General features: G+C 44.2%; 2 protein-coding genes and 1 pseudogene across 2 annotated transcripts; 1 reads left to right on the top strand and 2 right to left on the bottom strand.

Moving 5' to 3' along the window:
* The first annotated feature begins 18,791 nt into the window (after window positions 1-18,791).
* Window positions 18,792-20,937, top strand: LOC118390787 (claudin-3-like; annotated as a pseudogene).
* Window positions 20,938-22,227: 1,290 nt separating this feature from the next.
* Window positions 22,228-34,844, bottom strand: LOC118390570 (uncharacterized). Its single transcript, XM_035781261.2, has 6 exons — window positions 33,785-34,844; window positions 30,816-30,935; window positions 27,786-27,938; window positions 25,672-25,763; window positions 25,371-25,491; window positions 22,228-23,799 (listed from the first exon to the last, which is right to left on the bottom strand). Exons 1-6 carry the CDS (start codon window positions 34,346-34,348, stop codon window positions 23,449-23,451), a joined length of 1,401 nt encoding a protein of 466 aa, XP_035637154.1. The 5' UTR covers window positions 34,349-34,844; the 3' UTR covers window positions 22,228-23,448.
* Window positions 34,845-44,947: 10,103 nt separating this feature from the next.
* Window positions 44,948-66,043, bottom strand: LOC118390569 (RAC-beta serine/threonine-protein kinase-like). The gene is made up of 14 exons (XM_035781260.2): window positions 65,677-66,043; window positions 64,315-64,479; window positions 63,988-64,116; window positions 63,630-63,741; window positions 63,270-63,417; window positions 55,388-55,519; window positions 54,821-54,886; window positions 54,622-54,690; window positions 53,290-53,412; window positions 52,789-52,917; window positions 49,669-49,883; window positions 49,374-49,461; window positions 47,498-47,600; window positions 44,948-46,714 (listed from the first exon to the last, which is right to left on the bottom strand). Exons 2-14 carry the CDS (start codon window positions 64,358-64,360, stop codon window positions 46,635-46,637), a joined length of 1,440 nt encoding a protein of 479 aa, XP_035637153.1. The 5' UTR covers window positions 64,361-64,479; window positions 65,677-66,043; the 3' UTR covers window positions 44,948-46,634.
* Between the last annotated feature and the right edge of the window lie 414 nt (window positions 66,044-66,457).

Below are 66,457 nucleotides of genomic sequence, written 5' to 3'. Positions count from 1 at the left end.
CGGCACTATCTCATCTGGACTATCGAAATCCTCCCCTATTCCGAATTCATGAATGAATTATGAACTAGCCAGCTAGATATTTTGAATCAAGCTGCAATAGACTATTAACATTTACATTTACATTTAAGTCATTTAGCAGATGCTCTTATCCAGAGCGACTTACAAATTGGTGCATTCACCTTATGACATCCAGTGGAACAGTCACTTAACAATAGTGCATCTAAATCTTAAAAGGGGGGTGAGAAGGATTACTTATCCTATCCTAGGTATTCCTTAAAGAGGTGGGGTTTCAGGTGTCTCCGGAAGGTGGTGATTGACTCCGCTGTCCTGGCGTCGTGAGGGAGTTTGTTCCACCATTGGGGGGCCAGAGCAGCGAACAGTTTTGACTGGGCTGAGCGGGAACTGTACTTCCTCAGTGGTAGGGAGGCGAGCAGGCCAGAGGTGGATGAACGCAGTGCCCTTGTTTGGGTGTAGGGCCTGATCAGAGCCTGGAGGTACTGAGGTGCCGTTCCCCTCACAGCTCCGTGAGGCAAGCACCATGGTCTTGTAGCGGATGCGAGCTTCAACTGGAAGCCAGTGGAGAGAGCGGAGGAGCGGGGTGACGTGAGAGAACTTGGGAAGGTTGAACACCAGACGGGCTGCGGCGTTCTGGATGAGTTGTAGGGGTTTAATGGCACAGGCAGGGAGCCCAGCCAACAGCGAGTTGCAGTAATCCAGACGGGAGATGACAAGTGCCTGGATTAGGACCTGCGCCGCTTCCTGTGTGAGGCAGGGTCGTACTCTGCGGATGTTGTAGAGCATGAACCTACAGGAACGGGCCACCGCCTTGATGTTAGTTGAGAACGACAGGGTGTTGTCCAGGATCACGCCAAGGTTCTTAGCGCTCTGGGAGGAGGACACAATGGAGTTGTCAACCGTGATGGCGAGATCATGGAACGGGCAGTCCTTCCCCGGGAGGAAGAGCAGCTCCGTCTTGCCGAGGTTCAGCTTGAGGTGGTGATCCATCATCCACACTGATATGCCACACTCTGTGTTCCACACTCTGCCAGAGTGTGGAAGAGTCTGCCAGAGTGTGGACACTCTGATATTCCACACTCTGCCAGACATGCAGAGATGTGATTCGCCACCTGGTCATCAGAAATGGGAAAGGAGAAGATTAATTGTGTGTCGTCTGCATAGCAATGATAGGAGAGACCATGTGAGGTTATGACAGAGCCAAGTGACTTGGTGTATAGCGAGAATAGGAGAGGGCCTAGAACAGAGCCCTGGGGGACACCAGTGGTGAGAGCGCGTGGTGAGGAGACAGATTCTCGCCACGCCACCTGGTAGGAGCGACCTGTCAGATAGGACGCAATCCAAGCGTGGGCCGCGCCGGAGATGCCCAACTCGGAGAGGGTGGAGAGGAGGATCTGATTGTTCACAGTTTTGAAGGCAGCCGATAGGTCTAGAAGGATGAGAGCAGAGGAGAGAGAGTTAGCTTTAGCAGTGCGGAGCGCCTCCGTGATACAGAGAAGAGCAGTCTCAGTTGAATGACTTGTCTTGAAACCTGACTGATTTGGATCAAGAAGGTCATTCTGAGAGAGATAGCGGGAGAGCTGGCAAGGACGGCACGTTCAAGAGTTTTGGAGAGAAAAGAAAGAAGGGATACTGGTCTGTAGTTGTTGACATCGGAGGGATCGAGTGTAGGTTTTTTCAGAAGGGGTGCAACTCTCGCTCTCTTGAAGACGGAAGGGACGTAGCCAGCGGTCAGGGATGAGTTGGTGAGCGAGGTGAGGTAAGGGAGAAGGTCTCCGGAAATGGTCTGGAGAAGAGAGGAGGGGATAGGGTCAAGCGGGCAGGTTGTTGGGCGGCCGGCCGTCACAAGATGCGAGATTTCATCTGGAGAGAGAGGGGAGAAAGAGGTCAGAGCACAGGGTAGGGCAGTGTGAGCAGAACCAGCGGTGTCGTTTGACTTAGCAAACGAGGATCGGATGTCGTCGACCTTCTTTTCAAAATGGTTGACGAAGTCATCTGCAGAGAGGGAGGAGGGGGGGGATTCAGGAGGGAGGAGAAGGTGGCAAAGAGCTTCCTAGGGTTAGAGGCAGATGCTTGGAATTTAGAGTGGTAGAAAGTGGCTTTAGCAGCAGAGACAGAGGAGGAAAATGTAGAGAGGAGGGAGTGAAAGGATGCCAGGTCCGCAGGGAGGCGAGTTTTCCTCCATTTCCGCTCGGCTGCCCGGAGCCCTGTTCTGTGAGCTCGCAATGAGTCGTCGAGCCACGGAGCGGGAGGGGAGGACCGAGCCGGCCTGGAGGATAGGGGACATAGAGAGTCAAAGGATGCAGAAAGGGAGGAGAGGAGGGTTGAGGAGGCAGAATCGGGAGATAGGTTGGAGAAGGTTTGAGCAGAGGGAAGAGATGATAGGATGGAAGAGGAGAGAGTAGCGGGGGAGAGAGAGCGAAGGTTGGGACGGCGCGATACCATCCGAGTAGGGGCAGTGTGGGAAGTGTTGGATGAGAGCGAGAGGGAAAAGGATACAAGGTAGTGGTCGGAGACTTGGAGGGGAGTTGCAATGAGGTTAGTGGAAGAACAGCATCTAGTAAAGATGAGGTCGAGCATATTGCCTGCCTTGTGAGTAGGGGGGAAGGTGAGAGGGTGAGGTCAAAAGAGGAGAGGAGTGGAAAGAAGGAGGCAGAGAGGAATGAGTCAAAGGTCGACGTGGGGAGGTTAAAGTCGCCCAGAACTGTGAGAGGTGAGCCGTCCTCAGGAAAGGAGCTTATCAAGGCATCAAGCTCATTGATGAACTCTCCGAGGGAACCTGGGGGGCGATAAATGATAAGGATGTTAAGCTTGAAAGGGCTGGCAACTGTGACAGCATGGAATTCAAAGGAGGCGATAGACAGATGGGTAAGGGGAGAAAGAGAGAATGACCACTTGGGAGAGATGAGGATCCCGGTGCCACCACCCCGCTGACCAGAAGCTCTCGGGGTGTGCGAGAACACGTGGGCGGACGAGGAGAGAGCAGTAGGAGTAGCAGTGTTATCTGTGGTGATCCATGTTTCCGTCAGTGCCAAGAAGTCGAGGGACTGGAGGGAGGCATAGGCTGAGATGAACTCTGCCTTGTTGGCCGCAGATCGGCAGTTCCAGAGGCTACCGGAGACCTGGAACTCCACGTGGGTCGTGCGCGCTGGGACCACCAGATTAGGGTGGCCGCGGCCACGCGTTGTTGAGCGTTTGTATGGTCTGTGCAGAGAGGAGAGAACAGGGATAGACAGACACATAGTTGACAGACTACAGAAGAGGCTACGCTAATGCAAGGAGATTGGAATGACAAGTGGACTACACGTCTCGAATGTTCAGAAAGTTAAGCTTACGTAGCAAGAATGTTATTGACTAAAATGATTAAAATGATACAGTACTGCTGAAGTAGGCTAGCTGGCAGTGGCTGCGTTGTTGACACTACACTAATCAAGTCGTTCCGTTGAGTGTAATAGTTTCTACAGTGCAGCTATTCGGGGGCTAGCTGGCTAGCTAGCAGTGTTGATTACGTTACGTTGCGTTAAAAGAACGACAATAGCTGGCTAGCTAACCTAGAAAATCGCTCTAGACTACACAATTATCTTTGATACAAAGATGGCTATGTAGCTAGCTACGATCAAGCAAATCAAACCGTTGTGCTGTAATGAAATGAAATGAAAATGTGATACTACCTGTGGAGCGAAGCGGAATGCGACCGGGTTGTTGAGTGGGAAGTTATATTCGGTAGACGTTGGCTAGCTGTTAGCTAGCTAGCAGTGTCTCCTACGTTAAGGACGACAAATAGCTGGCTAGCTAACCTCGGTAAATTAAGATAATCACTCTAAGACTACACACTCTAAACTACACAATTATCTTGGATACGAAGACAGCAAAGACAACTAAGTAGCTAGCTAACACTACACTAATCAAGTCGTTCAGTTGAGTGTAATAGTTTCTACAGTGCTGCTATTCGGTAGACGGTTGGACGTTAGCTAGCTGGCTAGCTGCTGGGCAGTAGACTACGTTAGGACGACGAAATACGATAATTACGCAATTATCTTTGATACAAAGACGGCTATGTAGCTAGCTAAGAAGACATTGCTAAGATTAGACAAATCAAACCGTTGTACTATAATGAAATGTAATGAAAAGTAATGAAAAGTAATACTACCTGCGGACCGAAGTGCGAATGCGACCGCTCGCTCCAACCCGGAAGTAGACATTTAAATCGGATGGTTTTCCTGTTTTCCCAATCAAAGCTACCGTAGCGTATTATTCGTGGGAAAACAAATCTCTCTGTCACTCAGTGTGACTAACTATACTTTGCTCTGCTCATCTTTCCCTCAATCCTAACTAGTCTCCCAGTCCCTGCCGCTGAAAAACATCCCCACAGTACCATGCTTCACCGTAGGGAAAGTGTCAGGTTTCCTCCAGATGTGATGCTTGACATTCAGGCCAAAGAGTTCAACCTTGGTTTCATCAGACCAGAGAATCTTGTTTCTCATAGTCTAAGAGTCTTTAGATGCTTTAGTGGCTTCCACTCTACCGTAAAGGCCTGATTGGTGGAGTGCTGCTGAGATGGTTGTCTTTCTGGAAGGTTCTCTCATCTCCACAGAGGCTCTATCAGAGTGACCATCGGGTTCTTGGTCACCTCCCTGACCAAGGCCCATCTCCTCTGATTGCTCAGTTTTGCTGGGTGGCCAGCTCTACGAAGAGTCTTGGTGGTTTCAAACTTCTTCCATTTAAGAATGATGGAGGCCACTGTGTTCTTGGGGACCTTCATTGCTGCAGACATTTTTTGGTATCCTTCCTCAGATCTGTGCCTTGACAAAAACCTGTCACGGAGCTCTACGAACAATTCCTTTGACCTCATGGCTTGGTTTTTGCAGTGACATGCACTATCTGACATAGTCAGCAGCATACCATCCTGCATCCCACTGTTGGCTTGCTTCTGAAGCTAAACTGGGTTGGTCCTGGTCAGTCCCTGGATAGGAGACCAGACGTTGCTGGAAGTGGTGTTGGAGCGCCAGTAGGAGGCACCCTTTCCTCTGGTCTAAAAAAATAGCCCAATCCCCCAGGGCAATGATTTGAAACATTGGCCTGTGTAGAGTGCAGTCTTTTGGATGGGATGTTAAACGGGTGCCCTGACTCTCTGTGGTCACTAAAAGATCCCATGGCAATTATCATAAGAGTAGGGGAGTTAACATCGGTGTCCTGGCCAAATTCCCAATCTGGCTCTCATACCATCATGGTCACCTAATCATCCCCAGCTTACAATTGCCTCATTCATCTCCTCTCCCCTGTAACTATTCCCAAGGTCATTGCTGTAAATGAGAATGTGTTCTCAGTCAACTTATAGGGTAAAATAAGCATTAAAAAAACTGTGGGACCTTATATAAGCAAGAGCGTGCCATTCCAAATCATGTCCAATCAATTGAATTTACCACAGTTGCTCCAATGAAATTGTAGAAACATCTCAAGAATGATCAATGGAAACAGGATGCACCTGTGCTCCATTTCGAGTCTCATAGCAAAAGGGTCTAAATATTTCTGTAAATAATGTATTTCTGTTTTACATTTTTTTTATACTTTTGCAAAAAAATCTTAAAACCTGTTTTCGCTTTAACATTATGTTGTATTGTGTGGATTGCTGACGATTTTTATTTATATAAAACATTTTAGAATAAGGCTGTAATGTAACAAAATGTGGAAAAAGTCAAAGGGTCAGAATACTTTCTGAATGCACTGTATCTAACAGGACAGTAGAGACAACATGGGTGTGTTCTGAATGGGACCCTAGTCCCTATATAGTAGACTACTTTTGAGTCCAATGGGCCTGGCCATAAGAAGTGCATTATATAAGAAAGTAGGGTGTCATTTGGGACGGAACCACCCTGCTGGAGGTTACAAAGCAGCTCTCTGACTGAGCATGTCTATACACAGTCAAGACTAGCAGTTAGGCCTGCTAGTCTGCATGCCAGTAGGCACACACAGCCCATAAAAACACACAAGCATGCACATGCACATGCACATGCACTCACTCTCTCTCACACACACACACACACACACACACACACACACACACACACACACACACACACACACACACACACACACACACACACACACACACACACACACACACACACACACACACACACACACACACACACACACACACACACACACACACACACACACACACACACAGCCCATAAAAACACACAAGCATGCACATGCACTCACTCTCTCTCACACACACACACACACACACACACACACACACACACACACACACACACACACACACACACACACACACACACACACACACACACACACACACACACACACACACACACACACACACACACACACACACACACACACACACACACACACACACACACACACACACACACACACACACACACACACACAGTTACACAGTCACTCAGTCACTCACACACATGCACCATTTTTGAATGGACTAGGCCGGGAAACCGGGAAACAAGCAATACATTATAACACTCAGTAATACAAGCCTCATATTTGCCTGCTGCTCCCACCAGAACAAAGAATGACCTCTGCTCTCTCTCAGGTCCCTGGAACCTTACAAGCAAACACGCGGAACACGGACAGAGAGTCACGATAATCCCTCTGCCAACTGAAACTCGTTCATCAATCTCGAGAGAGAGAGAGAGAGAGAGAGAGAGAAAAAGAGAGAGACATAGAGAGAGAACAAGAGAGAAATTGAAAGGGGGGAGAGATCTGTGGCTGACTGAAACTCCCTGTAACAACTACAAAAGGGGAGGTAAGGAGTATGAGTGTTAGAGTAGTAACATGGTACAGTTTGCTGTGTTTCCATAGTGTTAGGTTTCAGACAGGACCCATGTCTCCTAATGTTGATTGTATACACTAGGCATTTTAGGAGGAAAGTGTCATCTTCACTCGAAATGTAGCTCTCAGGCCTTTTATGGGAGGAAGCATAGAAACCCTTTTTTGGTACACACTTTGTATAGATTTTGATCAATTAATTAAATCAACTGTGTTAGTGCTGGGCTGGAACTAAAGCCCGCACATCTAGTTGATTTCTGGATCCTTTATCCTTTATTTGGATCTGTAGATGCACTACAGACAATATACAGTAACATTTCTAACTATCTAGTAACTAACTATCTAGTAACCCAAGCCTTAACCGTTATCCTAACCCTAAACTGAACCCTTACCTTAACCTGAAACTTAACGCTTACACCTATTCTAAACCTATTCCTAACCGTAACCTAGGCAAGCAGTTGATATACTTTGTTGATAGTATGACCATCTGTAACTGGACAGATGAACAATCCAGACTATCCAAGTAAAGTGTGACGAATTATGTTATGCATGAATGCAGTCCAGGTCATCCGCAATTCACTTTACTAATGATTCCGAGTCAAACAAACAATCATTTAGAGGGTCGGTTTCCTGGACACAGATTAAGCCTAGCCCTGAACTAAAACATTTTTGAATGGAAATGATTTTTTAGTCCAAGACTAGGCCGGGAAACAAGCAATACATTATAACACTCAGTAATACAAGTCTTCTACTCTTCAGAAGTTTTCACCAGCATTCATCTAAAATCATTTCCAATTTGACTGAACAAACGCTTAATGTGTGCTTTATTTGTGCCATTGAATCCTTCCTCAGACACAGATTAACGGCTACGTCCCAAATGGCACCCTATTACCTACAGTAATTGTGCACAACCTTTGACCAGGGCCTGGACAAATGTAGTGCACTAGGTAATAGGGTGGCAGCCCAGGTTATCTTATCACTGCTAATATATGATTTGTTTGTCTGAGTGGCCTGTCTGAGTGATTCTAAAGTGTGTTGAGCGATAAAGTGTACAAATAAACAAGATCATATTCTACACCTGATTTCTTCTGTGGATGTGCCAGTGCTGGAATATCCAGTCACACATACATGCACCCTGAAACTTACACAAGTAGGGACGCAGGCACGTACGGTACCTACACTATATATACAAGAGTATGAGTTTCCATGGCCGAGCAGCCTCACAAGCCTAAGATCACCATGCGCAATGCCAAGCGTTGGCTGGAGTGGTGTAAAGCTCGCTGCCATTGGACTCTGGGGCAGTGGAAGTGCGTTCTCTGAAGTGATGAATCACGCTTCACCATCTGTCAATCCGACAGACGAATCTGGGTTTAATGCCAGGAGAACTCTATCTGCCCCAATGCATAGTGCCAAATCTACAGTTTGGTGGAGGAGGAATAATGGTCTGGGGCTATTTTTCATGGTTCGGGCTTGGCCCCTAAGTTCCAGTGAAGGGAAATCTTAAAGCTACAGCATATAATGAATGACATTATAGACGATTCTGTGCTTCCAACTTTGTGGCAACGGATTGGGGAAGGCCTGTTCCCTGTTTCAGCATGCAGAAATGATTTGTCGAGATCGGTGTGGAAGAACTTCACTGGCCTGCACAGAGCCCTGACCTCAACCCCATCGAACACCTTTGGGATGAATTGGAACGCCGACTGCGAACCATGTCTAATCGCCAAACTTCAGTGTCCCACCTCACTAATGCTCTTGTGGCTGAATGGAAGCAAGTCCCTGCAGCAATGTTATATGAGCAAAGGTGGGACCAACTCCATATTAATGATGCCAATGAATTTGAAATGAGATGTTCGGCGAGCAGGTGTCCACATACATTTGGTCATTTGTATAGGACAGACACTTTTTTTGTCTCTCTTTCATGCCATTTCTCAATGTGGTGTTATTCAATGCATATCTAAGGGCTATAGTAGTAACGGCCAAATTCTATATTTTATAAACCCCCCCAACGGCATAGACTTTTAGAGGTTAACAGCATATGGTCAAAATCATCCCTTTAAAGCCTGTGGGGAACATACAACGCAGTACCAAGAAATAGTCTACAACAGCCCAACCCAAAAAAGTTACACTTCTTTTTTATTTATTCTGGAAGTCTTAATATGGCTCGCTCAGTGGTGGTATGACAAGTAAAAATGAAAACATAACTACAAATAGAAGACCAATAGGACAGTTCAAGTTGCTTTAGCAATGGCAAATATACTTCAAATGAGTAACACTCACCAATAAGCCATCCATCTTCAACAGCTCCCTCCTTATAGGCCTACATTGTTGATCTGCAGAATGAACAAGTCGTGCGCTCCACACGGCCACCAGATTCAGCAACGTTTTCTGTAGATCACATAACCTATTACCTGCACATAAAAGAGTGGAAGCCTTTTCTGATGACATAGTTTAACTCGTTTTGGGATGGTGCTTTAATGGCGAAGTGGGTGCTGTCTATTTCTCTGTTTGTGTTTGGGAATCCATTGATGGAAAATAAATCCCTCTTGACTTCAACCTGTTGTGTGATGGTGTATGGAAATTGTATATTGCATTTAATTTGACTGTTGATTGCATCTAAAACATTGGCTCATCGAGAGATGTGATATGCCAAACGGGCAAGCTCCCACTAAAAAGTGCCCATTGACAAAAACTTGAGGGTGGACAGCACATTGACTTGAACTGGAAATATATGTGTTTGCCTTTCTAAACTAGGTCTTAAATCCTCACAAATATGCTATAATATTGGTTTTCGAGAAATTATATCTGATTGGCCAATCTCTGCGTTCTGCAAAAAAGTCCCACTTATCTCTAAAGACTTGATCTCTGCGAAATGCAGTGTGTCAAATCTTCCAACAGAAGAATATCAGCCATCTCTCATTCGATTTCCCATTACGTCCGTCTTTCATAGTACAATGGTTTCACATTCACATGTCCCTCTAATTTAACAAATTGCTGTACTTTATATGGATTATTATCGCGAAACAAATGCACTGATGTGGTCAAATTATATATAGCCTGTCAAGATACAATATATCTAGGAGATACGTTTCTTTGGACACATTTTTAACCCCTTATTTTTGTTGCCACAAAACTACGTCCATACTTCCATTCATTGGTATGAATTACCTTCAGACCTGTAACACTTGTGAGGGTCGTAGAGCAAAATGGAGAACACCATAGTGTTCGTGAGAGTCTCACTTTTCCATGGGGTCATAAACCGTTTGGGGACATTACCGACATCTTCTTGGGAAGACCGATTTGCGGGATGTCTCACGGTCTGACACACACCGCTGTAGCTCGGCCACCTTCCACCGCAGACGCTTATAAACTGATGGATTAGACTGAAGTTTTTGATGTTTTGTGTTATTGGAATTATGTTACTTAGATACAGTACTGTGAAAAAGTATTTGCCCCCTTTAGCATTTTCTCTACCCTTGCATATCTTTGATGCGGAATATTATCAGATCTTCAACTAAAATATAATATTAGATCAAACAAACCCGAGTGAACAAATAACACAACAATTTCATACTTATTTAATTTATTTCATAAACAATGTTATGCAACACCCAATACCCCTGTGTGAAAAATAAATTGCCTCCTTACTCACAAACTGGTTGTGCTACCTTTTGCTGGAATGACTCCAACCAAACGCTTCCTGTAGTTGTTGATCACTCTCTCACGTCATTTGGCCCACTCTTCCATTAACTGCTTTCCCTCAACCAAATTTGTGGGTTTTCAAGGATGAACTGCTCATTTCAAGTCCTGCCACAACATCTCAATTGGGATTATGTCTGGTCTTTGAGTAGGCCATTCCAAAACTTCAAATGTGTTGCTTTTTAGCCATTTTCATGTAGACTTGATTGTGAGTTTTGGATCATTGTCTTGCTGCAGGCTCTTCAGCATCAGCTCGAAGACGGACAGCCTGACCGTTGAATGCTCCTGTTGAATGCTCTAATACAGAGCAGAATTCATGGTTCTTTCTATTAAAGGCCAGGTCCTGAGGCAGCAAATCATCCCCAAGCCATCACACTACCACCACCATGCTTAACCACTGTGTAATGCAGTGTTCGGATTTCGCTAGGCATAATGGGACCCATGTCAGATTTGGGTGTTGCATAAATTTGTTAATGAAATAAATGAAATAAGTAAACATTTTTGCTTGTTATTTGTAATCTCAGGTTTCCTTCATCTAATATCAGATTTTGGTTGAAGATCTAATAACAGAGTATAAAAAATATGCAAATACAGAAAAAATCATAAAGGGGGCAAATACTTTCCACAGCACTGTAGACTTAAGGATTAATCGGGGGCGTTTCGAAGTACAAATAGCCAAGGTTGTGCACGAGCACTGAGGCTGGGAACAATTGGTATTCATCAACGGTTATCTCCTACCGCTGCGCATATGACGCTCGTATTGGTTGTTTGGCAAATCACACTTTCTCTATGCTAATGAACATTCCATTCATAAGTAGTACTTTTGCATAGTTTCTACGCATTATTGACAAATGAGGTCCCCAGGTCTCTGTGTGTCTGTTCTAGGGTAAAACATGATGTTCTCTATGCTCTGGATATTAACTGCTAGTGTGTGTAACAGAGATTATTCAGTAGGCTGAGCAAACCCTCTCTTGAGAATTGCCTGGACCTAAGGGTTACTCTAAACACACACGCCTCGACCCTGACAAAAACTCTTATATACACACATGTCTCCACTCTTGTCCTTAGCACTTTCCCCAAGGCACTGATCTAGGATCAGCTTACCTTGGCCAAACTCTAATTTAAACCATTAGTGGAGGTACAGATAAAACTCACCAGATCAGTGTTGAGTGCAACTTTCTCCTACCTCTGGATAGAACATAAATCAAAAGGTCACGAGCGTGCTGTTGCTATGGGAACAGTTAGGAAGTGCTTGAGACTTAACTTCCAATATGGACAACACACACGCATGCACACACTTACCGTATGGACAACACCTACAACACCAAGTGTGGTGATGGAATAGTACTAGATGTGTCTGTGGTGATGTCTCCAAATAAATACTATTTTAACTACAAGCAAACACCTTACAGGCCTCGATCACTCAGTTTGAAATAACTTAGAAACATTATAAATAACTTATAAACAGCAGAAAAAGGTGTTAAGAGATATTAAAGGATGTACAAAAATGTTATGTTTTGATACAACATCAAAAAATGACCATTAATTTTGCACACTTTTCTGCCAGTACTCTTTTTAATAAAATAAATACTTAATTATCCTTTTATGTTTTCAAAAATGTTCTATCATAGTGTTTGATAGGGACATCAGCTCGCAAGGTGTAGTTTCATGTAGTGTCGTTTTCTGGGTAATGCCAGTGCCTCGTTCCTAATCTCTTCCTTGTCTGAGTTCATATGAAACTAAACAAATAACTAGTGTCACCAGATCACACAGATAATCGTGGTCAGCCAGCCAGTTTGTTACTGTGTCCCAAATTGTACCCTATTCCCCATGGGCCCTGGCCAAAAGTAGTGTACAACATAAGGAATAGTGTGCCATTTGGGATGCACAATATCAGTTCTCTGTTGGTTTTGGTTGTCCTGTGGTTTTGCCCTGTTCCTGGTTTTCCACTGATGTGTATTCATCTGTCCCATGCAGTTTCAGTTAGGTCATTAGTTTACATTCTCTCATTGGCCGACTTTCCGTTCCCTGAAAGTTCTATGGTGAAATCATAGGCTTAAGTCTCAAATTACACCCTATTCCCTATATAGTGCACTACTTCTGACCAGTACTGCACTATACTAGTGAATAGGGTGCCATTTGGGATGAACACCAAGATGTCCTCGTCAATCTCTCCAAAAAAATATATATTTTGGGGTATTTGGCCTATTTTAAATCATTCTGCCTCATAGTCCTGTAGGACAGGCAGACAGATATAGTCTAGTCCCAAATCTGTTTTTGCTGTTGTCAACTTCATTGCTGTCATGCCAAACATTTGGCATAACAATAAGTGTCACGAACCGGCTCAAAGCCCGTAACAAAGGGAGACAACGTGGAGATAAGGAGTAGCAAAATATGTATTTATTAACTAAAGCAACTAAGTATAATATACAATGGTGTGTGTAATCAGTAATCAGTAGTGTAAGTGAGTGTTTTGCATGCATGAATGTGATAATGCAGGGTGATGAAAGGTGCCAAAGCAAACAAACAAACAAACGGCCACCAAGAACCACAACACAATCTACAAAGGGTGTCTGCATGGAGAGAGTCTCCTCCATGAATGGGGAAGTGGTGTATTTATCCTGGGAGACACCGGGCCCAGGTGTTTCCCATGTAGCTGACGACCCTCCCAACTCCGCCCACCAGCATCCTAATAAGGAAATAACAGAGAGAATACGGCAGACAGAGTGAGAGGGTCGTCACAATAAGTGACAAGGAGTTATTTAATTAAATGAAACAGAGTGGCACTCAGGCTAAAGCGACTGTAGATCATGTATGAGCTTACGTTAAAAAAAAATACATGAGATGACACAATTTAGCTCATTAAATTAGTACACCAAACAGTGCGGAAAGAGCAGGAAATCAAGTTGTTTACATGTGTGATGGAATGACAAGTGTAGCCTATGGCGCAAGATGCGGTTGAAATTTGCAGGTGGGGAGCAAGAGATTGTAGAGGAGGTGGCTTGAAGCACTGTACGTCTTGTTATGACATGCGTTATATGAATTAGATCCACAGAATTATACCTAGGAAGAGTGGCTTCTATGGAGGAACTTTGAACGTCCTTTGAGCTAGCTAGCTAACAAGCTTATGTGTGCAGAGCGGCACCAGAATTAAAAACTTGTCTTACCTTTTTGTAGTTGTTAAATCCGACATGAAACGTGATAACTAGGCCTATAGTATCCTTAACTAACATTGAAAAAGTTTATCCATTCTTCTCAAGCTAATAAAACAATCTGTCTCCCTATCTTCTAAATCAGAAGAGTAGATTACTCTTGGGTGGGGGGAGGGGCGGGAGGCCTAAATACTCACAGGCAAAGATTTTCAGCTTCCTGGTAGACAATGGAATAAGTTTCTGAGTGTCAGAGTGAGGGCTTTTCAGAGGCGTTTTGTTGCATTTCGTTGTGGGACTAGAAAAACATGCCTGCACCGTAAAATGATGTTATAAACCGGTTCCAATGCTTTTAAAATACATTTTCTTTCGGGACAGTATGGATCTCTTTGGTTCCTGGTTCCATTTCTGTTCCTAGAAATGTTTTGTTATTTCTGTTTCGGTTCTGTTCCCTGAACCGGTTTCAACACTTGCTGGGCTTCTGTGGCTGGGAAACCAGCCATACACAATGACAGCCTGTAATTCAAGTCTTCTACTCTTCAGAAGTTTTGATCAGCATTCATCTAAAATCTTTTTTTATTTGTGCCATTGAATCCTTCCTCAGACACAGATTGACGGCTACGTCCCAAATGGCACCCTATTACCTAATAGTGCACAACCTTTGACCAGGGCCCGGACAAAAGTCATGCACTAGGTAATAGGGTGTCATTTGGGATGCAGCCCAGGTTATCTTATCGCTGCTAATATATGATTAGTTTGTCCAAGGTGGAGTGGCCTGTCTGAGTGATTCTAAAGTGTGTTAAGCGATAAAGTGTACAAATAAACAAGATCATATTCTACACCTGATTTCTTCTGTGGATGTGCCAGTGCTGGAATATCCAGTCACACATACATGCACCCTGAAACTTACACAAGTAGGGACAGTACCTACACTATATATACAAAAGTATGTGGACATCCCTTCAAATTAGGTGTTTCAGCTATTTCAGCCACACCTGTTGCTGACAGGTGTAAAAAATATCTGCCCTGGTCAACTGTATGTGCTGTTATTGTGAAGTGGAAATGTCTAGGAGCAAAAACGGCTCAGCCGTGAAGTGGTAGGCCACACAAGATCACAGAACAGGACTGCCGTGTGCTGAAGCGCATAACGCTTAAAAATGATCTGTCCTCAGTTGCAACACTCACTAAGAAGTTCCAAATGGCCTCTGGAACCAACGTCAGCACAAGAACTGTGCTATCCATGTAACTATTGGCTTACGTCGATCCCGGAGCAAACATGATTTATTCCGGAGCTAGCCAGCTGAAGAGTTCCATCAGCCACTCCTGGGCTACAATCACCTATCCGGACCCGTTTCACTGCCAATGCGGAGCCCCACCGGGCTTTCACGACTGGACTACCGACGTTATCTGCCCGAGGGAGTTATCCAACTTGCCCCTCCATCGCGACGTTACCTGAACGCTCATCTGCGGCCCGCTAATCGTTAGCTGTCTTATCAGCTGCTATCTGAATAGGACGATCGGAAAATGTTCAATCTGACAATTTTCCTTGGGTCACAACAAAACTATATCTATTTTGCCAATTGGATTCATCCCCTCTACCACACGGTGGATTTCCGACGGAAATCAGACCTCCATCCTATGCTAGCTTGCTACCAATGGCCCGGCCAGCTGTCTGAATCGCCGTGACACCAACCAACCTCACTAATCACTGGACCCTTATGATCACTCAGCGAAGTATGCCTCTCCTTAATGTCAATATGCCTTGTCCATTGCTGTTCTGGTTAGTGTTTATTGCCTTATTTCACTGTAGAGCCTCTAGCCTTGCTCATTATACCTTATCCAACCTTTTAGTTCCACCACACACACATGCAATGACATCACCTGGTTTCAATTTTGTTTCTAGAGACAATAGCTCTCTCATCATCACTCAATGCCTTGGTTTACCTCCACTGTATTCACATCCTACCATACCTTTGTCTGTACATTATACCTTGAAGCTATTTTATCACCCCCAGAAACCTCCTTTTACTCTCTGTTCCAGACGTTCTAGATGACCAATTCTCATAGCTTTTAGCCGTACCCTTATCCTACTCCTCATCTGTTCCTCTGGTGATGTAGAGGTGAATCCAGGCCCTGCAGTGCCTAGCTCCACTCCTATTCCCCAGGCGCTCTCTTTAGATGACTTCTGTAACTGTAATAGCCTTGGTTTCATGCATGTTAACATTAGAAACCTTTTATTCACTGCTTTAGCACACTCTGCCAACCCGGATGTTCTAGCCATGTCTGAATCCTGGCTTAGGAAGACCACCAAAAACTCTGAAATCTCCATCTCTAACTACAACATTTTCAGACAAGATAGAACGGCCAAAGGGGGCGGTGTTGCAATCTACTGCAAAGATAGCCTGCCAAGTTCTGTCCAACTATCTAGGTCTGTACCCAAACAATTCTCAACAAATCTCACCTCACTTGCTCACATTGCATATAGACTTATATTTCTACTGTATTATTGACTGTATGTTTGTTTTACTCCATGTGTCACTCTGTTGTTGTATGTGTCGAACTGCTTTGCTTTATACCGTATATTCGTATAATCCCCCCAATGGCATAGACTTTTAAAGGTTAACAACATATGGTCACCCCTTTAAAGCCTGTGGGGAAAATACATCACTGTACTATGAAATAGTCTACAACGGCCCAACCCCTCAACATTTTTTTTAAAAATCACAAATTCTCAAAGTTTTAATTTGGCTCGCTCAGTTGTGATTTGACAAGTAAAAATTAAAACATAGCTACAAAGAGAGGACCAACAGTACAGTTCAAGTTGCTTTAGCAATGGCAAATATACTTAAAATGAGTAGGCAACACTGACCAATAAGCCATCCATCTTCAACAGCTCCCCCCTGTAGGCGTATAGGCCTACATTGCTGATCTGCGGAATGAACAAGTCGTGCACTCCACACGGCCACCAGATTCAGCAGCATTTCTGTAGATCACATAACCTATTACCTGCACATAAAAGAGTGGAAGCCTTTTCTGAGGATGTAGTTTAACTCGTTTTGGGATGGTGCTTTAATGGCGAAGTGGGTGCTGTCTATTTCTCTGTTTGTGTTTGGGAATCCCATTGATGGCAAATAAATCCCTCTTGACTTCAACCTGTTGTGTGATGGTGTATGGAAATTGTATATTACAGTTCATTTTGCCAATGATTTCATCCAAAACATTGGCTCATCGAGGGATGTGATATGCCGATCGGGCAAGCTCCCACTAAAAAGTGCCCATTGACAGAAACTTGAGGTGGATAGCACTTGAGGGTGGATAGCACTGAAAAGGAATGCATTTGCCTTTCTAAACTAGGTCTTAAATCTTCACAAATATCCTATAATATTGGGTTTGGGAAATGATATCTGATTGGTCAATCTCTATGTTCTGCAAAAAGTCTTCAGACAAAGCGGGACGCTACAGACATTTTCGTGAGAAGACCGATTTTGCTCGGCCACCTTCCACCATAGATGCTTAAACTGATGGATTAGACTGAAGGTTTTGATGGACTGTTTTTTATTATTATGTTACTTAGATACAGTACTGTGAATAAGTTCAAATGTGTTGCTTTTTAGCCATTTTCATGTAGACTTGATTGTGAGTTTTGGATCATTGTCTTGCTGCAGGCTCTTCAGTTTCAACTCGAAGACGGATGTCCTGACATTGTCCTGTAGAATTCTATGAGTATTGTGGCCCGAAACATGTGAGATATATTATATTGCATGTTGTAACCTATCCCCCATGCAGGCTTACAGAGAGAGAGCGAGAGATAGAGCTCAAGGAGAGCAAACAAGACGCTATGTGCTAATGGAATTGTTATATGCCCTGTTTTAACCGTTTGTGCTATTCAATTATTAGGTTAAATCTGCCGCAGTGGACATTGGTTGCTCCACAAGTGTAAAGGTATGGTGCCAACACTACTGCCAACATAACCAACCAATCTGCCAATCTAAGACAGTAAAAATGGCAATCGCTGCCGACTGTACAGTGTTGGTGTGACTCCTTTGCTGTACATCAGTGTTTCTCATTCTTTCCTGTGTGGGAACCACTTGATGAGCACAATTTTTGCTCCAACCCTACCCTATCACCTGTTTCAAGTATTCAAGGGCATGGTGATTTGTTAATTAGTTGAAACAGGTGTGTATGTTAGTCTAGGGCTGGAACGAAGGTGTGCACACCCTCAAAGGCCCCTAAGAATGAATTGTCAGCATGCAGCCCATTTTTACACACGTAGGCCACAGTAAACACACACACATGCACAAACACGCGCACATATACATGCATGCGCACATGCACATGCACATGCACATGCACGTGCACATACACATACACATACACATACACATACACATACACATACACATACACATACACATACACATACACATACACATACACATACACAAACATACACACACACCCTACCCAGCTTTGTTTCAGTGTCCCTGCCTCCTTATCATCTGGTTACCCATCAACCACATAGCAAGCTCTTACCCAGTAACACCAATACACACCACAGAACACAGTGCTACTGTAGGCTAATGGCTAACCAAGAAATACTACCCCCTTTTATGAGGAGAAACACACACACACACACACACACACACACACACACACACACACACACACACACACACACACACACACACACACACACACACACACACACACACACACACACACACACACACACACACACACACACACACACCCTCGCAGTAAACATGGCCGATGTCCAGGCAACACCTAATCGGTTGGCCCTGAAGTGTGATGTCATGGCTTAGGTGGGTCTAACCAAGCTGCAATAAAATATATCAAGATAAGAGTGGACAACTATTCACCCGAAAGCAAAGGGACAGAGATACACACACACACACACACACACACACACACACACACACACACACACACACACACACACACACACACACACACACACACACACACACACACACACACACACACACACACACACACACACAGAGAGAGAACACACTGTGAGAAGCTTTCCTTTCTGGATACTAAGACAAGGGAGAGGTGAGCTGCTAAAGACTGAAGGAGACAAGAGGGAAAAAAGGACTGCATACAGGGGAGAAAGACAGTGTGAGGGGTTAAAAGGTGAGAAATAGTAACAACCAAGAAGAGTGAGAGAGAAAGAAGAAGGAAATAAAGCCGAAGTGAGAGTCTGAGATAGGGAAAGAGAAGAAAATAAATAAAGAGACTGAGAAAGGAGCAAAAGAGCCACAGCAGCGGAGTGAGTGACTGAGACCAAGAAAAGGAGAGTGAGAGAAAGAGGAGTGCCAGCTTAATCCTAAGTGAGACTTAATTGTAGTGCGGTGCGATGTCGTTGTTCGCTCTGGAGCTAGTGGGTGTAAGCCTGTCCGTGCTGGGCTGGACACTGAGCATAGTGAGCTATGCTCTGCCCATGTGGAGGGTCTCAGCTTTCATCGGAGCCAACATCGTCGGTTTATGGATGAGCTGTGTGGTTCAGAGCACAGGCCAGATGCAGTGTAAGGTTTACGACTCCATGCTGGCCTTGCCCCAGGACCTGCAGGCTGCCAGAGCTCTCACTGTGGCCACCATCATCCTGGGGGTCTTAGCTCTCCTCGTGGCGACCATCGGAGCCAAGTGTACCAACTGCATCGAGGAGGAGGGAGTGAAGGCCAAGGTGGTGTTGTCCGCCCGGAGCTGCCTTTATCCTAGCTTCGCTGGTCCAGCTGGTGCCTGTGTCCTGGTCAGCCCACATCATCATCCTGGAGTTCTACAACCCTATCATCCCCTCGGCACAGAAGATGGAGATCGGGGCAGCGCTGTACCTGGGTTAAGCCGCGGCCGCATTTTTGCTGGTGGGGGGGGGCTATCCTCTGCTGCAGCTGCCCTCCTCAGGAAGACAAACCAATGACAAGGTACTCAATCCCTCCCCAAAGCCGGGTGGCGTATTCCGCTGCTCCAAGGTCCATGGCCCCCAGCTCCTACAACAGGAAAGACTATGTTTGAGAAAAGGAGGGGGGTTCAACATGTCGGTTTATTTGTGGGTTTCTTGAGAATATAACGGAGTGTTTCCACAGTTTGTTTAAATATACCAGGACCATGGGCAAATTCTTTTACTCATCCTTGCCTTCATGGAAAGGGGGATGTATCGACCACAGGGCGGCTTAAGGTGACAAGAGCTCATTAATCAAGTTGACTCTTTTTCCTCTGAGACTGAAAAAAAGTCCGTCAAAACAAGATGCACGTTGTTTTATACTTCTGTCTGGTTTACTATCAGTTGTCAGGCACTCAACATAACTGAGTGCTTTTTATTGGCAATGAGTCACATTCCCAGAGGAAGTAACTACAATAACTCCAGTTAATAATTTCTTATACAGTTTGTTATGACAACAATTATTACAAGATAGAGAATACTATACTGTATCTTAACTACGCATGTCATTATATAATAGATATTCTGATTAAAAAAACGTCATGGCAAGTTGACCTACAGCTGAACTTAATGTTTATCTCATATTTATCCGAACTTTTTTTTGTTTGCTATTCTTCGTTGTAGTGGTTTGAATCAATCATTTCCAAATGTTACATGGAATATGTGAAACCTTTGGGTTTTGTACTGTTGTGAGAAGAAGAGGTAGGACGTTGCAAAGCTTGTATTGTATTGTAAATAACTGTTGTGTATACCGAAGAGCAAGCACAGTTAGCAAAAAAACGATTTCCTTCGGTGAATAAATAAATTATGTGTCAGAGTCCAATCAATCCAACAGACGTTCCAACAAAGCAAGATACTTGCAGTAGTACTAGGAAAATAGATACATATATTTTATGATACATAAATACCAAAATATACTGTGCAGGGTTACTGGGGCTCAACCAAACAGTCTGGTCAGCCATAAACTATGAAGAACAACGAGCATTGACAGCAGAGACATTGTTGGGATGGGAGCAAATGTTCTCCCCATAGAGTAACCCTGTTTTTTAAAAACGGCTCATAAAGAAGTTTGGAATTTGAATCTGTTTTTGTTGTTGCGATATGTTAACTTTTCACCATTCTTATAAAAATTCACAGGCAATCTGGGCTCTGTTTTATATTGTAAATTATTTTGAAATAGATAACCTTTCGATGGTACATGTAAGTGTTACTACTGTACTGTAAATGGTGGACCTCTGCCTGCCAATATTGTGTTTTCAGTTTGATTAATAAATATCAGTGTACAGTTACAGCCAAATATATTGGCACCCTTGCACGTTTCTTAAAAAATTCCCTACAAACTTTTGGTCTCCACACCTTGTTACTGGATTTTCAACATTGCAGAACTAATTATATTTTGGTAAACTTAAGGTTACAATTTTAAAGTAGAAAATAAAGACAAATGGCATTGATCAAATTATTGTCACCCAGGAACTATTACTTGGTTTGCAAATCCTTTGGCGAAGATAACTGCCAATAAATGCTTTCTTTTAACCATCAATACTGTAATGGGTGTCGTCGTCTGATGAGGAAGAATCGGACCAAAGCGCAGCATGGTAAGTGTTCATGACTTTTATTTAAACTGAACACTAAAAACAGTCCTGTTAGGTGCAGAGAACAATAAACAGAAAATAACTACCCACAAAACATAGGTGGGAAAAAGCTACCTAAGTATGGTTCCCAATCAGAGACAATGATAGTCAGCTGTCCCTGATTGAGAACCATACCCGGCCAAAACATAGAAATACTAAACATAGAAAAAGGAACATAGAATGCCCACCCCAAATCCCACCCTGACCAAACCAAAATAGAGACATAAAAAGCTCTCTAAGGTCAGGGCGTGACAAATACGCTTGCTGCACCTTTCTACTGCCAATTTGTCCCACTCTTCAGCAGTAAACGTCTCTAATTCTTCATTGTTTGAGGGGTGCCCTCCACCAAATGCTGTTTTCCGCTCTCACCATAGGTAATGGATGTGATTCAGATCTGGACTCTTCACTGGCCACTCCAAAACAGTCCAGCGTTTCTTCTTGATCCATTCCAGGGTGCTGGATTGTTGTCCTACTCGAAGACTCACAACCTTCAAAAGATACAGTTTTTGGACACTGGGTCGAACATGTTTATCTTTAATTTGAGGTATTGGACTTGTTAATGTGTGGAGGTTAAATATTTCTAAGAATATTTTTGCATTCGCCCTGCGCCACCGTTTCAGCTGAACGGGGGGGTGGAGTTGCTGTAGGGGAACCTATAGCCTAAGTAAAAACCCTAGACATTACGCCACAGAGCAGTCTACCGAGACAAATATAAAACATTTGTCCAACAGAACAGTTGGATGGCTTATGCAGAAAAATAGAATTGATGGATTCTAGCACCACCATAGCTTTCACAAATACAGAGACAGTCAGCCATCATGGCGTCAGTCTTTTCGTGCACAGTGACACCTACTGATATGAACTGATAACGCAGGTTTGGTTAGAATTGAGTGCAATAGAATGAGTGACAGTCAATAACATCTACTTCATGAAAAGGGGAATATCATTTGCAATAAAAAATGTTTAAAGTAGTTGATTTAATGATTGACAATATGGATTTTACAGGCAATCAGTTCCAACAGTGAGAAGCAGGGATCCAACCTCTGGTGGCCCAGATGGAGACCAGGACAATGACACAAGGTTAGTGGTTTTATGACTGACACATTTAAAAAAAAACATTGTTACAAATTCTACTGTGTATAATATTAAATGTAACCCTGCCTTGTTACAAATTATACTGTGTATAGTGCTAAATGTAACTCTGCCATACATAAAGGCTCCAGAATGATCAATAACAAGGTTTGTAGGAGTTTGAAAGGGTTTGATTCACCTTAGGCCAGTAGTGTTTCCAATTCACATGTCCTGACAAGAAAAACTCCAGCCCTATTCATAACTTCCCTTTTCATCTGTTCTATCTATAATGATAATATTTTATCATAGCCTACGAATAGGGCCCAGAGTTTTACCTGACCAGTGCCACACCACTTTTGAACCTGTGGTGCCACCTCTCAATTTCACCCTCTGGTTAGATACACAGTCACAAGCAAATTCATTCTCCAATCTCTTAGTCTGATTAAAGGGTCAATCCTTATTTGCTACAGCAACATACATTTTAGCATGTATTGATGGTTTAACGAGAGATCGGCTGGCGATAATCTAGTGGCCATCAGTGGTTGCAATTGGCCCTGTTTGTTTACATTTATGTTTACAAACATTGGAGTTAAACAAGCTTATATTTTGGGTTCTGATGAAGTATGACAGTTGAACTAAGCTCATTAGGCATTGATATGCATTTAGATGTTATATTCTTCAACAATCAATGGGTAGATATCATTCATTTCTAAGTCCAAAAAATGTATGTTGCCCTAGCAACTAAGGATTGCCCCTTTAATCAGAGACACGTGTTACAGTCAACATGACTGCTTGTCATTACAATAGAAAATGTATGCCTAGAGTTGGAGGGAAAATCTCCAACCCAAATGTAGTATCCAGGCACCAATAGACAGAATTCTCTGAAAAATATTTTCCTAAAGCCAAACAGATCAGAGCGGTGCACAGTACTAGTAGATTGGAGAATGAATCTGCTTGTGACTCTGTATCTAACTATCAGCTCAATGTATCTCTCCCAGTGAGAATCCACAGTTAGAAAGATTGATAAAGTAGCTTCCAGTAAATACAGTACATAGATATGAGTTGTATCCCTCCCTTAAACGCATATGATTTTGTGTATGATGTGTTATTATAAGTCTATGGTATGAAACCCCTCCTCCAGTCTGCTGCCGCTCGACGACCGCGATGCCTGCAATGCCTGCTCTGCATCCTGGCCACTATGACGACCCACCTTCCCCCTTTTCAGCCTGTCCCTCCAGGTGACAGGGGTACATTTGGGGGTGGGAGAGGGGGAAGGGACGCGGGTACTAACGGGAACCTGTCCAGTGGTGTAGGTCAAGGGGGTAGAGGCTGGCCTCTGGAGGGGGGGTCTGTTGGTCCTCCTCAGCAGCCCCAGACGGGACGGCTTCCTCTGGGCTTGTTCTGCTGCCTGTTGTTGCTGGCTCCGGAGCTGTTGCTGGAGGATCATCTGGACATCGTCCTGATAAAGGGACATTTTTATTCATCTCATCATGGTATTCCAGTATTGTAATTGTATTAATATTGTTTTTCTTTTTTTGCCCAACACTGCAACTTCCACCCCTTAAACACCAAACTTGGTACAACTTGGTATATATTCTGACTACTTGTCTTTTTAGTTTATTCTGACCTAGAATCAGCTCTGTCCCCTAATTCATCAGTGGTTATGATCAATAGAAAGAATAAGGCCGCTAGATCAGTGGTCTACTGTCCCCAAGAGGGTAATATAATATCATGTTCTATTGCACCACTAGAGGGAGCTGGTCTCTCACCAGATGGCCCCTGAGGCCCCAGGCTCTATTACTACAGTGTCATGCTGTCACCAGCTGGTGATATGTACCAGCTGGATGCACTACACCGTGTAAATAATGTACGTGTATTTCATACCCATGCAGGACCGTGCTCTTGAATTCTTAAATAATAACTTCATAATATAATATTCATAATCATCTAACCTAGAGTCTAAACAACCTGTGTTGCTGCTGCCCTGACACATATGTGCAACTCCCGACTGAAGAAGGGATGGACTAGAGTCGGAGGGTTGTTGACGCAGCCGCTCCCCTCGTGTGTGTGTGTGTGTGTGTGTGTGTGTGTGTGTGTGTGTGTGTGTGTGTGTGTGTGTGTGTGTGTGTGTGTGTGTGTGTGTGTGTGTGTGTGTGTGTGTGTGTGTGTGTGTGTGTGTGTGTGGGGGGAAGCTACTCTGAAAATATACCGTATATACCAAGCTACCCATTAATTACGTCACACTAAAAGAAGTTAATGTCAACAGAATGTAATTTAGCCTACTAAACTCAAAAAGTGAGAAATAGGCACACAAAAAGTGTTTCAAGTGAGATGCCAAAAGAGAAAGGACATTCTTGCCTAGTTCACCCATATTTTTTTTTGCAAAAAATAAAGTTGTCTAATTCCAGTATTTAGCTACACCACTACATGGCAAAAAAGTTATTAACCACTGAAAACACTAATATTAGAATTAGAAAATCGTATGAAATTACTTGTTGAACTAAATGTAGTTCACCAATCCCCAACACTGGTGTTAAACCATGGGTAATTTGCTATTTTCCCCTGATTAGTCAGAGCTTGTTTTCCACAGTAACATGTTCATACTGTATGTCTCAGACATATCCCTTTTTCCCTTCCCATAGACTGTGACTCTCTCTCTCTCTACTCTCTCTCTCGATATTCTCTCTCTGCTCACATTACTCAAGCGCTCTTTCACCTTTTTCTTTCAACTATCTCTCTCATCTTTCCTCTTCACTCTACAGTATATCCACTCTATCTACAGTACGATATCCAGAACTCCATCCCCTCTCTGGCTCTTCTGCTCTCTCCCTTCCCTTCCTCCCCTCGTGCTTCTCCTCCCTCTCTCCCCTCCTTACTCATTATTTCCCCTCTTCCCTCGTCCATCTCCCTTCCTCTCTCCCTCCATCTCTCTCAGTACCTTCTTCTCCCCCTACCTTCTACTCTCTCTCTCTCTCTCTCTCACTCAGTACCTCCCTCTCCCTTTCCCTCCCACTCTCTCTCTCTAAGTACCTTCCAGTCCTCTACTTCCAAAGCGAGCTCCAGTCTTTTCTGCACGGCCTCCAGCAGCTGGTTGTTAAGTAACATCATCTCTGTCTTACTGCGAAGAAGCTCCGCCTCCATGGCCTTCTTCCTGTTCAACAGGAAGTGGAAAAAAACAAAAACATCAACGTCTCATTCCTCTACTGGAAAGATGCAGATCCCTCTTTTAGACGAGCAGTGTTGACAACTCTCTTTGCTGTGGTGTGTGTGTTAAGTGTGTGAGCCATGTGTGTCTGCATGCATGCACATTCGTGTGTATGTGTACACTCACTTCTCCAAGGCATCGTCTCTGTCCTGTAGTGCCTGTTGTAGAACAGCACTGCCATCCACATCATTTTCTCTACGACCCCCGGACTTGGAATCCTTGTTAAACCAAAAGGAAAGAGTGGTAGGGAAAGAAAGGAAGTTTGTTTAATTGACCAAAGTAAATAACTTTAATGTGTCACGCAGATTACACGTTGTTTTTGCCATTTCCGAAATGTAGCAATGTTTAAGACATGGATTTCGTGTTATTACGTTAGGAAGGTACCCAAAAATAAGTTTTAAATTTATTGGCTAAACATAACTTGTTTAAACAGCGACATTGTCGCGGAAATCAGCCTTGTTCGCATAGCGATGATGAAAAGAACGTATTTTACGCTGTAATGATCTCCAAACGTCCAATCATTAGGTCATCACACCGTTGATATAGCAACGGAGGATAATAGTTTATCGAATCCCATTGTCAATCAGAGGGGGGTACTATTTGGCTGGGGAACATTATTTGTCATAACAAGCCCCGGTGGCCATAAATGAATAAATGAATCAAACCAGAAGGTTACTTTGACTTGGAAGAGTTCCAGTGATGTGTTGGCTTGTCATAGTCAGCTAGTTAACATAGGCTTATTAACTAGAACGCTGCATTTGTAAAACTGAAACAAAATGACTCTCTCTCTCGCTCTTACTTCTCCTGTATTTTTTAAGAAATGAATTTGTTCAAAACTGTTCAACTATTGTCTTTATATCTCTTAGAGTCAACTACTCACCGCATTTTATGCAATGCTGTCCTAACTAGCTGTAGCTTATGCTTTCAGTACTACAGTATATTTATTCTTTGATCCTTTGATTGGGTGGACAACATGTCAGTTCATGCTGCAAGAGCTCTCATACGTTTTTTTATTTTTTTTTACGTCACCCCGCTCCTCCGCTCTCTCCACTGGCTTCCAGTTGAAGCTCGCATCCGCTACAAGACCATGGTGCTTGCCTACGGAGCTGTGAGGGGAACGGCACCTCAGTACCTCCAGGCTCTGATCAGGCCCTACACCCAAACAAGGGCACTGCGTTCATCCACCTCTGGCCTGCTCGCCTCCCTACCACTGAGGAAGTACAGTTCCCGCTCAGCCCAGTCAAAACTGTTCGCTGCTCTGGCCCCCAATGGTGGAACAAACTCCCCACGACGCCAGGACAGCGGAGTCAATCACCACCTTCCGGAGACACCTGAAACCCCACCTCTTTAAGGAATACCTAGGATAGGATAAAGTAATCCTTCTCACCCCCTTAAAAGATTTAGATGCACTATTGTAAAGTGGCTGTTCCACTGGATGTCATAAGGTGAATGCACCAATTTGTAAGTCGCTCTGGATAAGAGCGTCTGCTAAATGACTTAAATGTAAATGTAAATGTTTTTAGGTATTTTCTTGTTGGTTAAGTGCTTGTAAGTAAGCATTTCAATGTAAGGTCTACACACCTGTTGTATTTCAAATCAAATGTTACTTGATCGGTTGGAGGACATACTCTGGAAGATGTAATAATGACTGTGTAAATCGATAGAAGAGGGTGAGAACCACGAGCCTTCATTGGTTTTGGATTGAAGTCAATGTACCCAGAGGAGGAGCTAGCTGTCCTCCGGCTACACCATGGTTCTAGCTGTTGAGGCTACTGTAGACCTTCATTGCAAAACAGTGTGTTTTATCAATTATTTGGTGACGTGAACATATTTAGTGTAGCTTTATCTAAAAAGGATAACTTTTTTAATGTTTTTCCATTTTTATGAAATTCACTGAGGGGGACGGTCCTCCCCTTCCTCTGAGCAGCCACCACTGGTTTCTTGGTATCGATGGTTCTTCTGCCTAAATTGCTTGCTGATATATTCTGATGCGATTTAAACTCCCCTGGGAGGTATGACTGTATGAGCGCAAGACTGTCATAAGCCTGGGACACATTCACTAAGAACAAATTGGAGGAAATATTTTGGAACCCAAAAACTTAAATAAATGTTATTGTTTTGACAATCAGGTTGCAACTCCTCAAAATATAGTCTGAGCTCAACTGTACTGTGTGGCTGAGACTTGTGAGCTAGTTTAGACTCACCCTGTGCTATGTGACTCAGTGCTAGTTAAGACTCACCTGTACTGTGTGGTTCAATGCTAGTTTGCGTGCCACGTTCTGCAGCAGAACCAGTGCTGTATCCAGACTGTTCTCCTGACCAGAGGGTTCTACTGGGCTGGACTCTGTCAAAGGAAGCAACAACCTCAGAATGGAGTGAACCTCCTTTGTAACCTGCAGAGATAGGGGTAGCGAGGGAGGGGTGGGGGGTAGAGAGAGGGGGGAGAGAGGGGTCAGACAGAAAGATGTGTCGGCATTGAGTAATTGTCTCTGGCCCCCTCTCAGTTAAGGGGAGTGATGAGCTCTACAGCAGAGTCTCTTAACTCAATCGCTGGTTGAAAACTTTTTTCTGCCCCTCCCAAAAGATATAATTTTTAGATAATTGGCCTTCTTTCTGAGATTCACCCACAAACAGGACCAAGCCTGGCCTGTTGAGGAGTGACGGACTCTATTCTAGCTGGAGGGGTGCTTTCATCTTATCTACGAACTTAGACAGTGCTCTAACTCCACTAGTTTCACAATGAGAGGGTGCAGGCCAGGCAGCAGGCTGTTTGCCTCTTAGTGGAGTCTGCCACTAGTACAGTCAGTGTAGTCAGCTCAGCTATCCCCATTGAGACCGTGTCTCTGCCTCGATCTAGGTTGGGCAAAACTAAACATGGTGGTGTTCGCTTTAGCAATCTCACTGGAATAAAGACCTCCTCCATTCCTGCCATTATTGAAAGATATTGTGATATCTCACATCTCAAAATAGGGCTACATTAATCTTAGATCCCTCACTTCCAAGGCAGCTAGTCAATGAACTAATCACTAATCATAATGTTGATGTAATTGGCCTGAATGAAACATGGCTTAAGCCTGATGAATATACTGTGCTAAATGAGGCCTCTCCTCCTGGTTACACTAATGTCCATATCCCCCACACATCTCGCAAAGGCGGAGGTGTTGCTAACATTTACTATAGCAAATTTCAATTTACAAAAAAAAATATATATTTTTGAGCTTCTAGTCATGAAATCCATGCAGCCTTACAGGCCCCCTGGGCCATATACAGCGTTCTTCGCTGAGTTCCCTGAATTCCTATCGGACCTTGTAGTCATGGCAGATAATATTCACATTTTTGGTGACTTTAATATTCACTTGGAAAAGTCCACAGACCCACTCCAAAAGGCTTTCAGAGCCATCACCAACATGTTTCTGGACCTACTCACTGCCACAGTCATACACTGTACCTAGTTTTGTCCCGTGGAATAAATGTGGTTGATCTTAAAGTTTTTCCTCATAATCCAGAACTATCGGACCACCATTTTATTACTTTTCAATCGCAACAAATAATCTGCTCAGACCCCAACCAAGGATCATCAAAAGCCGTGCTATAAATGATTTTATGACCACTATTGTTTTCACTATATATTTTACCTCTTGGTGATGTTTTAAAAAAATATTTTTTATTTTATTTCACCTTTTATTTAACCAGCTAGGCTAGTTGAGAACAAGTTCTCATTTACAACTGCGACCTGGCCAAGAATAAAGCAAAGCAGTTCGACACATACAACAACATAGAGTCAATAATACAGTAGAAAAAGTCTATATGCAGTGTGTGCAAATGAGGTAAGATAAGGGAGGTCCATTTGCACACATTGTATATAGATTTTTCTATTGTGTTATTGACTGTATTTTTGTTTATCCCACTCTGTGTTGTTGTTTATTGTCGCACCGCTTTGCTTCATCTTGGCCAGGTCGCAGTTGTAAATGACAACTTATTCTCAACTGGCCTACCTGGTTAAATAAAGGTGAAATAAATAAAAAAATCCCTAGGAGGGGTGTGTCACTTGAGTGGGTCGAGTCACTGACGTGATCTTCCTGTCCGGTTTGGCGCCTCCCCTTTGGTTGTGCTGTGGGGGAGATCTTTGTGGGCTATGCTCGGCCTTGTCTCAGGATGGTAAGTTGGTGGTTGAAGATATCCCTCTAGTGGTGTGGGGGCTGTGCTTTGGAGAACAGTGTCTACCTACCCCTTCTGTGTCTACCGACCCCTTCTGTCTCAGCCTCTAGTAGTTATGCTGCTGTTTGTGTCGGGGGGCTAGGGTCAGTCTGTTATATCTGGAGTATTTCTCCTGTCGTATCCAGAGTCCTGTGTGAATTTAAGTATGCTCTCTCTAATTCTCTCTTTTTTTCTTTCTTTCTCTCTCTCTCTCGGAGGACCTGATTCCTAGGACCATGCCTCAGGGCTACCTGGTCTGATGACTCCTTGCTGTCCCAAGTCCACCTGGTCGTGCTGCTGCCCCAGTTTCAACTGTTCTGCCTGCAGCTATGGAATCCTGACCTGTTCACCGGACATGTTACCTTGTCCCAGACCTGCTGTTTTCAACTCTCTTGAGACAGCAGGAGCGGTAGAGATACTCTGAATGATCAGCTATGAAAAGCTGACATTTACCCCTAAGGTGCTGACCTGTTGCAACCTCTACAACCACTGTGATTATTATTATTTGACCCTGCTGGTCATCTATGAACATTTGAACATCATGGCCATGTTCTGTTATAATCTCCACCCGGCACAGGCAGAAGAGGACTGGCCACCCCTCATAGCCTGGTTCCTTTTTCAGGTTTCTTCCTAGGAGTTTTTCCTAGCCACTGTGCTTCTACACCTGCATTGCTTGCTGTTTGGGGTTTTAAGCTGGGTTTCTGTACAGCACTTTGTGACATCAGATGATGTAAGAAGGGCTTTAGAAATACATTTGATTGAAAGAGGGGAAGATAGTTCAACATACACACAGACTTCTAAAGGTGATGTTCTCCACAGAAACCAAAAATGATTCATTCCTTGTGTGCAGTAAGACATACTCCTTTCCCATACAGTTATCAGCATAATCCATTCAAGCCCTATTGTTGTGTGTGTCTTGTTGTTATTCAACCTCTATATATAACACTGTTTTTGTTTCTGTTTCAATGATTGTATGACCAGGCCTTTATGCCTTTGAAATTACCTTTGAAATATCTTGTTCTGCTTGAATGCTCTGAAAGCTTGACTGTATCTGAAATGTGTGTGCGCGTTACCTTCGCTCTGTGTTGACTCCATCCCGGTCCCTCTCTGTTCTCCTGTAGTTTATCCACCTGAGCCTTCAGCTTCAGACTGCGCCTCCGAGATAGCTCCACCTCCCGACGCACCTCCTTCAACTAAACACACAGAAGCACATATGTAAAGAAGCACGTTAAATCAACTTCCTACAAGAATTTTACTTTTCACTTCAACTAGACATACACAGACACAGTGTTACATGCAAACACACAGACATATGCACAAACCACCTCCCGAGACACTACCTTTAACGATGCACACAGACACACACATGAACATGCACACAACCTTTCTCTTAAAAAAACTCGGACACAGTGGTAAAAAGAAACCCTGCTAATCCAGATTCCTGAGTGAAATCAGAGATTGAGAAATCCTGTTGTACTGGATACGCGTATAACAGCTCATCACACACACACACACACACACACATGCACACACACATTTGCATACACACATACAGTACCAGTCAAAAGTTGGACACACTCCTTCCAGGGTTTTTCTTAATTTGTACTATGTTCTACATTGTATAATAATAGTAAAGACATCAAAACTATGAAATAAAACATATGGAATCATGTAGTAACTAAAAAAGTGTTAAGCAAATCAAAATATATTTTACATTTGAGATTCTTCAAATAGCCACCCTTTGCCTTGATGACAGCTTTGCACACTCTCGGCATTCTCTCAACCAGCTTCATGAGGTTGCCACTTGGAATGCATTTCAATTAACAGGTCAGCCTTGGTAAAAGTTCATTTGTGGAATTTCTTTCCTTCTTTATGCGTTTGACCCAATCAGTTGTGTTTTGACAAGGTAGGGGTGGTATACAGAAGATAGCATTATTTGGTATATGATTAAGGCCATATTACGGCAAGAACAGCTCAAATAAGCAAAGAGAAATTATATATCATTACTTCAAGACATGAATGTCAGTCAATGCGGAAAACTTGGAAAGTTTCTTCAAGTGCAGACGCAAGAACCATCAAGCGCTATGATGAAAATGGCTCTCATAAGAACCGCCACAGGAAAGGTAGACCCAGAGTTACCTCTGCTGCAGTTCATTAGAGTTTCCAGCCTCAGAAATTGCAGCCCAAATAAATGCTTCACAGAGTTTAAGTAACAGACACATCTCAACATCAACTGTTCAGAGGAGACTGCATGAATCAGGCCAACATGGCCGGATTGCTGCAAAGAAAACAATACTGAAGGACAGGAATAAGAAGAATAAACTTGAATGGTTTCAAGAAACACAAGCAATGGACATTCGACTGGTGGAAATTTGTCCCTTGATCTGATGAGTCCAAATCTGAGATTTTTGGTTCCAACCGTCATGTCTTTGTGAGACTCGGAGTAGATGCACAGATTATCTCCGGATGTGTGGTTCCCAACGTGAAGCATGGAGGAGGAGGTGTGATGGTGTGGGGGTGCTTTGCTGGTGACACTGTCTGTGATTTATTTAGAATTCAAGGCACAATTAACCAGCATGGTTACCAAAGGATTCTGCATGGATACACCATCCCATCTGGTTTGTGCTTAGTGGGACTATCATTCATTTTTTCAGCAGGACAATGACTCATCTCACCTAAAGGCTGTGTAAGGGCTATTTGACCAAGAAGAAGAGTGATGGAGTGCTGCATCAGATGACCTGGCCTCCACAATCACCCAACCTCAACCCAATTAAGATGGTTTGGGGTGAGTTGGACCGCAGAGTGAAGGAAAAGCAGCCAACAGGTGCACAGCATATGTGGGAACTCCTTCAAGACAGTTGGAAAAGCATTCCTCATGAAGCTGGTTGAGAGAATGCCAAGAGTGTGATTTGTTTAACACTTTCTTGGTTACTCCATGATTCCATGTCTTTTTTTCATAGTTTTGATGTCTTCACTATTATTCAACAATGTATTTTAAAAAAAAAACCTTGAAAGAGTAGATGTGTCCAAACTTGTGATTGGTACTGTATATATACATGCACACACACCAGGGGCCTCACTCCTGACGGGTTGCACCACTGCCTGGTATGGTAACTGCTCCGACTGGAAGGCACGACAGAGGGTAGTGCGTACGGCCCAGTACATTACTGGAGCCAAGTTACCTGCCATGCAGGACCTCTATACCAGACGGTGTCAGAGGATGGCCCTGAATATTGTCAAAGACTCCAGCCACCCTAGTCATAGACCGTTCCCTCAGCTACCACATGGCAAGCGGAACCGGAGTGCCAAGTCTAGGTCCAAGAGGCTTCTAAACAGCTTCTACCCCCAAGCCATAAGACTCCTGAACATCTAATCAAATGGCTACCACAGACTATTTGCATTGCCCCCACCCCTCTTTTACGCTGCTGCTACTCTCTGTTATTATCTATGCATAGTCACTTTAATAACTCTACCTACATGTACATATTACTACAATTACCTCCACTAAACGGTGCCCCTGCACATTGACGCTGCACCGGTACACCCTGTATATAGCCTCGCTATTGTTATTTTATTGCTGCTCTTATTTTTGGGGGGTATTTTTCTTAAAACTGCATTGTTGGTTAAGGGCTTGTAAGTAAGCATTTCACTACACCTGTTGTATTCGGCGCATGTGACTAATATTTTGATTTGATTTTGATTTGATAAGGGCTCAAAGAGAGACAACAATATTCCCACATATCTCCTTTAGCAACCATATACAGCCACAAATCAAACCTGTCTCCATGAGCTCATAGCATTATATTGCACCGCATCACACAGTATTGCACGCTGGTACTGAACGAGGTGCATTGTATTCTAGTGCAAGATGTGTCCTGGTGCAAGATATTTTAATTCCATAACATTTACTGCATCGAATGACATTGAATGCACATTTCTGGCCTCACAGCACACACAAACATAATCTCTCCTTTTTGTTCTCTTGCTCACTCTCTCTCTCTCTCTCTCTCTCTCTTTCTCTCTCTCTCTCTCTCTCTCTCACCGTGTCTGAGACTGGCCCTAGTGTCCTGCGTCTGTTGAGCGGTCGTCCACTCCTGATGAGGTCGGGTAACATTCCATCCATGTAGCTCCGTCTGGACGTGCTCCTATCTTCACTGACCGCATCAGAACCGTCTCCGTCTCCCTCAATGACCACGGTCAAACCATCTGGACCGTCACTCGCTACGGTCAAACTGTCCCTGACCACGGCCAGCTCACCAGACCCATCAGGACCAGCATCTTCTACTGTCAGGAACAGCATGGAACAATCCTTGATCACAGACATGGCCAACGGTTCAGGACCGATGTCCCCCTCTCCAGCCAGGGAAATCAACCCTTCTGTTACCACATCCTCCTGCTCTGGTTTGGTAGTGGTCGAGCTTGAATCGTCCTGTGTTTGTGATACATCCCTCAGTATTGTAGACCGTGTGGTTGAACCACCCCTGACCGTGCCAGGCCGCTGTGGTCCATCTTCCAGTGTGTCCAGGGAGTAGCAGAGGCGTTCCATGGCAGTGAACTGTGGTCTCAGTCTCTTGTTTAGGACGGAGAAAGCTATTGGATCTCCCATGGTCTAACACAGGGGTCACCACCACCAAAACAGCAAACCAACAAGAGAGGAGAGTTATAGAGACAGAATGGAAGAGGAGCTCACAATCTCACTCAGACATCAAAAACGGACTGCCAGTGAGAAGAGGATATGACAGAGTGAGAAAAAGAAGAAGAGAGAAAAGGACAGAATGTCTAACAACTCGTTTTTCCTGAACACTGAGGGACATGAATAGGACAAACACATCTTATGTGTGATGATGTAATTGTGTGATGTCAGAAAAGGCTGCACCCTCACTCTACTTTCCTTCAACTTCTGCTTCTATTGCTACAGTGAAGGTGTAGCCTGGATACGGATATGTCAACATGTCAGGGCTTGAGGGAAGTGGCCCTTTTGATTTCTTAACACAATCAGACACAGATTACAGGCATCAAGTACAACATCTACCTGTTTATACTGCCCTATTGTCATATAGCAACGTTGTGCTATACAGATACCCATTGCAGAGGGAGGAGAAGAAAGTGTGTGTGTGAGAGAGAAGAGTAAAGGGAGGGGTAGGGACAGAAATAACAAAAGACAGCGAAAGAGAGTGAAAAACATTAGGGAGTGGATTGGAGATACAAATCAGTCTGAGATAAAAATCTGTTTCAGTACAGACTGACTTTCTTTGGACATGGTAAAATGTGTTGAAAGAAGAAGAATAAGGAGAAGTGCATTTCCCTAATGTGTGTCCAACTAGGAATGCAGAACCACCACTTTCTCACTCCTGATAAATAATACTTTTGACACAGTGGAAGGAGGCAAAGAATGTGGGATCTGTTTAGCCCCTGTAGAAGAATGCCCAGTGTGTATACAGCAATGCTCTGTGACATTATTCTCATTTGTTCCGTCCCAGTAACCCCCTCTGTCTCACAATTAAACCAGAAAACCCCTCAGCAGCCATTCCCTCCACAGACTGTAAACAAGATTGATTTTATTCAAGCTTTATTTTATCAGGGAGTCATACTGAGACCAAGGTCTCTTTTACCAAAGATCCCTGAATGACATAAATTACACAAAATACACACATCAAAATATTAAATACAAAATGCAAGCAGAAAGACAAAACACGGTCATAAAAAACAAACACATACATCAGTAATAAAGTCCTCAGTCAGCTTTCCGAAAAGCCCTAGAGGCACCAGAACATCAAATGTAAGATTTTTTTTTGAAGATTGTTCCACAAATAAGGTGCGAGACAACCTAAAGCCGATTTACCTAACTCAGTAGATACCAGGGGAATTCCCAGAGTTAACCCTCCCTGAGACTGGGTGTGGTAGCTCGTATGTCTAAAGTTTAGTAATGATGTTAGGTGCAGTGAGAATGTTGCACAGAGTCAATTGAAATCATCTCAAAAGGAGTTGCAGCCCGTACATGTTGCATCGGGGCCCTAGTTATTACACTGGGTTTATTTTGTTTGATACACTTACACACTTTAGTGATAAAGTATTCAATGTCATGTTGCATGCGCGGCCAATAAAAGCTTTCTCGTTCCGTACTCTTTCTGTTCCTAGATGGGCCATTTCAGTGTGTAAGTACTTGTAAATTAGTGTTCTGTACGGTCTTGGTACCACAATTTGTGTCCATTTTGCTGTTTTCCTTTGTAATAATCCCTCTGGTGAGACTTCACATGCCTCTTGATGACATTCTGTTGGTTTTGGCTTAGCCCTTTTTAGTTCCAAGATTCTGGATACAGTTGCCTCTCTTAACATTACCTTTGACTGAGCATGCACGAGACAATCGGTCTGTAACCCCCCACCTTGACAGCTTCTCCTGCACTGATAGCCTTAGCGTGACCGCAGATATCCCAGTTACACAATCATGCTGTTGTTGCTTTCACCGTCTCAGGTGATTGTTTCTCCGTGCATTCTTTCATGTAATGTTCAGCATGCAAAGGAGAACGTGACAGAAACTCTGCGTCAGTGTTTACCTTTCCGGGACGATACTTCAGTGTGAGATTGAAGTCTGACAGCTCCGCCACCCAGAGATTACCGGTGGCATTCAGTCTCGCTGTAGTTAGTACGTATGTCAAGGGGTTATTATCACTGTACACTGTCACAGAGGGAGCATAAAAGAGAGCATCTCGGAACCGCTCAGTCACTGCCTGTTTGAGGGCCAAGAATTCCAGTTTCCCCGAGTGCAGGTGATAGTTTCTCTCTGCTTGTGTCAGTGTGAGGAGACGTATCCAATGACTCTCAGTTGCTACTTTTTTGTTGGTATAACACACCTCCCAATCCCTCTTCAGAGGCATCAACATGCAGGATAAAATGGTCCTATATACTGGGTAAGCAAGCACAGGTGGATTAGTCAACACACTCTAATGCTCTCTGGTGAGCATCATCCCATATAACTTTCTGGTGGGGTAGACCCTATCCCAACTGCATAGCTATCTTGGTCCTCCTCTTCCCAGATGCTGAAGTTCTGTACATAATCCCTGCAGTACCCTAGAAACCCCAGTAGTTTCCCCAGCTCTCTCACGTTTGTTGGTGGCCTGTTGACCAGATCTTGCATGACTACAATTTATTTAAGATCCATTCTGTAACCATCAGAATAAATTATTTATCAGAAATAACTGACCTCATTCTTGAATAGGTCACAACTATCAGCCGTGAGTTTAATACCCCATTTATTTAGCTGCCTGAGTACCTGACGGATATCGCCCACCGCTCCCGAGTATACTACTCATCAATGTCCAGTCTCGTGACCGTCCCGGGAAGCTCCGGACCGTTGACCCTCGCTGGAGGTTCCGGACTGTTGACCGTCACTGGAGGTTACGGACTGTTGACCGTCGCTGGAGGTTCCGGACTGTGAACCGTTGCCGGAAGCTCTGGACTGTGAACCGTCGCCAGAGGCCTAGTGAGTGGAGCCGGTACAGGTGGCACCGGACTGTTAACACGCACTTAAGGACGAGTGCGGGGAGCAGGCACAGGACATACCGAACTGGGGAGGCTCACTGGAGGCCTGATGCGTGGAGCCGGCACAGGTTGCACCGGACTGATGACACGCTCCTCACGTCGAGTGCGTGGAGCCGGCACAGGATGCTCCAGGCTGGGGAGGCGCACTGGGGGCCTAGTATGTGGAGCCGGTACAGGTATCACCGGACTGATGACACGCATTTCAGGGCGAGTGCGGGGAACCAGCACAAGACGTACCGGGCTGGGGTGGCGCACTAGACGCCTGATGCGTGGAGCCGGCACAGGTTGCACCGGACTGGTGACACGCTCTTCAGGGCAAGTACAGGGAGCAGGCACAGGACGTATCGGACTGAGGAGGCGCACTGAGGGCCAAATGCGTGAAGCCGGCACAGACTTCACCAGACTGCTGACTGGCTCTTCAGGTCGAATGTTGAGCAGAAAACACTTGACCAACATCTTTCTCCTCTATCTCTCCCCCAACTTCTCCATCGCCTCCCTGACGGCCTCTGGCTCCTCCCTCTGCTCGGCCGCCAGCTCCATGTGCCTCCCCCCCAAAAATGATTGGGGTCTCTTTGGCAGCGGACTGACACACACATTGTTCCATCGACTCCCAGGCGGGCTCTGGCACTCCCCTCGGCTCGACCAACCCCCCAAAAAAAATATCTTGGGGTTTCTGTGGCCGCGGCCCCCGGCATCGTCGCTGTCCCCCTATGCTCCTTGGCGACTCCCCCCAAGGAAGGGTCTTGTGTCCTCCCATTATCTCTTCCCAGGTCCAACTCAATTTATCCTCCTTGGCCCTTTCTTGGTGGGATATTCTGTCACGTTCGTGATAAGAGACGGACCAAGGCGCAACGTGTGTTGAGTTCCACATCTTTTAATAAAGTGAAACTTCTTCAAAAAACAATAAACCAACAAAGAATACTTGAAAGTAGTGGTGCCACATGCACATACACAAAACAATATCCCACAAACACAGGTGGGAAAAATGGCTACCTAAATATGATCCCAAATTAGAGGCAACGATTACCTCTAATTGGGAACCATGCAAAACACCAACATAGAAATATTGAACTTGAACACCCCCTAGTCACGCCCTGACCTACAACACCATAGAGAACCAAGGGCTCTCCTACTGTCAGGGCATGACAACCACATATCCTAAAGCTGCGTTTATTGTAGCTGGGGAATTTAACAAGGCTAATCTGAAAAAAAGGCAACCTAAATTTTATCAGCATATCGAATGCACGACCCGGGTCTGGCAATATTCTGGATCATTGTTACTCTAACTTCCGCAACGCATACAAAGCCCTCTCTCGCCCTCCTTTTGGCCAATCTGACCACGACTCCATTTTGTTACTCCCAGCCTATAGACAGAAACGAAAACAGGAAACACCCGTGCTCAGGTCTGTTTAACGCTGGTCCGACCAATCTGATTCCACGCTTCAAGATTGCTTTGATCACGTGGACTGGGATATGTTCCGGATAGCGTCGAACAACAACATTGATGTATATGCTGATTAGGTGAGCGAGTTTATTAGCAAGTGCATCGATGATGTTTTACCCACGGCGACTATTAAAACCTTCCCCAACCAGAAACCGTGGATTGATGGAAGCATTCGAGCAAAACTGAAAGTGCGAACCACTGCTTTTAATCAGGGCAAGGCGACCGGAAACACGACCGAATACAAACAGTGTAGCTATTACCTCCGCAAGGCAATCAAACTAGCTAAGCGTCAGTATAGAGACAAAGTAGAGTCGTAATTCAACGGCTCAGTCACAAGAGGTATGTGGCAGGGTCTACAGTCAATCACGGACTACAAAAAGAAAGCCAGTCCCGTCGAGGACCACGATGTCTAACTAAACAACTTCTTTGCTCGCTTTGAGGACAATACAGTCCCACCGACACGGCCTGCTACCAAACGACACGGCCCGCTTACCGTCCCAGACGGCATCCCTAGCTCTTCCTCAGTGCGTGCGCAGACCAGCTGGCTGGTGTGTTTATGGACATATTCAATCAATCCCTATCCCAGTCTGCTGTTCCCACATGCTTCAAGAGGGCCACCATTGTTCCTGTTCCCAAGAAAGCTAAGGTAACTGAGCTAAATGACTATCGCCCCGTAGCAACATGAAGTGCTCTGAGAGACTAGTCAAGGATCATATCACCTCCACCCTACCTGACACCCTAGACCCACTCCAATTTCCTTACCGCCCTAATGGGTCCACAGACAACGCAATCGCAATCACACTGCACACTGCGCTAACCCATCTGGACAAGAGGAATACCTATGTAAGAATGCTGTTCATCGACTATAGCTCAGCATTTAATACATAGTACACTCCAAACTCATCACTAAGCTCGAGACCCTGGGTCTCGACCCCGCCTGGACTTTCTGACGGGACGCCCCCAGGTGGTGAGGGTAAGAAACAACATCTCCACCCCGCTGATCCTCAACACGGGGGCCCCACAAGGGTGCGTTCTCAGCCCTCTCCTGTTCTCCCTGTTCACGCATGACTGCGTGGCCATGGACGCCTCTAACTCAATCATCAAGTTTGCAGACGACACTACAGTGGTAGGCTTGATTACCAACAACAACTAGATGGCCTACAGGGAGGAGGTGAGGGCGTGTGGTGTCAGGAAAATAACCTCACACTGAACGTCAACAAAACAAAGAAGATGATCGTGGACTTCAGGAAACAGCAGAGGAAGCACCCCCCTATCCATATCGAGGAGACAGTAGTAGAGAAGGTGGAAAGTTTTAAGTTCCTCGGCATACACGTCACGGACAAACTGAAATGGTCCACCCACACAGACTGCGTGGTGAAGAAGGCACAACGGCGCCTTTTCAAACTCAGGAGGCTGAAGAAATTTGGCTTGTCACCAAAAACACTCACAAACTTCTACAGATGCATAATCGAGAGCATCCTGTCGGGCTGTATCACCGCCGCGTACAGCAACGGCTCTGCCCACAACCGTAAGGATCTCCAGAGGGTAGTGAGGTCTGCACAACGCATCACCGGGGGCAAACTACCTGCCCTCCAGGACACCTACACCACCCAATGTCACAGGAAGGCCAAAAAGATCATCCAGGCCAACAACCACCTGAGCCATGGACTGTTCACCTCGCTATCATCCAGAAGGCGAGGTCAGTACAGGTGCATCAAAGCTGGGAACGAGAGACTGAAAAACAGCTTCTATCTCAAAGCCATCAGACTGTTAAACAGCCATCACTAACATTGAGTGGCTGCTGCCAACATACTGACTCCATCTCTAGCCACTTTAATAATAAAAAATCGGATGTAGTAAATGTATCACTAGTCACTTTAAACAATGCCACTTTATATAATCATTACATGCCCTACATTACTCATCTCATCTGTATATACTGTACTCTATACCATCTACTGCATCTTGCCTATGCCGTTCAGCCATTGCTCATTCATATATTTATATGTACATATTCTTTTTCATTCCTTTACACTTGTGTGTAAAAGGTAGTTGATGTGAAATTGTTAGATTACTTGTTAGATATTACTGCATGGTCGGAACTAGAAGCGCAAGCATTTAGCCACGCTCGCATTAACATCCGCTAACCACGTGCATGTGACCAATAACATTTGATTTGATTGGACATCTTCCACGTGTTGTTCAAATGACTGACAAAAAAAAAAGCACATCATCCAAATATGGTATACAGATTCTCTTATATCCTCTGAACTTTCCTCCCTGCGTCGTTGGAAGGCAGAGGGACTGTTTGATAAGCCTGTTTGATAAGGAATTCTGTTCCATACGTATTAGGCTCAAGGCGTGCTAAGGGCAGTGTGTTATCTGGACACACAAAGCCTTGATGGTATGCCTTTCCTTTATCTAAAACTGTAAACCATGAGTTTCCTCCCAAACCATCAAGTATTTCGTGAATACGGGGGTATGGGATGCCCCGATGTACATGTCATCTTTGGCAAAAAAAAATGCTAATTCCTCTCTGAGCATCTGTTTGACTAGTTCTTGTTGTTCTTGGCTCAAGTGCTGTAAATCTACAGGTGCCTCCCACCCACCCTGTGTGACCCGTGTCAGGTCCAGGCTCTGGTGGGGATCTGTCATGAACCTGTGCTACAGTAACCTTTTCTCCACTAGGCACAGGAACTGGGTTATACGCTACCCCCCTCTGTAATGTCCCTAGCATTGTTTGTCTTGGTAAGGTAATTTCATGTTTGGTAGTATTCACTACTGCAATGTCAACTTTTCGAGATGGGGTTTTTGATGTTTTCACAACCTGACTTTGTAGGTCAGGCCCCAGATCACTCCAAATAACACCATTTCATCATTGAAGGGGCCCCTCTTTGGATACAGGAACGAATCCATTTAGTTTGTCCACCTGGAATGACAATGTCACATCTGCCTGCTGTAAGCAAGCATTCCTCCGTGTACTCTGAGTGCTAAAGCAGATAGAGTAGAGTCTTTGCCTACTCTATCCTAGTAAAAAATGCCTGTCTTAGGTCAGTTAGGATCCCAACTTTATTTTATGAATGTGAAATGTAAGAATAATACTAGAGAGAATGATTTATTTCAGCTTTTATTTCTTACATCACATTCCGAGTGGGTCAGAAGTTTACATACACTCAATTAGTATTTGGTAGCATTGCCTTAAAATTGTTTAACTTGGGAAGCCTTCCACAAGCTTCCCACAATAAGTTGGGTGAATTTTGGCCCATTCCTCCTGACAGAGCTGGTGTAACTGAGTCAGGTTTGTAGGCCTCCTTGCTCGCACACGCTTTTTCAGTTCTGCACACAAATGTTCTATATAATTGAGGTCAGGGCTTGTGATGGCCACTCCAATACCTTGACTTTGTTGTTCTTAAGCCATTTTGCCACAACTTTGGAAGTATGCTTGGTGTCATTGTCCATTTGGAAGATCGATTTGCGAGTAAGCTTTAACTTCCTGACTGATGTCTTGAGATGTTGCTTCAATATATCCACCTAATTTTCCTACCTCATGACGCCATCTATTTTGTGAAGTGCACCAGTCCCTCCTGTAGCAAAGCACCCCCACAGCATGATGCTGCCACCCCGTGCTTCACGGTTGGGATGGTGTTATTCGGCTTACAAGCCTCCCCTTTTTTCCCTCCAAACATAACGATGGTCATTATGGCCAAACAGTTCTATTTTTGTGTCATTAGACCAGAGGACACTTCTCCAAAATGTATGATCTTTGTCCCCATGTGCAGTTGCAAATCGTAGTCTGGCTTTTTTTATGGCAGTTTTGGAGCAGTGGCTTCTTCCCTGCTGAGCGGCCTTTCAGGTTATGTCGATATAGGACTCGTTTTACTGTGGATACCCATACTTTTGTACCTGTTTCCTCCAGCATCTTCACAAGGTCCTTTACTGTTGTTCTGGGATTGATTTGCACTTTTCGCACCAAAGTACATTCATCTCTAGGAGACAGAACGCGTCTCCTTCCTGAGCGGTATGACGGCTGCTTGGTCCCATGCTGTTTATACTTGAGTACTATTGTTTGTACAGATGGACAAAAGCATAATGAAATTCTTGCCAGCAGCACAGTTACAGTCATCAACGCTCTGGAAAACATGAAAACAACCTAACCAGCTCTGCTAGGGTGAGTACAGTGGTCAGTGGGGTGTTCTTACATTTGTGTCTGGAAGCTGCTAGCAAGCTAGCCAGTGTGGATGCTTGGATGCTTGACTGCCATTGTGAGGTCAGAACGTTCGGATCAACCGTACTCATCGCCCAGTGTGCGCTCGGAATGCTCCGCAAAGCGAAACGCCCTGAATTTACGAACGGACGATCTGACATCACAGTTGCAGTCACCAACGCTCTGGATAACATTAACAGCCTAACCAGCTCTGCTAGAGCGAGTAATGTTCAGTGAGCTGTTCACTCATTTGTGTCTGGGAGTAGCTAGCAGGTTAGCTTGGGTGCTTGACTGCTGTTGTTAGTACAGAACCCTTGGAACAACCCTTAAAGATATGGGTGTGGCTAATGCTTAAGAGGGTGTGAACGATGCTGAATGGGTGCAGACAAAGGAGGTCTCTCCAGTAGTAGTACCAAAACATTTTCTCAAAAGTGAGTTTTCAAGTTTATCAACTTTCAAAGCAAAATTACTTTCCCATTGTTCCTCAACTGGAGTGTATGATATACCTTTTTCTAGCTCCGAGTCTCTACTTTTATCCAAAGTAAAAAACACAAATTTCAAATTTTGCTACATAATACCAATTTGAGCTGGTCGGCCACAGATACAGCCTACAGTAGCCTATATGTGATGTTCAATGCAGGGCTACATTACATGAGACTATTAAACATGTTTTGCCATTATGAAGCGCTTGACATTAATAATTCATGTTTTACTTGATCTAACTCTATGGGCCAAATAGGTGACTGTCAATTGCATTGTATTCTGTTGTTATGACGCAAGAAACCACCGTAGAAAATAAAATGAATGATTAACACCATACAGAGAATTAGACAAATCAAGCTACCCTCTGCCTATTTGTTAATTTGAATATTCAAGCCTGTCTCAAAATACAACAGTGCTCCTTTAATTAAGACATAAGCTTTTTACCTGACTGGCTTTCAAAGACATTTTGAAATGTAGCCTGCATGTTTTGTCCTCTTGTGGGAAGCAGTAAATCTCCATTGCCGACATATACGTATCTATACCTGGGCTAATAACTCACTAATCAAAGAATATCCACAAATGTGCACACGCGTGGCTCTGATCTGAAAAGAGCATTCACTTGCAGATGATTGAAAGACCAGCTTGTGGGCTACCCGCCAACAGAATTCCACTCCGCTGCACACTGGCTCTGCCTACAACAAAATCACAGACTCAATCTTGCAAAGTTAGATTTGTTTTGTTGTATTGAAAAGGCCTGTTGATGCATGTTGATTAGATCACAGAAAAAAACATTGATCTATGTATTGTAAAGGCATGTGGCCAACTCAGTGAAGTTCAATGTCTTGCGTCTGTGCAGTCTGGCATTTCTTCTGCGTGGCAGTTCTGGAAGAGGTGCACAGCCCCGCACACACGCGGTTTAGAGGGAACGTTGTTTAGACTCCTTATGTGCAATCATCATAGTTCCTACATGATAGTGTGCTTGCTTTTTCATATAACAAAGTTGCATATCCTTTGTCATTCTGTGAACCCTGTTTACAGCTAGATTTGTGATTCTTTGTTCTGTGTTATTTAATCTGTCTGTGCGTTTGTAGGAAGTTGTGTGAGTGGGCCCATTTGTGTGTAGAAGAAATTGTATTGACAGTCGTGACAGATTGTTTTAATTTTCCGTAGACGAAATAATTTAAACAGGATCCTTTACCCGTTGCAACAATTTACACAATTGACCATCGAGACGGCAGGCCTAGAGCAGGTTCACAAAAATCGCTCCTGGGTTTTGTTTTCTGCAGTAGCGCTACACAGCTGATTCAAATAATCAGAAGTGGGATGGCGACCATTGGGGAATGCACGGTCTGAACGTGCGAGGGGCTGAGCAGTCTGTGCCATGAAGTGATCCTCGCTATCTGAGCCTTGTTACAGTTTCCACCAAGTGAGTATGTTACGTGTGGAAGGGGGGCTATACAATACACATGCAAGCCTGAACAGACAGGTGTGACATGCATACAGGTGTCTCACACACACGGTATACAACTAAAAAATACATACAATGAGATCCTTTAATTGAAATAAGTCAGGGGAAACAGACTTTCATTTAGACATTTATGAATGGTTTTCTTAAACGAGAGAAGTAATGTCTTCAAAGGGGTCAGGGAAACAGCAAGGTGGAATAGAGAAAAGTTCCTCTCAGAAATGATTTCAAAATGGCACACAATGGACAAGGCTCACAATGACTAACAGAATATTTGAGAACAACCTGAATCTCCTTGTCTCGACCAGCAACCATCAGCAGTGAGACCAGGCAACGAGGAGCAGGCGTGATTACATTCAACACACACCTGGTGTTGTGACCAGAACGGCAACTCTTCACTGATCCACTCATCAATACCTGTGTGGCCATTTCTGATAGTACAGCAGATGTTTATGACAATTGAAAAAATAAAATACTTGCGCGAAGCAACAAGATAACAATAAAACATACAAATCTTATAATTAGAGTAAAAGGAGGTCTGCTTAAGTATATAAGGCTGCGTTTACACAGGTAGAACAATTCTGATCCTTTGACCAATTAAATCAGCTCTGAAAAATATCTGGGATTGGTCATAAGATATCAATTGGGCTGCCTGTGTAACAGCAGCCCCAGTGCTCGTCGACCCTTGTAAATCATATGGCTGGTGTGTCTCAGAGCAGAGGTGTTGAGACCAGTCCTTAATTAAAAACAGGGTTTTACAAAATGTACATATACACCTTGTACAGTGATTCCCTAAATCCCATTCCTTTTCTCTGTAGCACTTGCTGTTCTATTCACAACGAGCAGTCAGAAACAAGAACGTAATACTAGTTCATTTCATTGGATTACAGTTAAAATGGTAGTACTCTGTCCTGCATCTTCTCATATTCCAGAGTAGGTTCTTGAGTGTCGGAAACATCCGTGTAGTGTGACGTGGCAAATTAATCTACTTATACTCGCCAGGCATGTTTATGTCAATCAGCTAGCTCACACACAAACACGACCGCACTCTGACACATGAAATGCAGACATTCAATTTCGTATCGCTTTTCTCCAAGCATAGTCAAACACATTGAGGGAGAAACATCTTTAAATTGTTACCACCACCACAAATGTACCCCCCCCCCCTCCCAGTAGAACCACTTCAACACTATTGGTAACAGCTAGTTCCAGAAAAAGACCACTTGAATAAACCACAGGAATATGACTCCTTATCAACTGTAACAATCGGATTGGGGGTGGTGGTGGTGTAATATTTTCTCATTTTTGAAAATAATCAGTTTGACTTTTTTCCTCTTCTACCCAGCTCTGTGAGTTACTGGGTTAGTGTGAGAGGAGCAAGGGGAGAAAGAAAGAGCGAGAGAAGAACAAAATGAGAAATCAGTGCCTCAAATCTGAGGAGCAGTAGTGTCCTATAGCGCCACCTATAGGTTCTAGTCCTCCCTGTGCATGGCTGATGTGCTACTGCTGCTGCTGACGACGTGAGGTACTGAGGTCCTGTGCGGTTCACAGGCTGCATTTGTGCATGACCATAGTGTAGGCGAAGTTTGAGAAGACAAGATGGCTGCAAGCCTAGGCACTTAGATCCCTGCTGTAACCAGAGATCCATCAGCCTGTGGTGTCTCAAGACTGCAGTCTTTTTTTTTTTTTTTTACAAGTGTGGACGCGAGTGTGAGCTGATGCGGTATGGGTCTCTCCAGTGTGTATGGTGGAGACTGTCACTCTCGTATGCTGGCGGAGTAAGAGAACTGGGGGAAGTGCGCTGGCTGGTTGGGGTCCTCACAGTCCAGATTGTCATCTGGAAAACAGAGAAAACAGTGTCAGTGCCGTAACGTCGTCCCTGCTGGTGGCATAAATCAGGTTTCCATCCAACCTTTTTATGCGAGTAAAGTATATGTCGGATAAATAAAATATCTATAGTTACATATCGGGATACTATTTTTGACGATATATTGTAAAGACAATATCGCTACTTGGCTGTACCTGCACCAAAAAGTATTTTTCATTCATAGCGTGTTCTCCATCTTTTTAATTAGCAAGACATTTTGTTTTCAGCACTTATTTACCTGACTGAAAAAAAAAAAAACTTGTTTTCGGCATTGTGCGTGCACCTGCTAATGTTTTTTTATTCGAGCGATATGTTTGGAACATCGAATCGCAATGCGTATAGAATCACGAGAATCACAATACATATCGACACCTAAGTATCGTGATGTCCCTGACAATTCCCTGCATCTTTTTGTGTCAGCAAAATGAATAATGCAAGAAATGGCAGTGGAAATACCTTTATGCTCAAATATCCATATCAAAACAAAACTTGGGAGTCAATGATTTGGTGTGTGGTCAACCCAGTACGACTCGGGAAAGCATGCCCTATTTTAGGCTATAGATAAAATAAGTTGTGAACTTCACAGGGTGGTGATAGGAGCATCAAGCTAATCACTGTGCACTTTTGTTTTTATGTACATTTTAGAATACTCGCGTAAACATCTATCGCCAATTGGATGAAAATCTCGCTACACACTAATAAAAAACACTTGCAAACTCACATGCAATCATAAACACACACACACAAACTCACACTTGTCTGGAGGTGTGACTGTGATGGTCTGTGCCGTGAACTCATCGTCAAAGTAGCGGGTGTCGGTCTCCGACGTCACCTGAGGCTTGAAGGGCGGAGTCAGCTGAGGTAGAGAGCAGAGATTGGCTAAATGGTCCAGAAGTAGACATCACAGCCATCACAGTACCAACCTTTCCTCTGCCATCTCAGAAGACTTGTAAAACATATTGATATTGGCTGAGTTCGAGAGCATCAAATGTGTGATGCGTTGTGGGTAAATTCTGATTGACTGCCATCTACAAATAATAACGATCTATGATGCAACCAACTCTGTGGCCTTATGGTTAAAGTGTCCGCCTGGAGATTGATAGGTTGAGTCATACCAAAAACTCTGAAAATGGGACCTCATGCCTCTCTGCTTGGCACTAGTTTCAATGTCACATTCACAAGACATCTGTGGCATTGAGACAAAACTGCCCATTTTAGAGCGGCCTTTTATTGTCCCCAGCACAAGGTGCACCTGTGTAATTATCACATTGTTTTACCATCTTATTGATATGCAACAGCCACACCTGTCAAGTGGATGGATTATCTTGGCAAAGGAGAAATGCTCACTAACAGTCAAAAAAAGGGTGCAACATTTTAGAGAGAAATTTTATTTCAGCTCATAAAACATGGAACCAACACTTTACATGTTGAGTTCATATTTTTGTTCAGTATAGGTGGGTGAGGGCAGTGTGACATGCAATTGAGATTGCGTCGTCTGTTATGGCAGTATGCAAATTAGATTGGGTCTAGGGTGTCTGGGATGATGTGTGCCATAACCAGCCTTTCAAAGCACTTCATGATTACAGATGTGAGTGCTACAGGGTGGTAGTCATTGTGGCATGAAGCCTTAGAGTTCTTGGGAACAGGAATGACGGTCATCTTAAAACATGTGGATTACAGACTCCGACAAAGAGAATATGCCTGCAATCTGATCTGATCTCTGAGAACATGCCCTGGAATAGTCAGGCCCCGCGAGTGTTTACCTGATTAAAGACCTTACTCACATCGGCCTCAGAGAGATCACCCAGTGGTGGCCTTCACGTACAGTATGGTGGTGTTATTGTCGAAGTGTGCATAAAATGGGTTGAGTTCATCTGGTAGCGAGGCATAGTTGGGCAGATCACGGCTGGGTCTTCCTTTGTAATCCGTAATGGATGGACTGTAGCCCCTCCCACAGGCGACAGGGTCGGAGCCTGTGTATTATAGTTCCACTTTATTCTTACATGGTCCCGTTGCTCGTTTGATGACTCTGCGGAGGTCGTAGCAGGAGTTCTTGTACTTATTCCTGTCCTCAGTAGGAGCCTCAGGGTTGTCTGTGATGGCCCTGTGTGCAGTAGCCCTGTTCTTTAGTTCAGCGCCAACCTCTGTTTTAATCCAGGGCTTTTCATTGGGGGACGCAGCGAACCTTCACTGTTGGGGACAACTATTGCCGATGCATTTCCTTATGAAGCTGGCGACGGAGGTGGTTAGCTTGTTGATGGTATCGTCAGTCTCTCTGAACATATTCCAATCATCAAGGAAAAGGACTCGGGATCCTCTCTGCTTAGCACTCAGCATTAAGGAAAATAATTCGCTTTAGGCCCTGCGAAATACTAGCACCCTGTCCAGGGGGTGCACGAGGGGTACTTCTACATCAAGCTGCCTCACGCTACAGGAACAAGTGATCGTCTCCTGCTCTATGGGGCGTTCTAGCTCAGACAAGGCTAATTAATTTACTTATTGATGATGCAAGGTCATTTGGGAATCAGTCATTCAGCAGTTGATGTCAAACAAGTGCAAACAAAATGACCTGGAATGCCACCATTTGACTGATTCAGTACCACTAATCTATCAGTCTATATTCACTCACCTTCCTATCTACCACATCCTGCCAGTTGATGGAGGTGAAGAACTTGTGGGACATCACATCTTTGGCATCATCTGGTCCTCCCCCTAACCTGTCAATGAACAACAGAATATCAGAGAACCCAGCTCGATTCGCACCAATATTTTCTACTACATTAGGGGCTGTGTGGGCAGGCCTGCAATCATGAGCACATACACCTTTCTTGAGCAGACACCCAGCCTAACACAAATGGTGTCCTCCCTGAGCAGGCCAGTCAAACAGTCACACAGAACCATATCCCAACCCCACCACGACGTACCTCTGCTTGGGGTCCTTTTTGAGCAGGCCTGCGAGCAGCGCCTTGCCCTCGGGGGCCAGGTTCCGGGGGAAGCGGATCTCCTCCATGAGGATGAGCTCAAACAGCCGCTCATGGTCCTGGTTGTAGAAGGGCAGCCGACCGCACATCATCTCGTACATGACCACGCCCAAGCCCCACCAATCCACAGCGCGACCGTAGTCATTGTCCTCCAGCACCTTGACGTGCAGGGAGGTAGGGGGGAAAAAACGGTCTTAGTCACTTTATGGGGGCCTTCCAAAATAAATGTTCCATAGGCGATTGATGACATTAGCATAGAGTGGGATACCTCCAATCTAAATGCTCACTGCGTTAAGATTAACTTTTTTTTTTAAACAATGGAGAGTCAGTAGATAAGAGAACCAATCTTAAGCAGGATATCTGCAGGTTCCATGAAGTAGAATTTTAAACTTTAAGACCTTTTTAATGCACTTGGAATACAATTTAATACCAATTTTGGAGGTCTGCACACCACACAATTGCTAATATTCCTTTCCAGAAATGAGCCCATGTTAGCAAAAATAAGTTTAGGGCCGGCTCTAAAAAGGCTATAGACTACAGGGTTCATATTATCAGGCAGGTGTAGCAATGAGCATTCTCCTGTAGGCTAAAGGATGGAAACTACACACAAAAAAAGAAACATCAACTTGTCAACTGCGATTATTTTCAGCAAACGTAACATGTGTAAATATTTGTATGAACATAATATTAAACGACTGAGACAAACTGAACAAGTTCCACAGACATGTGACTAACATAAATTGAATAATGTGTCCCTGAACAAACGGGGGGCCAAAATCAAAAGTAACAGTCAGTATCTGGTGTGGCCACCAACTGCATTAAGTACTGCAGTGCATTCCACTCCTCATGGACTGCACCAGATTTACCAGTTCTTGCTGTGAGATGTTTCTCCCCTCTTCCATCAATGAACCTGCAAGTTTCCGGACATTTCTGGGGGGAATGGCCCTAGCACTCACCCTCCGATCCAACAGGTCCCAGACGTGCTCAATGGGATGAGATCCGGGCTCTTCGCTGGCCATGGCAAAACACTTGACATTCCTGTCTTGCAAGAAATCACGCACAGAACGAGCAGTATGGCTGGTGGCATTGTCATGTTGGAGAGTCATGTCAGGATGAGCACCACATGAGGGAGGAGGACGTCTTCCCTGTAACGCACAGTGTTGAGATTGCCTGCAATGACAACAAGCTCAGTCCGATGATGCTGTGCCAGACCATGACGGACACACCACCACGATCCTGCTCCAGAGTACAGGCCTCAGTGTAACGCTCATTCCTTCGACGATAAACGCGAATCCGACCATCATCCTGGTGAGCTGGTGAGATAAAACCGCGACTCGTCAGTGAAGAGCACTTTTTCCAGTCCTGTCTGGTCCAGTGACGGTGGATTTGTGCCCATAGGCGACGTTGTTGCCGGTGATGTCTGGTGAGGACCTGCCTTACAACAGGCCTACAAGCCCTCAGTCCAGCCTCTCAGCCTATTGTGGACAGTCTGAGCACTGATGGAGGGATTGTGCGTTCCTGGTGTAACTCGGGCAGTTATTGATGCCCTCCTGTACCTGCTCGCAGGTGTGATGTTCAGATGTACCGATCCTGTGCAGGTGTTGTTACACGTGGTCTGCCACTGCGAGGACGATCAGCTGTCTGTCCTGTCTCCCTGTAACGCTGTCTTAGGCGTCTCACAGTACGGACATTGCAATTTATTGCCCTGGCCACATCTGCAGTCCTCATGCCTCCTTGCAGCATGCCTGAGGCACGTTCACGCAGATGAGCAGGGCATCTGTCTTTTGGTGTTTTTCAGAGTCGGTAGAAAGGCCTCTTTAGTGTCCTAAATTTTCATAACTGTGACCTTAATTGCCTTCCGTCTGTAAGCGGTTCGTGTCTTAACGACCGTTCCACAGGTGCATGTTCATTAATTGTTTATGGCTCATTGAACAAGCATGGGAAACAGTGTTTAAACCCTGTACAATGAAGATCTATGAAGTTATTTGGATTTTTACAAAATTATCTTTAAAAGACAGGGTTCTGAAAAAGTGATGTTTCTTTTTTTGCTGAGTTTAGTAGCATAGTGGCTAGGCTATAGATGGATGAAGCATGAGTTTGTCCATGTGCATTTGTTTAGGATACCCCTACGAGACAATTCATTACAAACTAGCTAGATGACAAAGTGTTCAGGAATGTAGCTTCGATACCAATACCAGCTTTGTATAATTTTACTCAATACCATAACTGTGAAAAAATGCCTTAAGTCAAATATACAGCACTGTTACTGTATAAAACACGTGATCAACTCTCCACCTGGAGAGCTAGGTCACTGGGTGTGCAGTCTTTTGATCCAGCACTGCTCAAACACAACCGAGTCAGCATAACAAGGTCCTGTTGAGCAGTTGATTTAGAGTAGGGCTGGAACATAAGTCTACACACCTTTAGGCTACACACCCAGTTAGGCTTGGGCGATATACTGTATAGGGGCGGCAGGTAGCCTAGAGGTTAGTGCATTGGGCCAGTAACCGAAAGGTTGCTAGATCAAATCCCAAAGCTAACAAGGTAAAAAACAACTGTCCTTCTGCCCCTGAACAAGGCAGTTAACCCACTGTTCCTAGGCCGTCATTTTAAATAATAATTTGTTCTTAACTGACTTGCCAAGTTAAATAAATAGACAAATCAAGATCCCGGTTGCCTAAATTGTTTTGTGCGTCAAATGGTGTGTGTGTGTGTGTGTGATATATATATATATATAGTTTGTTTTAACCTAAAACGGATTAAATATTTTTTTTCATCAATCTATATCCATAATGAAAAAGCAAAATTGGTTTAGAAATGTTAGCTAATTTATTAAAAATAAAAACTGAAAAATTACATATACATAAGTATTCAAACCCTTTACTCAGCACTTTGTTGAAGCAAGTTTTAGAAATATCTCAAGGATGATCAATGAAACCGGAAGCACCTGAGCTCAATTTTGAGTCTCATAGCAAAGGGTATGAATACTTATGTAAATAAGGAGTTATTTAATTTTTAAGAATAACAATGTTGCACTAGCCATGCCCAGCACCGTGCCCTCACCTCCGGTGCAAGGTACTCTGGGGTGCCACAGAAGGTCTTCATGGTGGCGCCATCCGTGATACCTTCCTTACATAGCCCAAAGTCGGTGATTTTAACATGTCCGTCATTGTCCAGCATTAGATTCTCCAGCTGAGAAAAGACACCAGGATGGATGAGACATTAGAACAGAGTGCCTGGTGATGTCACTATCAAAGGTTACAGTTGAGTAAGTTAAAATCAGTCTGCATCCTGAGAGAACACCGACTTATATGATGATCTTGATGGCTCGCTAGCAAACGGAATCAGCCATCCAGGTCATCCCATTTTCGGGTGTCAATTGATTTTAAAAAGTTGTGCTTCACATGTCACACCAACAACTGTGAGAATGGTCAAATGGTACTTTTTGTAAACGTCTTGAGAATTTACACAAGGCATGATTATTAATACAATTTGAAAAAACTAAATCCTTTGATGTATGAAGGGAGCAAAGAGCAGGACAAAATCAAGACAGATAGTGCTTACCTTCAGGTCCCTGTATACCACATCACGAGAGTGGAGGTACTCCAATGCAGATACAATCTCAGCGCCATAGAAACGGGCCCGGTCTTCCGTGAACACGCGATCCCGAGACAGGTGGAAGAAGAGCTGTAGGGAAAAATACAGCAAGAGAGTGTAAAAAAGGTGAAATTATTCATTTGAGATGCTTTAATATAAAAAATGTCCTTGATTGCTTGAACACGATTTCTGCAACAGCCACTAAACTGCAAGTGTTTGCCAAAACAAAACATTTCTCTTGCTAAATACACTAACACCACCAAAACTTAAAATACCTTTCACACTATCTGTGTGAACGCATGTGGTTGAATCATCAGCATACATGAACACACATTCTGTTTTATTCCAGTAGCAACAGGTCATTGGTAAAAATAGAAAAGAGGGCCTAGAGAGCTTCCCTGCCATACACCAGATGTAACATGTTTGACATTATAGAAGATTCCATTAAAAGAAAACACACAGTTCTATTAGATAGATAGCTCTGAATCCACAATATGTTACAGGTTGGATATCAAATGCTGCACTGAAATGTAACAGTACAGCTCCCACAATCTCTTTATCAATTTCTTTCAACCAATCATCAGTCATTTGTGTCAGTCCAGTACACGTGTGCCCTTCTCTAAGCTTGCTGATAGTCTTGTTAATTTGTTTACAGCGAGATAGCATTGTATTTGGTGAAACAACATTTTTCTAAATGTTTGCTAAGAGCTGTCAGCAAGTTGATAGGTTTGCTATTATAACTAGTAAAGCCCGCTTTACCAGTCTTGGGTAGCGGAATGACTTCTGCTTCCCTCTAGGCCTGAGGGCAAGCACTTTCCACTATGCTCATATTAAAGACATGACAGATAGGAGTGGCTATAGAGTCAGCTACCATCCTCCATAGATTAACATCTAAATTGTCAATGAGAAAATGTATTTTAGAAAACAAACTAACACCCTTAGAACACATGCTCACCAAACAAAGGTCTATCTGAATCCATCCGAATGGTATCATTCGTCATCAAATGGTCATTTCACCAGATCAGTGTTTCTTAATTCTGGTCCTGGGGTGCACATTTATTTTTTTCTCTCTTGCAATGGAGATTTGTGTCAAATGTTTTGCAAAAAAAGTGTTTAACATTTAGCATGAAAACAATGTGAAATGACAAACTTTTGTAGAAAAATATAAAATAATAATTAAAAAGAAATATATATATTTTGGCCATATGGATACGGTTCAATCAGTGTTCAAACAATTGATAAAACTGTAATTACACATTCATGTTTGTGTGTGTGTGTGTGTGTCATTGGGACGCCCACCTCTCCTCCGTTGGCGTATTCCATCACAAAACATAATCGGTCATGAGTCTGGAAAGCGTATTTCAGTGTCTGGAAGAGTGGAATGAGACAATTGATCAATTTCCCATCCTGCAAGCCCTCCTATAAATAAACAGCATGTGTGGGTGTTCTGTTTTGGACCAGCACACGTAATAGGTTGACAGTAACACAGAACACTCACTGTGAGGAAGGGATGACGGGTGTTCTGTAACACTCTGCTCTCTGTAACCGTGTGCGCAACCTCATCCTGGACAGACATTTACACAAATAAGATCAGAGGGCCAGCCTTTCACAGCAACAATAAACACCAAAACACAGTACTTAGACCCTTAGCTTATAACTAATTATAAACTGGGTGGTTCGAGCCCTGAATGCTCACTGGCACATCAAACCGTATACCATAACATTTATTTTTACTGCTCTAATTACACTGGTAACCAGTTTATGATAGCAATAAGGCACCTAGGGGGGTTGTGGTATATGGCCAATATACCACAGTTAAGGGCTGTGTCCTAGCACTCTACGTTGCGCATAAGAACAGCCCTTAGCTGGGGTATATTGGCCACATACCACACCCCCCCCGGGCCTTATTGCTTAAATATACCACTCACCACCTAAAAATACCATATACAGGACAATCGGACTAACTAGATTAGGCCTAATACCAAAGGATCGTAATTTCCCAATAAATTGATGGCCAGTAGTCTTCACCACTGTAAAGTGGTATAGGTTAGGACTATTTCTTTACCTTAGCGATGATGACCTCCTTGCGCAGGATCTTCATGGCGTAGTGCATCCCCGTTGCTTTCTCCTTCACCAGGATAACCTTGCCAAATGTGCCTTTCCCCAGCAGCTTCAGGTAGTCAAAGTCACTCATCGTCTGAAACAGGGTTGAAAATTCAACCATCTAATCTTATGTAACCCAGCCCAGCCAAACACATTGATGATGAACTATGATACTTTACAACAGATCATTCACACCATAGACAAAATTGCCACAGGGGATGGGGGGCATGTCCTTACCCAATATTCAGAACAGGTCGATTCATCCCCCCAATAGTTTATTTAAAAACTATGGAGGTCGGGGGGCCCCTATGGAGCCCCACGGAGGTCGTGGGGCCCCCAGCTAGCATATGAACAAACTATACTAAATACACTGCATAAAAAAATAAAGGGAACACTAAAATAACACATCCTTGATCTGAATGAATGACATTCTTATTAAATACTTTTAGTTGAATGTGCTGACAACAAAATCACAAAAATTATCAATGGAAATCAAATGTATCAACCCATGGAGGTCTGGATTTGTAGTCACCCTCAAAATGAAAGTGGAAAACAACACTACAGGCTGATCCAACTTTGATGTAATGTCCTTAAACGAGTCAAAATGAGGCTCAGTAGTGTGTATGACCTCCCTACAACGCCTGGGCATGCTCCTGATGAGGTGGCGGATGGTCTCCTGAGGGATCTCCTCCCAGACCTGGACTAAAGCATCCGCCAACTTCTGGACAGTCTGTGGTGCAACGTGGCATTGGTGGATGGAGCGAGACATGATGTCCCAGATGTGCTCAATTGGATTCAGGTCTGGGGAACGGGCGGGCGAGTCCATAGCATCAATGCCTTCGTCTTGCAGGAACTGCTGACACACTCCAGCCACATGAGGTCTAGCATTGTCTTGTATTAGGAGGAACCCAGGGCCAACCGCACCAGCATATGGTCTCACAAGGGGATCTCATCTCGGTACCTAATGGCAGTCAGGCTACCTCTGGCGAGCACATGGAGGGCTGTGCGGTCCCCCAAAGAAATGCCACCCCACACCATGACTGACCCACTGCCAAACCGGTCATGCTGGAGGATGTTGCAGGCAGCAGAACGTTCTCCACGGCGTCTCCAGACTGTCACATGTGCTCAGTGTGAACCTGCTTTCATCTGTGAAGAGCACAGGGCGCCAGTGGTGAATTTGCCAATCTTGGTGTTCTCTGGCAAATGCCAAACGTCCTGCACGGTGTTTGGCTGTAAGCACAACCCCCACCTGTGGACATCGGGCCCTCATACCACCCTCATGGAGTCTGTTTCTGACCGTTTGAGCAGACACATGCACATTTGTGGCCTGCTGGAGGTCATTTTGCAGGGCTCTGGCAGTGCTCCTCCTGCTCCTCCTTGCACAAAGGCGGAGGTAGCGATCCTGCTGCTGGGTTGTTGCCCGCCTACAACCTCCTCCACGTCTCCTGATGTGCTGGCCTGTCTCCTGATAGCGCCTCCATGCTCTGGACACTACGCTGACAGATACAGCAAACCTTCTTGCCACAGCTCGCATTGATGTGCCATCCTGGATGAGCTGCACTACCTGAGCCACTTGTGCGGGTTGTAGACTCCTTCTCATGCTACCACTAGAGTGAAAGCACCGCCAGCATTCAAAAGTGACCAAAACATCAGCCAGGAAGCATGGGAACTGAGAAGTGGTCTGTGGTCACCACCTGCAGAACTACTCCTTTATTGGGGGTGTCTTGCTAATTGTCTATAATTTCCACCTGTTGTCTATTCCATTTGCACAACAGCATGTGAAATTTATTGTCAATCAGTGTTGCTTCCTAAGTGGACAGTTTGATTTCACAGAAGTGTGATTGACTTGGAGTTCCATTGTGTTCCCTTTATTTTTTTGAGCAGTGTATATCCACAGGTCACCAAATAATTATTATTTTGCAATGAAGGTCTACAGTAGCCTCAACAGCACTCTGTAGGGTAGGACCATGGTGTAGCCGGAGGACAGCTAGTTTCCATCCTCCTCAGGGTACATTTGCTTCAATCCTAAAACCTAGGAGGTTGTTAGTATTTACTCTTGTTTATTTAGAACCTAACAGACAACTATAAAACGTTTATTCACCCAATGGGTCAGACAGCTGAAGAGACAAAGACATGTTCCCACCAGCACAATTGTGTATATATACACACACACCACACTTTAGGTAAAGTCTCTTCCTCTTCGCTAAACATTACACCTTTATTGCTAGGCAGGAAAATAATGTTGGTAATAAACGGTTCCTTCTCCCTTAATGTGACCTGACCTCAGCACCCATTCCTCACTAATCCACAGCTCTCCACTCTTATCCGTGACCGCAACCATGTGATGGCCTTTCCCTTACTCGGTAACATTCCAAGCCCCTGGCTCATATTCACACTTAATTGACTCCACCATATACATTCCTCCTACAGATAACCATTCACTTTTGGGGTAGAAACCAGACTGTGGGCCTTCTCCTTTCCATAGGATACCTGATGTCTAACAATAACATGTTCAGACAGAACATAAACGTTCTGCATTCCCCTCTATCCCTCCATACCATGAACAAGGATATTCATATTTCAAGTTTAGAACTCTATAAGAGCTCTTTTGCAGCATGAACTGACATGTCCACCCAATCAAAAGATCAGAGAATGGATCCAGTACTAAAAGCAGAAGCTACTGCTAGCTAGCCCTGCAGTTCATAAAATGTGGTGAGCAGTTGACACAAAGGAGAGATGTTTTTGTCACTGACTTAGCTAGCAAATGCAGCTAGCCATTTTAGCCTACTCAAACACCAGGATCAAACAGAAGCATGCTATGTTAGCTAGCTGGCTATCCAACACTGGAACTCTTTCAAGTCAAGGTAAGCTTTTGGTTTTATGAATTTATTGCCACCGGGCCTGCTGATGTAACTGCTAAACTGCTTGATGACCGTACTGCATGATTGTAGCAAGTTTACTAACGCGTTAGCTCTAGTAGCTATGTTGACTAACTATGACGTAAGCTAATGTAATACGGATAATAAATGGCACCGAAGGAGATGGCTGCTGTTTTACGATCCCATAACCAAATTGTGCTATTGTGTATGTTTTGTTTCTAGTTATTTGTAACTTATTTTGTACATAATGTTTCTGCCACAGTATCTTATGACCGAAAAGAGCTTCTTGATATCAGGGCAGCGATTACTCACCTCATACTGGAGGAATTCTTCAAAGAGTCGGACGGGGAGGATTTACCTCAGACGCTCGACAGGGCCCTCACCGTCATTCGAAGGAGGAAAAGACATATCGTGGACGACGGTCCGGGTGCCTTGTAAGGATTTGTCGCAGAAAGGGTAATCTACCTTAAACGTCGGTCCTATTAGCCAACGTACAATCAATCGATAATAAAATAGACAAACTACGAGCATGTATATCCTACCAACAGGACATTAAAAACTGTAATATCTTATGTTTCACAGAGTCGTGGCTGAACGACAACATGATTAACATACAGCTGGCAGGTTAAGCTTTTTCGGCAGGATAGTACAGCGTCTTCTGCAAAGAGATGCTGGCACTAAGACCGCACTCAATGAGCTGTATACGGCCATTAGCAAACAGGAAAATGCTCATCCAGAGGCGGCGCTACTAGTGGCCAGGGACTTTAATGCAGGGAAACTTCCGTTCTACCTAATCTCTACCAACATGTTAAATGTGCAACCAAAAGGGGGAAAAAAAACTCTAGACCACCTTTACTCCACACACACAGAGAGACGTGTACTAAACTCTTCCTCGCCCTCCATTTGGCAAATCTGACCATAATTATATCCTCCCGATTCCTGTTTATAAGCAAAAACTAAAGCAGGGCGCACCAGTAACTTGGTCAATAAAAAAGCGGTCAGATGTAGCAGACGCTAAGCTACAGGACTGTTTTGCTAGCACAGACTGGGAAATGTTCTGAGATTCTTCCGATGGCATTGAGGAGCAAACCACATCAGTTACTGGCTTCGTCGATAAGTGCATCAATGACGTCGTCCCCACAATGACCGTACGTACATACCCCGACCAGAAGCCATGGATTACAGGAAACATCCACACTGAGCTAAAGGGTAGAGCTGCCGCTTTCAAGGAGCGGGAATCTAACCCGGAAGCTTTTAAGAAATCACGCTATACCCTCCAACGAACCATCAAACACGCAAAGCATCAATACAGGACTAAGATTGAATTGTACTACACCGGCTCCGGTGCTCGTTGGATGACGTAAGCCTTGTGAACTATTACAGACTACAGAGGGAAGCACAGCCGCGAGCCACCCAGTGACACAAACCGACCAGACAAGCTAAATTGCTTCTATGCTCGCTTTAAAGCAAGTAACAAACATGCACCAGCTGTTCCGGATGACTTAATCATTCACAAGACTGCAGGGCCTGACGGAATTACCAGGACATGTACTCCAAGCATGTATTCACTGACATTTTCAACCAGTCCCTGATTGAGTCTGTAATACCAACATGTTTCAAGCAGACCACCAAAGTCACTGTGCCCAAGAACACTAAGGTAACCTGACTAAATTACTACCGACCTGTAGCACTCACGTCTGTAGCCATGAAGTGCTTTGGAAGGCTGGTCAATGCTCACATCAACACCATCATCCCAGAAACCCTAGAACCTCTCAAGTTTGCATACCGCCCCAACAGATCCACAGATGATGCATTCTCTATTGCACTCAACACTGCCCTATACAACCTGGACAAAAGGAACACCTACAGTTGATCGGAAGTTTACATACACTTAGGTTGGAGTCTTTAAAACAAATTTTTCAACCACTCCACACATTTCTTGTTAACAAACTATAGTTTTGGCATGTCGGTTAGGACATCTGTGTGCATGACAAGTAATTTTTCCAACAATTGTTTACAGACAGATTATTTCACTGCATCACAATTCCAGTGGGTCAGAAGTTTACATACACTGTGCCAAAGACTGTGCCTTTAAACAGCGTGGAAAATTCCAGAAAATTATGTCATGGCTTTAGAAGCGTCTGATAGGCTAATTGACATCATTTGAGTCAATTGGAGGTGTACCTGTGAATGTATTTCAAGGCCTACCTTCAAACTCAGTGCCTCTTTGCTTGACATCATGGGAAAATCTAAAGACATCAGCCAAGACCTCCACAAGTCTGGATCATCCTTGAAGGTACCATGTTCATCTGCACAAACAATAGTACGCAAGTATAAACAATATGGGACCACAAAGCAGTCACACCGCTCAGGAAGGTGACGCGTTCTGTCTCCTAGAGATGAACATACTTTGGTGAGAAAAGTACAAATCAATCCCAGAACAGCAGCAGAGGACCTTGTAAATATGCTGGAGGAAACGGTATAAAAGTATCGATATCCACAGTAAAGCAAGTCCTATATCGACATAACCTGAAAGGCCGCTCAGCAAGGAAGAAGCCACTGCTCCAAAACCATCATAAAAAAGTCAGACTACAGTTTGCAACTGCACATGGGGACAACGATCGTACTATTTGCTGCAAGAGGGACTGGTGCACTTCAAAATATATGGCTTCATGATGGAGGATAATTACGTGGATATATTGAAGCAACATCTCAAAATATCAGTCAGGAAGTTAAAGCTTGGTCGCAAATGGGTCATGACCCTAAGCATACTTCCAAAGTTGTGGCAAAATGGCCTAAGGACATCAAAGTCAAGGTATTGAAGTGGCCATCACAAAGCCCTGACCTAAATCCCATAGAAAATGTGGGCATAACTGAAAGAGCGTGTGCGAGCAAGGAGGCCTACAAACCTGACTGAGTTACACCAGCTCTATCAGGAGGAACAGACCAAAATTCCCCAAACCTATTGTGAGAAGCTTGTGGAAGGCTACCCGAAACATTTGACCCAAGTTAAACAATTTAAAGGCAATGCTAACAAATACCAATTGAGTATATGTAAACTTCTGACCCATTGGGAATGTGATGAAAGAAATAAAACACCATAGTACCCTCCATAACTCCATAGTGCCTTCAAAGCTCATCAATAAGCTAAGGACCCTGGGACTAAACACCTCCCTCTGCAACAGGATCCAGGATGTCCTGACAGGCCGCCCCCAGGTGGTAAGGGTAGTTAACAACACATCCGCCACGCTGAGCCTCAACACGGGGGCCCCTCAGGGGTGCGTGCTCAGTCCCCGTTCACTCATCACTCATAATGGTCAGGCACAACTCCAGCACCATCATGAAGTTTGCCGATGACAACAGTGGTAGGCCTGATCACGGACAACGATGAGACAGCATATAGGGAGGTCAAAGACCTGGCTGTGTGGTGCCAGGACAACAACCTCTCCCTCAATGTGATCAAGACTAAGGAGATGATTGTGGACTGCAGGAATAGGAGGACCGAGCACACCCCAATTCTCATCGACGAGCTGTAGTGGAACAGGTTGAGAGCTTCAAGTTCCTTCGTGTCCACAAAACCAACAAACTATCATGGTCCAAACACACCAAGACAGTCGTGAAGAGAGCATGACAAAGCCTATTCCCCCTCAGGAGACAAGACATGCCATGTGTCCTCAGATCCTCAAAAGGTCGACAGCTGCACCATCGAGACCATGTTGCATCACTGCCTGGTACGGCAACTGCTCGGCCTCCGACCGCAAGGCACTACAGAGGGTAGTGCGTACGGCCCAGTACATCACTGGGGCCAAGCTTCTGCCATCCAGGACCTCTATACCAGGCTGTGTCAGAGGAAGGCCCTAAAAATGGTCAAACACTCCAGCCACCCGAGTCAAAGACTGTTCTCTCTGCTACCGCACAGCAAGCGGTACCAGAGCGCCAAGTCCAGGTCCAAAAGGATTCTTAACAGATTCTACCCCCAAGCCATAAGACTCCTGAACAGCTAATTAAAGGGCTACCCAAACCCCTCTTATGCTGCTGCTCTCTGTTATAATCTATGCATAGTCACTTTCTCTCTACCTACATGTACATATTACCCCGACTAACCGGTACCCCCGCACATTGACTCTGTACCGGTACCCCCTGTATATAGCCTCATTTGTTATTTCACTGCTGCGCCAAATCATTTGTTACTTTTATTTTCTACTTATCTATTTTTTACTTAACACTTTTTTTTACTTCTTAAAGCATTGTTGATTAAGGGCTTGTAAGTAAGCATTTCACTGTAAGATCTACACCTGTTGTATTCAGTGCTTGTGAGAAATAAAATGTAAGATAACATGATGAAAACGATGTAGGCTGTGTGTAGCAGTTATGATATTAAGGTTTAAGGAATTCTACAACCAAAATGTGTAGCTGCTATGAAAGTTAACTGTTTGTGTGTGATCAGGGGTGTATTCATTCCACAGATGCTATTAAAAAACATTTAGTAAACAGAAGCAAATGGAACGAAAGAGAAACATACCTACATTTGTCCAATAGAAACTCTTGTTTGCAACTGTTGGGACTAATGATTACACCCTAGATCAGCTAGAGGCAGGCAAGAGTGTGCAAGGCGGTATTGAATGTGTTACTGTCTCACCTTGACGACATATTTTCTCTCAACTTGTGCACATGCTTTGTAAACATTCAGTCATAAGCTAGGTTGTAGCAACCTCATGATATGTATATGGAACATTCTAATATCATGTAGTAGCCTAAACCTATCGATGTTACATTGAGCTGGGTGAATGGAATCATCCAATATGCTGTAATAGAAATAAGCCAATGCTCATAAAAAATGGATCATCCTCCCTCATCTTAAAAATGTCACCGACCGCCACTGGTAGGAACAAACCAGGATTTAGCACCCAACCATATTGGAAGAATAATCTGAGTGAACATGTTGTCTCATAGAAACACACTCACCACTTTGGAGCGGGTCTTGGACATGGCCACGTCCATCTCCTCCATGCTGCTGTTGTCGCTGGGAGAGCCAAACAGGTCCATGGGCTCTTCCTCCTCTCGCACCTTCAACCCATTAGCCACCGCCTGGATGGCACGCATCCACTCCTCTCTGACACACACACACATACCCAAATAATGTGCAATTACTACACCATAGTGAGCTTGTAGAATTCCTTCGAATCACTTTTGCCGATGACTTAAAGAAACATATCCATCCCTCCCTCCACCTCTATGTTGAATGTTATCCCTCCTCCCCACTCTTATCTACCCCTTCCATTGGCCCATTCTTACACCTCATAGTTGCCCCTATCCCCTAATTACCTCTCTGCATTGCTTTCTACATGGAAGGTCCTCTCGATGACTGTTGTCCACTGCAGGCAGCGGATAACGAATGTGTTAGGCTTGGGCCGCTCTGTCTTCATCAGCTGGCATTCTGGGACAAAAGGGGGGGATTACGGCATTACAAATGTTTTAATGCCGCAATCCCGTGTTTTTACCTCATTTAATTTGTGAAGTGTGTGAAGATCCCCAAAGCAACATCTAGCCTTGAAAACACAAACATTTCATTTAAATTGTATGTACAGAGGTGGCACTAAACACCCAGCAAAATAACAAAACACTGCCGGAGGCAAGAGCACAGGACATCAACAATAAACTTTTCCCTTTGAAGGACCCTCACCTCCCACTGAGAAGTTGTTGAGCGGATGCAAGCTCTGGACAGACAGCTCAGGCTTCTCTTTGTAGCCGATGAAGGAGCCGTCACTCTTTAGGATGAAGTAGCGCGGCCTCCAAGTCTTAATGTACTCACCTGCACAGAGAGACAAGTGGGATTGAGTATACACCCCCTGAAAACTCTCATATAGCCTAGTCTGAGGTCAGCCACAATGTACATTCAGTGGCAACTACATACAGCCTGGAATGGTTGTTTCTCTGCCTGGCTGTGTCAGAAATTGTGTTTTGAAAGTGATTATATTAGCTGTGAATAATAATCATTGTGTGTCCTCACCTCTCTTGTGGAGCCATCCTTCTCGGACTACGCTGACCTCATTCATAGTCAAGGGTGGGATGGTCGTGGAAGGGGGTAGGGGAGGGGAACGGGTGGGGTTAAGGGAGGGGGGCCTGAGTGACTTGGACTGTCAGGAGGGTGTCAGTGTTTACAATAACCCAGCACCTAGACAAACAAACCACAACATGAGAGGAATATTAATGACAGCTAGCCGACATAGGCTAGCCTACACAGAGTATGAAGAGATGAGCAGAGATTAATTGCATTTTGCATCCAATATGATTTTCCAGACAAAATTATTGGCACCTAACCTTTCTGGATGAATGACAAAAAACTACAACTTTTATTAAGCATAGCTTATATTTGACGCTGGGGCAAGACTTTATTGGTGCTGCAAAAACAGATTAGCAAAGAAATGTGGCAGAGGTTACCAGTAAGCACACGAGCATGGCTGGGAGGGAGAAAGTGTTGCAATGGGTGTACAGAGAGCATTAGAGTTCGAATTGGTCTGTTAGCTTGGCTAGCAGACACCGTCAAATCAGCTGTTTAACACAGAGCTAAAATAAACACTGTCCGACACTAAATAAAGATGGCAAATTAGTTAGCTAGGCTACATCAAGTTTCAGGCTGACTTGAGACGCTGAGAGTCAAGACATGCTGGAAAAATCAGGCTGAAACTTGACGTAACTAACGTTAACGTGCTACAGCTAAACAGTTAACATTAGCTAGCTAACTTTAGCGCAATGGCTCCAATCAATAACTTCTCGGTTTTGTTGGCAATCAACGGATGGTTGATCTGTAGCTTGCTACATTTAAATAGAAAATTGAAACGGCATGGCATAAACTGTCTAAATGTTGTTTTGACACTTCTATCTGTAAAGTTAAATAGGCTATTCCTGTTTTTGGTAAGAAGCACACACGACACTAGCTAGTAACCCTCTCATCATAGCAGCTAGCCAGCGTTAGCTGACAAGCCCAGCTTCAACTATGCTTGGACGAGGACTGACAACAACACCTGTCACTTTCCCACCCGCAACCGAAACGAAAACGTAACGTACAAATTGACCTTCTTTGGAAACAACTTGGCGATTTAGCGACTCTTGAGCCAATATTGAAGAAACAAACATCAGAAAACTCCAATTTAACTGTTAATGTAACCTTTTACGTTAGCTAGCTTAAACTAGCTAACAGTTATAGTAGCTAACTTCCATTAATACTCCCCACCATGGGCTGGTATTAGGGTTCATCGGTGTCTACATGTTCCCCCTGTCAACCCTGCAACGTTACAAACAAGGCTATCTCAGCTAACGTAGCGTTGCCCTTTTTTTCTCTGCAGTGTAGCTAGCTAACGCGTAACGTTACCTGAGTTTCGACCGTTTTCTGCGGTGGCGTGTTTGAGTCAGGGTGCACTAGTCTTCTAGTATGTACGCAGCATAGCAGTATCAAGCTATTTGCTCTTTCAATTAAAATGACCAAAACTGTAAAAAGTATAAATGCGTATTTCTAAGCTGTTTTCTCTCCACGTTGTTCTTGTTTAGGTCAGTTTATTTTTTAGGCTCAATCCAGTAATTTACAGGACATCCGAGAAGGAATACCCCCCCCCAAAAAAAGTGTACAAACGGAAATGACGCAGACGGGGTACGTATTTACGGGCGTCAGCCTGAGCAAGAAGGCAAATCAAACATTGTTTTAACCAACCCAAGATATACCAGAGCCTGTCATTTCCTATGGGAAGAAATTAATCAGAACAAGCAGGGAGGGAAAAACAAGCAAGGAGGTGGTCAGAGCAAAGCACGAGATAGCCAGGTCCTATTGGCGCGTACTAGCATTATTTGCATATGTCCACCAACTCTGTGAAGTGCGCTTGTGCAATAACTATATTCGCCCTTGTACTCCTTCTAAACAACGGCATTTTTTGAAAAAGTTGCAAAGGGTAAAGTTCACATAGCTTAGTACACTCTGTTTGTTACAGATTTTAGTTTCGGAAACAGAAAACTATTGAGATCTCATGTTTAAATCGAGGAGAAAATGTGCAGAAAGTCGGTCAAACTTAATCCCGCAACGTCTTCTCCCACTGCAAGCTTCCTCTCTTCACCAAATTTGGTAGTGAGTGGAAACGCCAAACGGATGCTTCACATTTATA

The sequence above is a fragment of the Oncorhynchus keta genome, chromosome 11, assembly GCF_023373465.1.
Source record: "Oncorhynchus keta strain PuntledgeMale-10-30-2019 chromosome 11, Oket_V2, whole genome shotgun sequence".
NCBI lineage: Eukaryota > Metazoa > Chordata > Actinopteri > Salmoniformes > Salmonidae > Oncorhynchus > Oncorhynchus keta.
This window is presented reverse-complemented; position numbering and strand designations above follow the sequence as displayed.

What these genes read in the sequence shown, in the direction of transcription:
- LOC118390570 (XM_035781261.2), bottom strand. Translation starts at nt 34,348, where the DNA reads ATGGGAGATCCAATAGCTTTCTCCGTCCTAAACAAGAGACTGAGACCA. An exon ending in CATTGAACCACACAGTACAG is followed by an intron (nt 25,764 to 27,785) that starts GTGAGTCTTAAC and finishes TGGTTTAACAAG; the next exon opens with GATTCCAAGTCCGGGGGTCG. An exon ending in TGGAAGTAGAGGACTGGAAG is followed by an intron (nt 23,800 to 25,370) that starts GTACTTAGAGAG and finishes TCCCTTTATCAG; the next exon opens with GACGATGTCCAGATGATCCT.
- LOC118390569 (XM_035781260.2), bottom strand. Translation starts at nt 64,360, where the DNA reads ATGAATGAGGTCAGCGTAGTCCGAGAAGGATGGCTCCACAAGAGAG. An exon ending in AATACGCCAACGGAGGAGAG is followed by an intron (nt 53,413 to 54,621) that starts GTGGGCGTCCCA and finishes TTTTCCCTACAG; the next exon opens with CTCTTCTTCCACCTGTCTCG. An exon ending in TGGTATACAGGGACCTGAAG is followed by an intron (nt 52,918 to 53,289) that starts GTAAGCACTATC and finishes GTCTTTTCTCAG; the next exon opens with CTGGAGAATCTAATGCTGGA.